Source organism: Notamacropus eugenii, chromosome 2 (assembly GCF_028372415.1).
Source record: "Notamacropus eugenii isolate mMacEug1 chromosome 2, mMacEug1.pri_v2, whole genome shotgun sequence".
Taxonomy (NCBI): Eukaryota; Metazoa; Chordata; class Mammalia; order Diprotodontia; family Macropodidae; genus Notamacropus; species Notamacropus eugenii.
Genome location: NC_092873.1, coordinates 299,551,552 through 299,623,640, shown reverse-complemented (window position 1 = coordinate 299,623,640; position 72,089 = coordinate 299,551,552). Strand labels below are relative to the sequence as shown.

At 39.2% G+C, this 72,089-nt stretch overlaps 2 protein-coding genes across 4 annotated transcripts in view; both read right to left on the bottom strand.

Moving 5' to 3' along the window:
- LOC140527527 (3 beta-hydroxysteroid dehydrogenase/Delta 5-->4-isomerase-like) overlaps positions 1-7,132 on the bottom strand; it is a 14,268-nt gene extending 7,136 nt beyond the window's left edge. Inside the window, exons 1-2 of one of the 2 annotated variants that reach the window (XM_072644524.1) lie at positions 6,892-7,132; positions 1,816-2,001 (exon numbers count right to left, since the gene is read on the bottom strand). In XM_072644524.1, coding sequence (XP_072500625.1) covers positions 1,816-1,972 — 157 coding nt within the window. In that variant the 5' untranslated portion in view covers positions 1,973-2,001; positions 6,892-7,132. Of the gene's footprint in view, positions 1-1,815; positions 2,002-2,497; positions 2,893-6,891 lie in introns of those variants that run through there. The other variant, XM_072644523.1, reaches the window with a different exon arrangement.
- Positions 7,133-11,998: 4,866 nt separating this feature from the next.
- Positions 11,999-41,398, bottom strand: HAO2 (hydroxyacid oxidase 2). 2 transcript variants are annotated; one of them, XM_072644522.1, is made up of 9 exons: positions 41,266-41,356; positions 30,894-31,041; positions 29,735-29,880; positions 28,006-28,157; positions 27,039-27,322; positions 24,717-24,926; positions 23,222-23,380; positions 17,940-18,009; positions 11,999-12,872 (listed from the first exon to the last, which is right to left on the bottom strand). In XM_072644522.1, exons 3-9 carry the CDS (start codon positions 29,863-29,865, stop codon positions 12,817-12,819), a joined length of 1,062 nt encoding a protein of 353 aa, XP_072500623.1. In that variant the 5' UTR covers positions 29,866-29,880; positions 30,894-31,041; positions 41,266-41,356; the 3' UTR covers positions 11,999-12,816. The 2 variants fall into 2 exon arrangements, with proteins under 2 accessions (XP_072500623.1, XP_072500622.1); XM_072644521.1 differs by lacking the exon at positions 30,894-31,041 and having other exon boundaries at positions 41,266-41,398.
- Positions 41,399-72,089: the final 30,691 nt, after the last annotated feature.

The following is a 72,089-nucleotide window of genomic DNA, read 5'->3' as shown; positions in this document are numbered from 1 at the left end:
AGGCTTTTGGAAAAGTGAAAAACTTAAGCAGTACCATTGAGGACTCTGTGTAGTATCTCTAGGCACAGCGCTATGGATGACACTCTTGGGCACTGCCCAGTTTCACTGCCTTGGGGATCCTGGAGTCTGAACCTGGCTGGCATGTTTCTTCATAGATGCTCACATGCTTTTAGTGAATATTGCCTTTTTATGCTTACGAGGAGAAAATAATGGGAAGCAAGCATGCTCCCCTGCATTTTGTGATCAAGGAAAACCAAGGCGTAAAGGCGAGTGTTTCTTAAGTGTTTACTATGTGTCTAGCACTGTGCTAGACACTGCCTGTAGGAAGCTAAGGGAAGAGGAAGATGGGGTCCCTGGTGCCCATTTCCTGATCACAGTTTTCATCAAACCACAACTTTGAAGATTATCTCTGCTATCTCTCCTTCTCCTAGCACCAAACCAAGCAAGTCATGGGTCTATCTGGGCAGAGAAGATACCTCTCCTCACTTGATCTGGTATAGCATTCATCCATTCAGCTTTTTGATAAGCCATTGCAGCATGTCTACTATGTTCAAAGCATTGTGCTTAGAGGCCATGGCTTAAAGATATCCTACCATCTTCCCTTACCAAAAACAAGTTACAGTGTTGTTTAACATCCCGGTCATTTGCAAGACTATAAAAAGTGAGCTAATTTAGGTCACTGAAAACTGGGCTGGAAATCAGAAAAGGAGAACTGGATTCTGTTCCTGATTGTATCAAAATGGTCTTTGCAAGTAAGTTCACCTTTTTCTGGGCCTAAATTTTCTCATCTGACAAATAGAACTAATATTTTGCTCTGATGTCTCTTATAGAGCTGTGAGGGCCTAGGATCAGGTATGAGTGAGGAGAAGGCAAAAAGTCTTTGAAAAATCTAGTGTCAGGAACTGTTCAGTTTTTGCCCTATACCACAGAGACTCATTTTAAGAAAGGCCTAATGAAATTTAGTTGCAAAATTGACTTTCCCCTTTTACCCAAATCTAAATGTTCTGGTGAGGAAGGACAGGTTCAGACAAAGTTATAGATAATCACTGAAGTTTGTTCAGCTTCTTAACTTCCCAGTCAGTGCCCTAACCATGCCCTCTGTTGCTAACACATTTTGGTGGTAATTTTATTCCATACAGTTTTGTTTTAAGAAAAGTGTAAAGAAAAAAAAGAAATGTGTAAAGAGAGGAGTGAAAAATAACAGGCTGAGTTATGAGGGGATGGGGAAAAAGGGAACCGCAGGAGGAGATAATAAATCAAATAAACCAGAAAAAGCTCCAGGATATCAAGGATTCAGATATCCTTTGCTGTAGCAGGAAGCAGGAATTCATATATGCTCATGGAATATTCAGGAAGGAAAGAATCTTCTGAGTTATTCTCTGGATTAGCTAGTCTCCTGAGCCTCCCTCATTTGACAAATGGGAAAGTGCCAGTGTTTTGCCTAAACTCACATAACTTCAAGGTGACAGAGCTTGTCTCTGGACTTTCAGTCCAACACTTTTTCCTCTCTCTCGTATGAATTTTTGTTGTTGTTGGGAATTTGGAAATCAAATTAACAGCGTGGTTCATCAACATCCATAACCACTGGGGAGGCTCTCCCACATGGAATGATAAGATCACAAACATAGATTTAGAGCTAGAAAGGAAAGTCATTGGATCTAACCCTCTTGTTTTATAGGTGAAGAAGCTGGGACACAGAGGTTCAATGCCTTGCCTAGAGTAACAGTTAATAAATGTCTAAGGTGTGATTTGAATCCATGTCTTCCTGACTCTAAATTCCACAGGCACATACCCAGGACTATTGAGCTCACTTACCTGAAAATTCCAATAGCAACTGAGGACTCAAGACTTTGTCCAGGAGCCGGATTTCCTCTAGTTGTTTTTCTTCCTCCAACAACTGGCGAACGATCCTTTGCCCCAGAAATCCTCCTGCTCCTGTCACCAGACAGCTCCATTTATCCATAAATGGCATAGTATCAAATACTTCTTGGCAGAAAATGCCTGTTAATGGAGACACAGAGAACTTGGGATTAGCCTTGGGGATCTAATCTGATCTCAAAAGGACCTCTAAAAGAAGCCCCAAACTCTATTTAGGCTGTAGGAACTCTGGGAAGTTGCATAGAAAATGGTTAGAGTTGGCTCAAATTGGAATAGACTGGTAGCATAGGTCCTACATTCCCTAGTATCATATAGCCTCAAGCAAAATCAGACACCCATGCATGGTAAAGACATTAGAGAAGAGCTTCATATGTCAGTTGAGGATGGAACAGACGACCTGAGTTCCCTTCCTATTATAAGACTTTATGGATTCTGATCTGATTTCTTCATTTGCATTTGTTCCTAGAGGATCTCTAGCCCCACCAAAACTGGAAGTGAAATAGGGGGTCAAGAAGAAAAATACACACACACACACACACACACACACACACACACACACACACACACACACACACACTCCCAACAAATCTAACCCCCTTTAGTTGTCAAAAGGCAGTACCTTCCAGCTCAAAATCTTGCAATCCTTTAAATAAGCCTGGATACTGGTGGTCCTTTATCACTAAAACCAGATGATTAGTTTCACGTTGTGCTAGACAGCTAGTCTCTTGGGTCCTCCTTCTTGCCTAGAAATGGGATGCTTTTACAAAATTGTTTCTCTTTTTGACTCCTCAGGCTTTCTCCTCCCCCTTTAAGCAAGGTCAACTTTGCAGTGACAACTTCGTCATGACTTTTCAGGCTGTATAATAAACTGTTGCTCATCCCAAGGTTATCACAGACTCACTATCCAGGGCATGGGAGGAAAGGACACATCTATCCTCAGTCATAAGAGAACCAGAGTCAGGCAAATGTGAGTCTTGGAAAAGGAGTAATTAGATAAGGATGAAAGCCTCATGTGTTCCAGAAGAGGTTCTGAGAATTTCTGTTTAGCTAGAGGTAAGTGATGTAGAACAATGAGTAGAGTACTTGGCATGGAGTCAGAAAAGGTTGACTTCAAATCCACCCTCAGATATATACTAGTTGTGTGATCCTTGGCAAGTCCCTAAACCTCTGTTTGCCTCAGTTTCCTCAAATGTAGAACAGGAGTAATAACATCACCTACCTCGAAGGGTTATTGTAAAGGTCAAATGAAATAATATTTATAAAATGTTTAGCACAGTGCTGGCACATAGTAGATGTTATATAAACAATTATTCATTTCCCTGTTTCGAAGTACCTGTTTAGGTTTTATCCTATCTTGGTATGTCCTTCTTCCTCTACTAAAATCCTACCCGTCCTTCAGCATCTAGGTCGAATTACACATTTTTCATGAATCCTTCTCTGATCTGACATATGCTGGCTGGGTGACCCTGGTTAATCGTCTAACTTCTCAGGGTCCTAGATAACTCTCCAAGACTTAGAGAGTTTTAGAGAAGGTACTGACCCAAACTGGAAGAGGGAATTTGCCTTTCTGTGTGTTCCCTACATCACTGAAATCACATGTGCAGTCCCTATTCTTAGCCTTTCCCTGACCACTCTCTACTTCTGTTCCCATGGCATATATTGCCTGATATTTTTAGTGACTCTTTTCATGTGTTTATGTATTATCTTCTTATTTAGATTGTAAGGTTTTTGAGGACAGGTACTGTATAGCTTTACAAATGACTCTCACAGTGTCTTATAGATGATTCTTTATAAATCTTGAGCTCTCTTTACTGAGGGAGAGAACAATTATTTGAGGCTCCTAGTCGCTAAGATGATGTAATGTCAGTGAGAGCTTAGGAGAGAAGAGATTCTGGACTTTTGGTTTCTGGCTTCAACAGAGGACTCCCATGATTCTTCATAAGAGACTCCACTGAATCTCCAAGATGAAAGGGACTTTAGTTATCATCTTGTCCAACTCATCCCTGAACAGGAATCAAGTGACATTCATCAGGATGACTGGAGATGACCTAGTATGCAATGTGAGACCCTGACCCTTTCAGGCTAAGATCTTATCACATTCTCACTTTGAGTGAGATACACTCATTCAATGAATAGGCTTCTTTAAGTAATTACTCAAGGATGGCCCCTTTAATAAAAAAAAATAACAGAAAATCAAACTGGGAGGGGAAGACCCTCAGGGTTCACTTAAAGAAGCCTATTCATTGAATGGGTGTATCTCACTCAAAAGTGAGAATGTGATAAGACTTTTGTCTGAAAGATCCAGGGTCTCATGTTGCATCCTGGGTCATCTCCAGTAGTCCTGATGAATGTCAGGCCACTGGACCCAGATGACTCAGGAAAAGAAAGTGAGGTTGGTGACCTTGCACAACCCTCCTTTACTCAAATAAAAGTCAACTGCAAGTCATGTCATCATCTTGAGGTCATGGTGCTCTTCAAGAAAGGAAAGACAAACACAACCTGTACGTGAGTAGCAACTCCTCTCCTTCTCCTCCTCCTCCTATCCTCTGGTGTTCTACCTAGGGGAAGGTACACTCCATGCCCAACAGCTGCCTTTTCTTCCCTCTGTGTTTACTGGCTACATTTCTTTTTTTTTTTTTAAATTTATTTATTTAACATTCATTTCCACAAAATTTTGGGTTCCAAATTTTTTACCCATTTGTCCCCTCCCCCACCCCCAAACACCAAGCATTCTAATTGCCCCTATCACCAATCTTCCCTCTCTTCTATCATCCCTCCCTTCCCTTGTCCCCATCTTCTCTTTTGTCCTGTAGGGCCAGATAACTTTCTATACCCCATTACCTGTATTTCTTGTTCCCTAGTAGCAAGAACAGTACTCGACAGTTCCTAAAACTTTGAGTTCCAACTGCTCTTCATCCCTCCCTCCCCACCCATTCCCTTTGGGAAGGCAAGCATTTCAATATAGACCATATCTGTGCAGTTTTGCAAATGACTTCCATAATACTCGTGTTGTGTAAGACTAACTATATTTCCCTCCATCCTATCCTGCCCTCCATTGCTTCTATTCTCTCTTTTGATCCTGTCCCTCCCCAAGAGTGTTGACTTCAAATTGCTCCCTCCTCCCATTGCCCTCCTTTCCATCATCCCCCCTCACCCGGCTTATCCCCTTCTCCCCCACTTTCCTGTATTTTAAGATACGTTTTCATACCAAAATGAGTGTGCATTTTATTCCTTCCTTTAGTCGAATGTGATGAGTGAACTTCATATTTTTCTCTCACCTCCCCTCTTTTTCCCTCCACTAAAAAGTCTTTTGCTTGCCTCTTTTATAAGAGATAATTTGCCCCATTTCATTTCTCCCTTTCTCCTCCCAATATATTTCTCTCTCACCACTTAACTTCATTTTTTAACTTATGATCCCATCCTTTTCAATTCACTCTGTGCTCTTTGTCTCTGTGCGTGTATGTGTGTGTGTGTGCACGTGTGTGCATGTGTGTGTGTGTGTGTGTGTGTGTAATCCCACCAACTACCCAGATACTGAAAAGTTTCAAGAGTTACAAATATTGTCTTTCCATGTAGGAATGTAAACAGTTCAACTTTAGTAAGTCCCTTATGACTTCTCTTTGCTGTTTACCTTTTCATGCTTCTCTTCCTTCTTGTGTTTGAAAGTCAAATTTTCTTTTCAACTCTGGTCTTTTCATCAAGAATGCTTGAAAGTCCTCTATTTCATTGAAAGATCATTTTTTCCCCTGAAGTATTATACTCAGTTTTGCTGGGTAGGTGATTCTTGGTTTTAGTCTTAGTTCCTTTGACTTCTGGAATATCATATTCCACACCCTTCGATCCCTTAACGTAGAAGCTGCTAGATCTTGTGTTATCCTGATTGTATTTCCACAACAATCTAGCTGCTTGCAATATTTTCTCCTTGACCCGGGAACTCTGGAATTTGGCTACAATGTTCCTAGGAGTTTCTCTTTTTGAATCTCTTTCAGGAGGTGATCTGTGGATTCCTTGAATACTTATTTTGCCCTCTGGTTCTAGAATCTCAGGGCAGTTTTCCTTGATAATTTCATGCAAGATGATTTCTAGGCTCTTTTTTTTGATTATGACTTTCAGGTAGTCCCATAATTTTTAAATTGTCTCTTCTGGATCTATTTTCCAGGTCAGTTGTTTTTCCAATGAGATATTTCACATTATCTTCCATTTTGTCATTCTTTTGGTTTTGTTTTGTGATTTTTTGGTTTCTCATAAAGTCATTAGCTTCCATCTGTTCCATTCTAATTTTGAAAGAACTATTTTCTTCAGTGAGCTTTTGAACCTCCTTTTCTATTTGGCTAATTCTGCTTTTTAAAGCCTTCTTCTCCTCATTGGCTTTTTGAACCTCTTTTGCCATTTGAGTTAGTCTATTTTTCAAGGTGTTATTTTCTTCAGCATTTTTTGGGGTCTCCTTTTGCAAGGTGTTGACCCGCTTTTCTTGCATCCCTCTGATTTCCCTTCCCAATTTTTCCTCCACCTCTCTAACTTGATTTTCAAAATCCTTTTTGAACTCTTCCATGGCCTGAGCCCACTGAATATTTAATCTGGATATTTGGGATACAGAAGCCTTGATTTCTATGTCTTTCCCTGATGGTAAGCCTTGTTCTTCCTCATCTGAAAGGATGGGAGGAGATATCTGTTCGCCAAGAAAGTAACCTTCTATGACATTATTTTTTTTCCCTTTTCTGGGCATTTTCCCAGCCAGTTACTTGACTTCTGAGGGTCCTCTCCACACCCACCTCACCTCCACATCCACCCAGCCAGTGCTTGGGGTCTGAGATTCAAATGCTGCTTCCCAGCCTCAGGGGGCTCAGTTCCCTCAGGGGGCTTATGCAGAGACCTTCAACAATGGATCTGAGGTCCTGCCTGCTTTGGGGAGCCCTTGTCTGTTGCTGCCTCCCCTGGTGCATCCTGAGGGGGCCTGAGTTATGGAGACACCCTGCCCCCCTCACGGCGAGCCAAAAAGACTCACTCACTCACCCCTGGCATCTGTGGGTGGAGGAACCTGTGTGGCTGCTGGAGATTCTGTCCCTGAAGCCTGCTTGGATCTGCTCCTCTCAGTGCTCCTTGGCCAAGGCAGGGCTGGGCTCTGCTCTGGGACTGGTGCTTGACGGACCTTTTGGGTCAGTATTTCAGGGCTCTCTGGAACAGAAACCTCCTCTACTGCGTTGTTCTGTGGCTTCTGCTGCTCCAGAATTTGTTGGGAGTTCTTCTTTACAGGTATTTTATGGGCTGTGGCTTTGGAGCCAGCACATGTGTACCTTTCTACTCTGTAATCATGGCTCCTCCCCCTACTGGCTACATTTCTCGATCAAAGATCAAGGATGGAGGTTAGGCTGGCATGAAGTGTAATTGCTTCCAGGCAATCTCCTCTGAAACAAGAAACAACAAGCCCTGGGAGCAGTAAAGTGGGGAGGTATAAGAATTCTCACCTCACCTCAGAGTGTGTGGGAGTCAGACAACTGAGCAGGGGAAGATTGAAGGACATTCTGCTGCCAAAGCACATTTGGCCCAGCTGTTGTGTTGAGACATGATCTTGGGCTGTAACTGAAGGCAAGAAGGAACCAGCACAGTCCTGGTGGTTGCATAAAGATTTGGGCAGGGATGCTGGCTGTGGGCACTTGACAGGAGAACTGAGTTTTTGGTTTCCAGTTTTGGTCCAGAGGGGAGAAGGAAGGTTACAGCCACTGGAGAGTGGGCAGGGAGCAAAAGCATTTTTTAGCATAGTGTGTCTGGAGGCCCTAGCTGTGGCTTGGAGGGGAACAGAAAGGTCAAAGTTGGTCCTTGGATAAAGATCAGAAAATAGAAGTAAGAAGGAACTGAGAGCAGAGGCACCATTCCCTACACCCTGGGACTAGAGGTAATTATAATAACAAGTTGTTAAAAATAAAAATAAATAAAAATGAGTTAGCAAAGGAGAAGGAACCCAGTCATAGAAAGTGAAGATGGAGACAGAGAGGACCTGGATTCATTTTCAGAGATTACTGAAGCAAAAAAGCTTTCCTTACCCAAAAGAGTAACATGAAATGGTCACGTGACCAAAAAAAGTTCTTGGAAGAACTTATAAAGTACTTTAAAAATTAAATAAGAGAGATTGAGGAAAAATTAGAAAAAAATAAGAACAATCTAAGAAAACCAAGAAAAGTATGAAAATAATGTCAACCAGATGGAAAAAGAGATTCAGAATGTTAAGGAAGAAAACAACTCTTTGAAAACTAGAATTGAGCAAGGGGAAGTAAATGCCATTATAAGATGCTAAGAAATAATAAGACAAAATAAAAAGAATGAAGAAATAGAAGAGAATTTAGAAGTAAATATCTCATAAGAAAAATAGATAGAGAAGAGAAAACAAGAATTATTGCACTACCTGAAATCCATGAGCAAAAAATGAATCTTGATACAATATTACAAGAAATAATTGAAGAAATTGACCTGAAGTTTTAGAACAAGAGGAGAAAGTAGAAATAGAAAAAAAAAATACATTGATCATCACCTGGAAGAGACCCCAGGATGAAAATCTTCAGAAATATCGTAGTCAAATTTCAAAACCTTCAGTTTAGGGAGAAAGTATTACAAGCAACAAAGAAAAAAAATTCAAATACTGTGGAATCAAAATTAGAATTGTGCAAGCCCTAGCACCTGCTCTACTAAAAGGCTGCAGGTCTTGGAACAATATATACTAAAGAACAAAAGAACTGGGGTTGTGGCCAAAAATAACTTACCCAGCAAAGTTAAGTATAATCTTGAACAGAAGAACAGGATATTCCATAAATTGACAGACTTTTAGGTTTTGGTTGCAAAAAAACTCTGAACTTAGTAGAAAATGTGACATATTAAGTGCTTCCTTTATAGAGCACAATGTAAAAAAAGATATTTAATAAGGGACCATAGAAACATAGAAGAAACTAATTGGAGACTAAATGACCTAAGCTTGAAGAATGTATGAGTTAGAGAAAAAAAGGACAGAAACAATTAATTATTCATTAAAGAAAATGACAATAATGAAAAATATTTCAAAATCCATGGGATTCAGCAAAAGCAGAAATCAGATGAAAATTTATATCTCTATGTGCTTATATCAATATAAAAGAGAAAAAGCAGACCATTGTATTAGGTATGCAATTAAAAAAACAAAACAAAAAAAGAACAAATTAAAAATCCCAGGGAGGAGCCAAGATGGTGGAGTAGAAAGACACACATATGCTAGCTCCAAAACCCACAGCCCATAAAATACCTGCAAAGAAGAACTCCCAACAAATTCTGGAGCAGCAGAAGCCACAGAACAACGCAGTGGAGGAGACTTCTGTTCCAGAGAGCCCTGAAAAACTGACCCAAAAGGTCCGTCGAGCACCAGACCCAGAGCAGAGCCCAGCCCTACCTTGGCCAAGCAGCACTGAGAGGAGCAGATCCAAGCAGGCTTCAGGGACAGAATCTCCAGCAGCCACACAGGTTCCTCCACCCACAGGTGCCAGGGGTGAGTGAGTGAGTCTTTTTGGCTCACCGTGAGGGGGGCAGGGTGTCTCCATAACTCAGGCCCCCTCAGGATGCACCAGGGGAGGCAGCAACAGACAAGGGCTCCCCAAAGCAGGCAGGACCTCAGATCCATTGTTGAAGATCTCTGCATAAACCCCCTGAGGGAACTGAGCCCCCTGTGGTGGCCCTGCCCCCACTTGAGCACCTGAACTTAATCTCACACTGAAGAGCAGCCCCACCCCCGCCCAAAGCCCTGAGGCTGGGAAGCAGCATTTGAATCTCAGACCCCAAGCACTGGCTGGGTGGATGTGGAGGTGAGGTGGGTGTGGAGAGGACCCTCAGAAGTCAAGTAACTGGCTGGGAAAATGCCAGAAAAGGGGAAAAAAATAATGTCATAGAAGGTTACTTTCCTAGTGAACAGATATCTCCTCCCTTCTTTTCAGATGAGGAAGAACAAGGCTTACCATCAGGGAAAGACACAGAAGTCAAGGCTTCTGTATCCCAAAAATCCAGATTAAATATTCAATGGGCTCAGGCCATGGAAGAGCTCAAAAAGGATCTTGAAAATCAAGATAGAGAGGTGGAGGAAAAACTGGGAAGAGAAATGAGAGAGATGCAAAAAAAGCATGAAAAGCAGGTCAACACCTTGCTAAAGGAGACCCAAAAAATGCTGAAGAAAATTAACACCTTGAAAAATAGGCTAACTCAATTGGCAAAAGAGGTTCAAAAAGCCAATGAGGAGAAGAATGCTTTCAAAAGCCGAATTAGCCAAATGGAAAAAGAGGTTCAAAAGCTCACTGAAGAAAATAGTTCTTTCAGAATTAGAATGGAACAGATGAAGGCTAATGACTTTATGAGAAACCAAGAAATCACAAAACAAAACCAAAAGAATGACAAAATGGAAGATAATGTGAAATATCTCATTGGAAAAACAACTGACCTGGAAAATGGATCCAGAAGAGACAATTTAAAAATTATGGGACTACCTGAAAGTCATAATCAAAAAAAAGAGCCTAGAAATCATCTTGCATGAAATTATCAAGGAAAACTGCCCTGAGATTCTAGAACCAGAAGGCAAAATAAGTATTCAAGGAATCCACAGATCACCTCCTGAAAGAGATCCAAAAAGAGAAACTCCTAGGAACATTGTAGCCAAATTCCAGAGTTCCCGGGTCAAGGGGAAAATATTGCAAACAGCTAGAAAGAAACAATTCAAGTGTTGTGGAAATACAATTAGGATAACACAAGATCTAGCAGCTTCTACGTTAAAGGATCGAAGGGTGTGGAATATGATATTCCAGAAGTCAAAGGAACTAGGACTAAAACCAAGAATCACCTACCCAGCAAAACTGAGTATAATACTTCAGGGGAAAAAATGGTCTTTCAATGAAACAGAGGACTTTCAAGCATTCTTGATGAAAAGACCAGAGTTGAAAAGAAAATTTGACTTTCAAACACAAGAAGGAAGAGAAGCATGAAAAGGTAAACAGCAAAGAGAAGTCATAAGGGACTTACTAAAGTTGAACTGTTTTCATTCCTACATGGAAAGACAATATTTGTAACTCTTGAAACTTTTCAGTATCTGGGTAGTTGGTGGGATTACATACACACACACACACACACACACACACACAGGCACAGAGACAAAGAGCACAGAGTGAATTAAATAGGATGGGATCATATGTTAAAAAAATGAAATTAAGTGGTGAGAGAGAAATATATTGTGAGGAGAAAGGGAGAAATGGAATGGGGCAAATTATCTCTTATAAAAGAGGCAAGCAAAAGACTTATTAGTGGAGGGATAGAGAAGGGAGGTGAGAGAAAAACATGAAGTTTACTCACATCACATTCCACTAAAGGAAGGAATAAAATGCACACTCATTTTGGTATGAAAACCTATCTTATAATACAGGAAAGTGGGGGATAAGGGGATAAGCAGGGTGGGGGGGATGATGGAAGGGAGAGCATGGGGAGGATGGAGCAATTTGGGTCAACACTCATGGGGGGGACAGGATCAAAAGAGAATAGAAGTAATGGGGGGCAGGATAGATGGAGGGAAATATAGTTAATCTTATACAACACGACTATTATGGAAGTCATTTGCAAAACTACACAGATTTGGCCTATATTGGATTGCTTGCCTTCCAAAGGGAAGGGGTGGGGAGGGAGGGAGGAAAAGAAGTCAGAACTCAAAATTTCAGGAACAACTGTCGAGTACTGTTCTTGCCACTAGGAAATAAGAAATACAGGTAAAAGGGTATAGAAAGTTATTTGTCCCTACAGGACAAAAGAGAAGATGGAGACAAGGGCAGAGAGGCATGATAGAAGAGAGAGCAAATTGGTGATAGGGGCAATTAGAATGCTTGGTGTTTTGGGGTGGGGGGAGGAGACAAAAGGGGAGAACATTTGGAACCCAAAATTTTGTTAAAATGAATGTTAAAAGTTTAATAAAGAAATAAATTAAAAATAAAAAAAAAAGAATGAAGGACAACAACCAACCAACCAACCAAAATCTATTTACACACACACACACACACATACACACACACAGATTTGTATTTAATGATAGCCATCTCAAAGTTTGGGGTGGAAGAAGGGAAGAAAGAAAGCCACATGATAACTATTGTATATTTGAAAGAAATAGCAAGTTATACATAATGGATATGCAATTTCAGGTGCTATCCTCTGTTTTTCTATCCCACTCTGTTACGGAAATGTTTGTTTTATTTCTTTGGTTCTGAATTAAAAAATACATAGTTGCTCCATGTTTTCCCTATGTTTAGAATAGAAATCATGATTGTGGGTATGAATTATCTCTAGATAGTGAATTGAGGCCTGGAAAGAGACAAACTATGATGCTTGTGTTTCAGTGAAGGTCTTCTAGAGAGCCACTTGGAAAGCTGCCTCCAGTTTTTTGATATAGTCAGAAAGATGAATAGCCCCCACATTTTGAAAGAAGAATTTTCTTTTTAATGGTTGAATCTTTAGGATTTGGGGGCTGTATGACCACCAATGAATGCTGCGATCTCTTTCTTCCCCTTTCAAAGTGAGCACTATATTTTTTAATGTTGCAAATATCTTCATTCTCATTGGGATGCCCAGGTTACCCAATTTGTCTCTGGGCAAAAATGTGCCAGCAGAACCAAGGAGATTAGGGAGGAAGTCAATCACTCCCTGGAAAGGAAGGAAGAAACCAATCAGTTGTGTTGATAGCAAGATGGCACCAGAATTCCAGTTCTCATTGGTCCTGGTGTTCCTGCTCCTGAAATCCAGTTTGGTGGCACAGCTGGCCCAAAGAGCAATTTCCTTTAACTAGTCATCAAGGTGTGTGTGTTTGTGTGTGTATGTATGTGGGTACATGATTTGAGAAGAGAGGGTCTATATGATCTCTTGATGCATCCAGTCCTCAGATCTCCTTGGTAAGTTCACTTCCTATAGCCTGGAGATTTGTACCAAGTCCTTGCTGATCTCTGAAACTGATCGGCAACCTAAAATGACAAAGCATAGCCACATTCATTTAGACTTCTTTAACAACCTAATCAAGGACCTATGCGAATTCATACAGAAGCAGACTTAGGTTGACTATTATATCATCCTAGCCAATTAACAGGAAATGCCTAATCTATTTGAAAGGGCAAATTGTTTAAAGAATTTTTGATGCATTAATTTTAATAGAAAATCCTGCTATGAGAATTACAAGTAATTTTTATCTCTTTGTTTAGGTAGTCTTTAGAAGATCTCTACTGGCAACTTGCATTGGCCTTGTCATAGGTATTATATACTATGGAAAGTAATATATTCCTTTCTTTAAAAATGATTACCATTTAGTCAGACTGGTCTTCTTTCATTAGGTTTATTGAGGAAGGTTCTAAGCTTGCTTAGATCACAGAATTTGCATTTTAAGCCCTTTTTCTCTTTGGGCAATGAAAAACTATTTCTAAAGTTCTGTCATAGTCTTTTTCCATACGATGCTTGAATAAGAGTAGTACTCGGGGGAAGGAGGTGATGCCTGGAAATCTCAGTTTCCTGATTCAGACTACCCAGGAGACTGACCAGTCTACCTAGTCTGATTTTCAGGTTGACCTCTTTAGTAGATATTTTGAACTCATCTTAAACCTTGTTGGTTTTTAATGGTGGCTCAATCTTTTCAGGCATTCAGGTATTGATATATTCAGGCAATTCTGTATATTCTGACTAGGGGACAATGACTATGAATTCTGAAAAGCTAACCTAAAGTTTTCTTTTTTATATCTAGTATTTTATTTTTCCCCAGTTATGTGTAAAACAATTTTAACATTCTTTTTTAAAACTTTGATTTCCAAATTCTCTTCCTTCTTCCCTTCTCACCTCCCCCATTGAGAAGGCAAGAAATTCAGTATGGTTTATACAAATGTAGTCATGCAAAATATATCCATAATAGTCACATTTTGAAATAAAACAGACAAAAAAACTCAAGAAAAACAAAGTAAAACAATTCTTCAAGCTGGGATGATTAAAAGAATAAAATGAAGGTCTGAGAAAGAGGGAAGCACTGGAAGAAGGGGAAGGGAGAGATGGAATGAGGAGAATTATCCCATATAAAAGAGGTGTGAGAGGAAAAGCTTTTACAGTGGAGGGGAAGATGGGGTTTGACAGGCAATGCTTGTACTTTTTATTGGAATTAGCTCAAAGAAGGAATAACATACACACTTATTTGGGCACAGAAATGTATCTTGTCCTACAGGGAAGTAGAATGAGAAGATAATAAGAGAAAGGAGGGATGAGAGAAGGAAGGGAATATTGAGGGAGATGGTGATCAGAAATGAAATAGATTTCTGAGGAGAGACAGGATGAAAGGGAAACAGAAGGGTAAAAAGGTGGAAAAAGAATGAAGGAAAATACACAATAATCATAATTGTGAGTGTGAATGAGATGGACTTACTCATAAAGCAGAAGTGGATGGCAGAGTGGTTTGAAAATCAGAATTGCAATATGTTTAAAGCAGAAAGACACACAGAGTAAAGATAAGAGACTGGAGTAGAATTTATTATACTTCAGCTGAAGTTAAAAAAAAGCAGGGGTAGCAATTATGATTTCAGACAAAACAAAAGCAAAAATAGACGTAATCAAAAGGAGTGATCAGGAAAATTATATTTTGCCAAAAGATACTATGGACAATGAAGTAATGTTAATACTAAACATATGTATGTATATATGTATGTATGTATACACATACATACACCAAATGGTATGGCATAAAAATTCTTAAAGGAAAAGTTAAATGAGTTACAGGAGGAAATAGTATAACTATACTAGTGGGAGACCTTAATTTTCCTTTCTCAGAAGTGAAAAAATCTAACCAAAAGATAAACAAAAAAGAAGGTAAGGAAATGAACAGAATTTTAGAGAAGTTAGATATGATAGACTTCTGGAGAAAACTGGATGGAAATAGAAAGGAATGTACCCTTTTCTCAGTGGTACATGGTACTTACACAAAAATTGACCTTGTATTAGGACATAAAAACCTTACAATAAAATGCAGAAAAGAAGAGATATTACATACAACCTTTCCAAATCATAAAGCAATAAATTCTGTTAAATAAAGGTTCATGGAAACATAGATTGAAACTTATTTGAAGACAAAATAATTAATCCTAAAGAATAAGTGGGTTAAAGAACAAATCATAGAAACAATAATTTAATTAAAGAGAATGACAGTAATAAGACAGCAAAGCAAAATCTAGGGGATGCAGCTAAAGCAGTACTGAGGCAAAAGTTTATATCTCTAAATACTTATATCAATAATATAGAGAAAGAGTAGATCAATGAATTACGCATGCAACTAAAAAAAAGTTGGAAAGAGAACAAATTAAAAACTCCCAATTAAACACCAAACTGGGAACCTTGAAAATCAAGGAGCTATTAATAAAATTGAATAAAATTGAAAGTAGGGAATTATTGAACTGACAAATAAAAGTAGGAGCTGGTTTTTTTTTAAATCTCAATAAAATAGATAAATCATTGGTTAATTGGATTTTTAAAAAAGGAAAAGGTCAAATTCACCACCAAAGAAAAGGAAATTAAAGCAATGATTAGGAGCTATTTTGCACAATTATATGCCAATAAATCTAACAATCTAAGTGAAATAAATGAATATTTGCAAAAAACAAACTTCTCAGATTAACAGAAGAGGAAATAGAATACTTAAATAATATTATTTTAGAAAAAGAAATTGAACAAGCCATAAATGAGCTCCCTAAGAGGACATTCCCAGGGCCAGATGGATTCACAAGTAAATTCTACCAGGCATTTAAAGAACAATTAATTCCAATACTACATAAACTATTTGGAAAAATAGGCAGAGAAGGAGTCTTATCAAATTCCTTTTATGACACAAATATAGTGCTCATACTTAAAACAGAGAAATAAAACTATGGACCAATTTTTCTAATAAATATTGATGAAAATTTTTTATAGCAATATATCACAAAGATCATTATGATGAAGTAGGATTTATACCAGAAATGCAAAGTTGGTTCAATATGAGGAAAACTGTAATGTTTATTGACCATGTCAATAACAAAACCAACAAAAATCGTATGATTATCTCAATAGATGCAGATAAAAGCTTTTGACAAAATACTTTTATTTTCTTTTAAAAACACTACAGAGCATAGTAATAAATAGAGCTTTCCTTAAAATGATAAATAGTATCTATCTAAAACTGTCAACAAACAAACATTATCTTTAATGGGGATAAGTGAGAAGCCATCCCAATAATATCAGGGATGAAGGTGTAATGGCAATGCATTTTTGCTTATTGTTATTGTTTTCTTGTTTCTTAATGGGAATATCTTTATATCAGTTCTTTTTATTTTATGGTGGATTGGAAATTGAGGGGATGTCTATCAAATGGGGAAGGCTAAACTAATTGTGGCATGTGATTGTTGTAGAACTCTATTGTTCTATAAGAAATAACGAGCAGGATTGCTTCAGAAAATCTATGAAGACTTGTATGAACTAATGCTAAGTAAAGTGAGAAGAACCAGGAGAACATTGTGCACAGTAACAGTAGTGTTGTAGATGATCGACTGTGAATGACTTTGCTGTTCTCAGCAAATGATCTAAGAATGTTCTGAAAGACTTATGATGAAAGGTGCTGTCCATCTCCAGAGAAAGAAGTGATAGAATCTGAATGCAGATTGAAGTATACTTTAAAAAACAAAAACTAAAAAATTTCTGTCTTTTTGTTGTCTGTGTTTTCTTTGACAAAATGATTAATATGGAAACATATTTTGTATAACTGCATGTGTATAGTCTGGAAGTCTCAAGGAAGGGTAGGGGAGAAAGGAAGGGAGAGAATTTGTAACTAAAACATTTTTAAAATGAATGTTAAAAATATTTTTATATGTAATTAAAATATAAAATAATAACTAAAAATATAAAATGCCTTCCAACACAGATTCTATGAGTCTGTGGATCACAACAAATTTTGGTGTGAGGTAGAAAGAAAGAGAAATATATTTCTTTCTTAGAACATTTTGTTTTCATTCCTTTATTTCTAAACAGATACTCCTCATTTTCATAATGGAATTTCCTCTTCAGAAGTTCCCTGCCCCCATGAATTCATAGGTCCAAACCAAAATAAAACAAGAAAAAAGATTTTAAAGCTACAAAAAGCATAACTCTAAATCTAACACCAAGTGGGACAGAAATCTCACCTTTAGCAGCCTGAATTAATGCAAAGACCATTCTACTTGATCACTTCTATCTCACTGCCTCAATTCAATCCAGCTCAATAAGTAGATATCATGTCAGGCACTGTACAAATGTCAGTCCTTTAAATTATTTGGCATTTCATTGTGCTGTTGAGCTGAAATTTCCTTTCCTTTAACTTCTATGATTTTTTTGTAGCTAAGTGGTGCAGTGGATAGAGCACTGGGCCTGGAATTGGGAGGATCTGAGTTCAAATTAAGCCTCATTCACTTACTAGCTATGTTACCCTGGGCAAGTTACTTAATTCTGTTTGCCTCAGTTTCCTCATCTGTAAAATTAGCTGGAAAAGGAAATGTGTCTTTGCCAAGAAAATTCCCAAATGGAGGTTTGTATGAAGTGTCAGAGTAAATAGAAAACCAACCATAGAATGTCTTTACTCTTCCACATGATAGAATGCTTGCTGATAGCTAGCATGTCTCTTCTTAGTTTTCTTTTCTACAGTCTAAACATATAGTATTTTAATTGTCGCTTATATTCTAAGATTCCCCTGTCCCTTCATGTATTCTTTCTGTTTTCTGGAAACACTTTATTTATTCTATCAAAAGCTTCTTAAAGAACTAGACACATTACTCCTATGGGTGTGGTCTGTTTAGTGAATTGAGCATAGCAAGCTTTGTTAACTAATGCAGCATTCACCTGAAACTGTCCACTAATGTTAAGATTCTCCCTCTTTTCTTTCTTTCTTATACCTTTTTCTGGGGAGGAATATACAATGGAGGAAAGCTGGGGAACAAAAAAAAAGGGACTATGTTTGTTCCTTGTAAGTATTACACTTAACTGAGATCCAAAATGAGTCTTACCTGTAAGGATCATGGATTTATGGAATTCCTTCTTTAATAAGTTCAAGACTTGTCGAACTCCTTCTTCACCCTATTCCCAAGTGGAAAGAATCATGAGGCAATATTTTTGACCATTTTGGATATGTGATCTGATTGATCAGAGTGTGCCTTCAAATATGATCTTATGTTCTAGGAAACTTGGGAGAAGTCAGTTAATGAATTATGGTTGTGGTTTGTCTTTCATTCTCGAAGGGGACCATGATATAAGGAAAATGATGCCATGACTTGTAAGTGATGAACACAGGCAACCACTCACCCCCATCCCTACCCTTTCCTCCTGACAAGCATTTCACCTGAGGTTCAGAAAGATTTTTTTTCCTTCTTAATGTATCAACTGAGTTGAAAGATAATTTCTTCAAATTATTAGCTCACAAACAGGCAACTGTTTCCACCCCATTCTCAATATTCTAATCACCTTCCAACCCATTTTACTACTTACCAAGTCAGTCAGTCATCCAATAAGCATTGAGTGACTACTATATGCTAAGTGTTGGGGATAAAGAAAGATAAAAGAGAGTTCCTGCTCTCATGGAGCTTGCAGTCTAATGAGGGACACAACATGAATAGGTGTTATTTTAGCTGGCATTTGAAGGAAGACAGGGAAGTCAGGAGGCAGAGATCAGGGCAAAGAGAATTCTAGGCATGTGGTACAGCCAGTGAAAATGCCCAGAATTGCCCATCAATTGGGGAATGACTGAGCAAGTTGTGGTATATGAATGTAATGGAATACTATTGTGCTATAAGAAATCATGAACAGGCAGATTTCAGAAAAATCTGAAAAGACTTAGATGAACTGACACAAAATGAAATGGACAGAATCAGGAAAACAACATACACAGTGTCAGCAACATTGTGTGATGATCAACTAGGAATGACTCAGCTGTTCTCAGAAACACAATGATTCAAGACAAGTACAAAGAACTTGTGATGTAAAATGCTATCCATATCCAGATAAAGAACTGATGGACTCTGAATGCAGATTGAAGCCTACTTTTTACACTTTTTTTGTTTTTGGTGGTCTTTTTTCCTTTTGATCTATTTCTTTTTTTCACAACTATGACTAATATGGAAATATGTTTTATATAATTGCACATATATAACTTCTATCAAATTGCCTACCATTTTAGGAAGAGGGGTGGCAGGAAGGGAGAAAATTTGGAATTCAAAATCTTGTAAAAATGAATGCTAAAATTGTCTTGGCATGTAATCAGGAAAAATAAAGTACTACTAAAAAAAGAAAATATCCAGAGTTGAGAGTTGGAGGGTCTTATTTGAGGAATGACAATGAGGACAGTGTCACTGGATCAGAGTATACAGTGGGGTGGGGTATGGTGTAAGAAGACAGGGAATAGGTTATGAAGGGCTTCAAATGACAGAAGATTTTATATTTGACCCTGGAGGTTATAGGGGAAGGGGTTGGTAGTGACATGGTCAGATCTGCACTTTAGGAAGATCATTTTGACAGTTGAGTAGACAATGGACTAGAGAGGGGAGAAGTTTGTGTCATGGAGATAAGTAATAATAAATGGCAATTATGTGACGTTTTAAGTTTTGCAAAGTACTTTACATATATTATCTCAGAGGGTAACTAGCTAAGAGATATATATTAACCCCATGATATCTGTATTGAAAAATCAATATAGCCATTTTACAGATGAACTGACTTAAGTTCAGAGAGGCTATGTGATCTGCCTTATGGTCACAAAGCTAGTAAGTATTAGAGATGGAATTGGAATCAAAGTTTTTCTGACTCAATCTAGAGGCCAAACATAACACCATTAAACACTAGAATCTGCCCATAAGGGTATGGGGTAGGTATAGCCAAATCTTGCAGAATCACCTAGTAGAAGGAACAGAAAATATTCAAAGAACTAAGCTGTAGGACTTAAGGATCTTAGGACTTGTTATAATTATGCAGAAGGAAGTGTGCAATGGAGAACAAGCTGAGTTCAGTAGATACTAAGTGAAAAAGTATTAGCAAACAATGTCGAATTATAGGGAACAGTGTGGTGGAGTGTCTTGTGTGCTAGACTTGGAGTCAGGAGACATGTGGCTTTGATTCTCAAGTCTGACATTTACCAATCCTAGAAGGATGGAGAAGCCACTTGACCCTCTGGTCTCCTTGCTGCTCTTCACACAAGACACTCCTCACCCCCCAGATCTGAGCATTTTCATTGGCAGTCCTCCATGTTTAAAATACTTTCCCTCCTCATCTCCACCTCCGAGATTCCTGGTTTCTTCCAAGTCCCTGCTAAAATCCCATCTTCTTCAGGAAGTTCTTCTTGATCTACTTTAATTCTGATTCCTTTCCTCTATTAATTATCACCCAATTTATCCTGTCTATATCTTGTTTGTATGTAATTGTTTGCGTGTTGTCTTCCCACATTAGACCGTGAAAGAAATAATTTTTAAACTATTATTGATTAACCCGATGATTTATTTTAACTTATTAGACCTAAGTCATATATCTTTTAGATATCTCTTATTAAATAATCACTGTAGTAAAATATTAAATTCAGTTTTTTAAAATCAGAAGACTAGTTTTATTGGTCTCTTTATTTTTGGAGGGGGGAGGCAAGGCAATTGGGGTTAAGTGACTTGCTAAAGGTCACACATCTAGTAAGTGTCAAGTGTCTGAGGCAGGATTTGAACTCAGTTCCTTCTGACTCCAGGGCTGGTGCTCTATTCACTATGCTACCTAGCAGCCCCAGGTTTATCATTTTTGTAGAGCTCAACCCATGCACTGCTGAACTGAGCCCCTGCAGAGCTGAGCCACTATGGCTGATTCTTTATGTCAGAGCAGTCTAAATTTCCCTTTTTGGTAGTCTAGGATGGCACTCTCAACCATGCAAGTGCCTCACCCTTCAGCTAACACAATAATTCCATGATATCAAGATCACCTTTTGTTATACTATAACCAATTAGATAGTTTGATGATTGTCATGCCCCGCAAATGCTCTGTTGTGCCCTCGACATGTCTAGCATCCGATATTGCAAATTGACCTACTTCCCTGTTCTTGTTATGCTTCCCCTATTCCTGCAAATGCTGTGAATAATCATTAACATCATGAATATGTATTAATCTCATGAATATATTACTTCATTTTACTAGTATAAAAATAAGCCCTGTAAAGTCCTAGTTTGTTTTTCACTTCTGAGGAACCATTGATCTCATTTGATGTGAATTGCTAGCTTTGCTAATAAATTGACCATCCTCAGAACTTTTTGCCTCATTTTCTCTTTATTACAGATTTCTATCACGACAATTGAGAATGAGGTGAGTTTGGGGGAAAAATACAAAAGATAATGAAAGGGGCTTTTAAAAGTACTATTGGTGAATAAGGATAAGGAAAAGATAAGCTTATTGCTTGGGCAGAGAGGGGGAATTGTGTATGGTTAAAAGATAACATGGACAAAGTGGAACTTTTCAATTTCCTATTTTGCTCTGAAGTTTTCTATCAAGGAGAATAATCTCAAAGAGAATAATTTGGAAATGGTAGAGGATATTAAAATGTTTGACTCATGAAATCTCTGAAGTCCCTTCCAGTTGTAATTTGCAATTCTTTGATTTGATGAAAAGTGAAGAGACAATTTTAGGGATCCCATAACTTCTGATTCTCTGGGTCCTGTGACCTCTGGTTTATCCTAGCACTAGGTACTCCTTGTTGTTATGGGGGAAAGTGGGCATGCCAAACAATATTTGTTACTGAATCAAAAAGAGTCATAAACATTTAGAAAGGATATTAAACAGCTAATTTCTTGGGTCTCCCTAAATCAATCAATGAGCAAATGCTTATTGGGAGCCTACTATGGGGAATTAAAAGAAGTGTATGAAGTAATAGAGAGTAACACATCAGATACTCTACATCCTAGTGAAATTGGACCATCTGCTGTTCTCCAGACTCAACATTCCATAGCCCACTTTGGTGCATTCCCCAAGCCACCTTTCCTACCTTGAATGCAATCTCTCCCTTCAAGATCAAGCTCAGGCACCAAGACTTTTATGAAACCTTTCTGTTCTCTCCAATTAAAATCTAAAGCTCTTAAAAGTAGGGATTGTTTCATTCTTTGTATTTGTATCTCCAGAGCCTAGCTCAATACCTCAGTACTCAGCAAGTTATTAATAAATTATTATGTATAATATCATATATAATATACATATATTATTTAGTATTTTATAAAATATGAAAAATATAAGTATATTTATCATTTTCATATTTTAATATATAATATACATAACAATATATAATAATATACAAATATTAATAAATACTTGTTAATCCATTAGGTGATTGATTCTTTGATCCTCAATTTGTTGATGATCTCTCTTCAAATTATCTTTTAAAAAATTTCTATACATACATATTACATCCACTAACTTGCCTTTCTAACCATTAGAATATAAAATCTTTGAGAGAATATATTATTTCATTTTTTATTTTGTACTTCCTATGTCTAGTAGCCAGTGCCTTAAATAGTGAGCAATCAATGTTTCTTGAAGTAAAATGAATGGAATGGAACACAGGAAGTAGTGAGAGATAAGACTAGAACCAATTTGTGAGGAATGTAAGTGCTAATTTAAGCAGACCCAGAACACTGATTTGAGAATTAAGAGATCTTGCTTAGGACTAGCTCTGTGAACTTGGGAAAGTCACTTAATCTCTTTGGGAACTCTGTTCCCTTATTTATAAAATGAGCAGTTGGATCATAATCCCCAAGATTCCTCCTAGCTAAACCATCTGAGAATTGTATGATTCTATTAGGTTTTCCAGAGAATATGATCCAGTTGGGAAGTTATTATAAGATTTGCTGAGAACAGTGTTGTGGGACCAAGGAAGGATTTTAGCAGAGATTTCAGACCTGGATTAACTTCCCACACTTCAGAAAGAACAATGAAGCAATGAAATATTCAAGGGAGGGAAATAAGACTTGTTCTACTTGACCTTGGAGGGTGGAACTAAGACCAAGGTATAGAATAGATTCTAATTTGATATAAATGTTGTATAATAGAATGAGCACTGAATTTGCTCTGAGACCAAGAATCTGGCTTCAAATTTAGCTCTACAATTTATTAGCTGAATGACCTTGAATAAGTCATTCAATCTCTCCAGGTCTCAATTTCCATATATTTAAATTGAGATGACCTCTGGGTCTAGATCTGGGCATCTTACTTTTTGGGTAGTGTCAAACAGATGAGTGGGCAGCTGTATTTTTACCTGATGTGTTCCTCTCTATTATCTCACCTTGTAAGTGAGACCCCATAGGATTGGCCTTCCAAGGAAGATACACCTTGCGCCAAGTGCTAGTGCCTTTAATACATCTGTTCCAGTTCGGATGCCACCATCTAAGTAGACTTCTATTCTTCCTTGCACAGCATTTACAACTTCTGTTAGGGCATCAATCTGAAAAGAAAAGCACATGTTTACCCTTACTGCTCTTGATTCTTTCTTAATAGAGATGAAGTTCTGGTGGAAAGAAGGGCATCAGTGGGTAGCATTCTAGGAAAATGATGACACAATCCACTGATGCAACATTATCTAAATTAATTTTTCCTTTCAATGCCATGCCAACCAAACTACCAAAGTCTTACTTGATATACTTGGAAAATTTTTAAACAAAATTTGTATGGAGCAACAAAAACTTAAGAATGTTAAGGGAAATAATGAATAAAAGAGCTATATTAGTAAAAGAAAAATTCTGAGGTTTTACCTCACATCTAGCAAACTGGCAAAGATGACAAAAGGTAGAAATAGTTGATGTAGGAGTTCCTGTGGGAAGACAGGTACACTAACATACTGTTGGCCGGGTTATGAACTGGTCCAACCATTCTAGAAATCAACTTAGGCTAAAAAAAAAATCATTAAAATGTTGATACCTTTGACCTGGTACTCCCACTAGTAGACATATGCCCCAAGATGGTCAAAAACAGAAAGAAAAATGTCAAATATAACAAAATATTCATAGCAGAACTTTTTTTGTGGTAATAAAGAATTGAAAACAAAGTAGTTGGCTATTGATTGGGGAATGGTTAAAAAATTCTGGTTCATGAATACAATAGAACTAGAATAAGAAATGATAAATATAAAAAATCCAGAGAAACATGGGAACACTATGAATTGATGCTCTGTGAAGCAAACAGAATCAAGAAAACTAGGTACACAATTGCAAAAAAAATGTAAAGTGGAAGAACAATAAATCAAAATAGAACACTGTGATCACATAGTGATTAAATCTGGCCCTGGAGAGCAGTTGAGAAAATGCACTACTCTCCATTCATTGTAGAGGTGAGGGATTGTGGATGTGGAATATTGTATATCCTGTCAGACACAGCGATGACTAGTTTTTTTGTCTTCATTTTATTCTAAACCATTTTTTGTCTCTATTTTAAAATATTTACCATGAGGGACAGCTCAATGGGCAGGGGAAGGGGGTGGAAATGTTCAGAAATGGATGCAATATAAAAACAAGAGACAATCATTAAAAAAAAAGATGTTCTTCTGTAGTGGGGACACATGGTTGGGGAAGAATTATGTATTCTCAGTCTTAGAATTTTGGGCTCATTTTCGGACTTCATTAGTGATTGGTTATAGCTGCTAAAAATAGGACAAAAACAGACACATGGAAGTGTGTTGAAACATATAGGAAATAGTTGAATACATAGAGATGTATATGCACAGAGGCTGTATTTACCACACAGTCACATACATGTATGCATAACCCTAAAGTTAGCAAACTTACTGTGGCTGGAACTGTATCCAGCTGTCTTCCGCCATGGTTGGAGACAAGAATGCCCTGTACATTGTATCTTACAGCCAGTTCAGCATCCTGCCTTGTTAAAATTCCTTTCAGGATGATGGGCATTTGTGTGATGCTCCTTAGCCATGCAATGTCTTTCCAGCAGGTGGATGCATCAATGTTTGAAACTGGGAGGAGAGACTCTGCATTTTCCTTAAGTGGGACAGAAGGAAACATGTTAAAAATACTAAAAATACCAGATAAAAACTTTTGCTATAGGCACTAACCTCCTGGATCAGGATCAATGATGGCCAAGTGGCAAGATTGAAGGGAGACAGGTGGACAGTCAGAGGGCTTCGGCCATGATATTGTGATGTTTGGAGAATGAAAAGAGGTGAGGAAGCCCTCTAGCACTTTGGATGAACTTTTAGAAGACTATGATTATGGGTGGTACAGTATATCCCCTGTACCCCTCAATTCTTTCCCAGGCTATCATTCCTACATAGGCTACATTCTCCTCCTTTCTTCATCTTGACCCCTCGATACAATACAATTTTGTCTGAGTCCACTAAAAATGTAAGTTACATAATCTCAACTGGGCCCTCATTGCTGTAATCCTTCCACACCTCCCTAATTGATTCAATATCTCTTTTACCCATAATGGCATTTCCAAATCTTTTTATCTCTCCTCAGATCTCCTGTGGCTCTTCCTTATCCCACCTTCTCAGCTAAGAAACTTACTTCATATTTACTGAGGCCTCCTGCCAAGAATGCCTTCTCGAAAAATACTTATTGGCTTGATATTTATAGGGAAGTAGTAGTCATGGAGGGTTATTTTGCTTAGAAAATTATGGGAAGGTTAAGAGAGTCACAGAAAAATGGATTTATACACCCTCTCCAGGGACATGGTGGAGATGATTTGATGATAGTTCTTGAACTAGAAAGAGACAGAGGGGGCAGAAGGTCCAGGTGTGGCAACAATGAACTGGTGAGAAGATATACAAGGAGTAAAGTGATGCATTGCCAGTCTTCCTAGATACAGCGGGCCACATATGAGCTTCTGTCTCAGAGAGTCAATCAGTTGGCCAACCAATTGATGTTTATTAGTCACCTACTAAATGCCAGGCACTGTACCAAGTTTCAGGGTTCCAAAAAAAGGCAAAAGACAGTCCCTGCTCTCAAGGAGCTCACAGTCTCATAGGAGAGACATGTGGATAACTATGTACAAACAAGCTATAGACAGAGTAAATGAAAGAAAATCACAGAGGGAAAGCACTGGAATTGAGGGGAATCAGGAAAAATTTCTTACAGAAGGTGAGATTTTAACTGGGGTTTGAAGGTCTGGAGGCAATGGGAAGGAGGGTAAGAATTCCATGAAGGAGAAATTGCCAGTGAAAACCCCCAGAATGTAGAGATGCAATGTCTTGTTTGAAAAACAGCTTACATTGTAATGGGGAAGGCAACACGAACATATCTAAATATGTATATGATGTGTACAAAATGAAAACATGGTAGCTTTGGGAGTTACGAATTAGTGGGCAAGGATCAGAAAAGTTTTCATATAGCAGGAAAGTGATATTTGAACAAATCTTAAAGAAAACCAGGAATTCCCTAGTAAGACATTGAGTATGTTTGTTGTAAAAGGGATTTTTCTATGGTACAGGTTAGACCAGATTGTCACTGGAAGACAGTGCCCCTAGCTCTGAAATTCTTCAGGTTCCAGGTACACCACTTTAATTATCCTAATTTCATTATTACATAATGTCTACTTCTTCTTCGACTATGTACATTACCCTTTCTCAGAGACCCTTCCTGGTCTGATGACCAAAGGACAACAATGAAACAGCACACTCCAAGTCTCCAAGTCTAGCTGATAACTCCAGAGGTCCTGAGTTGAAGATCTGAGCATTTCATACTGCTACCACAGGTTCCCAAATATTGCAAAAGTCTTGCACAATTATTTTCAGAAACACCAGTCTCACCAGAAACAACCCTACCTTTATGACTTCTCTTTTCTCCTTAGGAAACCCTGTCTCATAGAACCACAAACTATTTGGAGGTTATCTAGTCTAACATTCCATCCAGTTCAGAATCCCCTCTATGACAGATCAGAAGGGTCATTCAGTTTCTGCTTGAACACATTCTTCCCTCTAACCCCACCTAACCTGCTTCCAGAAAGTTAGTGAACTCTTTCATGAGGTAACCTATCCTACTGGTCTGGCTGTTAAATGCTTGAAATTTGTTCTCTTATTGAATCAAATCTGCTTTCTTGTAACATTCATCCACTGGTTCTCACCTCTCCTTACCATGAAGTATCCCCCATACCTCAATATGCGTGTGCAAGTTTTTCACCATCACTGATTCTGGCAAAGCGAATTTGTTGCGATTATCTTGCAATCTGTTGCCCACAGCAGGAGTATCCACAGTGAGGACTAGAGCTTTGTAACCTAAGGTTTCCGCTTTCTGTATCAACTTCTTTGTTATTTGCCTGTCCCGTTGTACATATAGTTGTAACCATAGGAGGCCATTGGGGGCACAAGCCACGATGTCCTCAAAGAAGCTGGTGGAAAAAGTACTGGTAACATAGCAGATGTTCATGGCTTGTGCTGCTACAAGAGAAAATCAACATAAGAAATGAATTAGCAAAGAGGATATAGGAGTCCTGGTTTGGAAGTGGGAAGCCCTTGATATAGGGTTAAGTCTCTGATCACAGTTTGTGGTGTGATTTGAGACAGGTCATTTGACCTTTCTGCCTCAGTTTCTTTCTATGCCAAGGAAGGCATTTGGTTGTAGATGCAGGAATGCAGGACAAAAGTCACCAGTTCCATCTAGCCTTTACAATGTGCTTAAGTGATGAATCTGAATGGTTCTGGTTGTAGCAGTAAGGGGACATAACAGGAGTTGAAGGGAATTTACTCCTACTGACCCTATCCATCAAACAGACTTGCGAGTTCCCACAGAAGAGAAAGAGAAGCAGGCAAAAAGACAACTAAGGCAGAGCTGACCAACAGATTGCCTACAAAACTTCCCCATTTATATGTTTTGGTGAGGATTCCTTTTAGTGAGTTGGATTGGGTGGACAATGAGGTCCCTTCCAACTCAAATTCTGTGACTCATGCAAAAAAGGGTAGATTCTATTCAGGAATACATGGCTCATCTTTTTTTTAGGGATGAATGTGGAGAGGATGGTGTTTTCTATAAGGGCTTGGGCTATACTCCATACAGCATGAATTCTTTCCAGAGTTCAATGCTTCTATGCAAACAGGAAGGAAACTTTGGTGTCAGTCAGTACCTTTAGCTGTACTCTGTTCTCCATCAGGCCAACAAAGACAGTGGAAGCCGGTGGGTCCAATGCAGACTGGGAAACTGATTTCAGACCCTTGTATGGTTGTCCTGGTGTCTACCACAGACATGTCTCTTAGGAAGCGAGGATAGAGACGGATTCTGGAAGGCACAAATCGCAAAGTTACCTCCTTGGTTGTTGTTGTTGTTGGGTTTGTCCTTTGTTCCCATGGTATTGAGTCCTAGGCTCTTCAGATCAGGGATTCTGAGATGGGAAGCACCTGACTTCTGAACGTTTATGGTCTTTTTTTGGGGGGGGAATACCATGTGCTAAGTGACACTGCACATAAGTGCTGGAACTGGGACTTGAAGCCAGGTCTTCTGATGGTGGGCATCCTGTTTTAGAAAGTATATGGCAGAGTAGAGCATAGTAAGAGGACAATTTGGATGGCAACAGAGCTGGTGGCTACAGCGTAAAAAGGATAGACTTAAGCCCCTGGGGATGTTTATCTAAAGGCAGCAACATGGTGCAGTGGAGAGAGTGCTGCTGCTGGAGTCAAGAAGACCTGAATTAAAATTCCACCCCCCCTGCCCCAGACACTTAGTAGCTCTGTGATCCTGGGCAAGTTATTTAACCTTCCTTTTCTCATCTGTAAAATGGGAACAACAATTGCACCTACCTGTAAGGTGACAGTATGAGATAATATTTGTAATGCACTTTGCAAACTCTCAAGTGCCTTATAAATGCTAGTTGTTATTAGTTGAAAACAGTTGTCTTGTCTTCTCTCCCTTCCTGTACCCTCCTTCCCATTCTTCTGTTTTCCAAGGTAAACCTATCCACTTCCTTCAGCTGACCCTCATTTGTAACAGACTCAACTTCACTGTCCCAATTGCCATCTCCTGGTCATCAATGTCTTTCTGAAACTATTGTGTCTTATCTCGTCTCCCAATCTTGATTATAAACACATTGAAAGTTGGGACTAGACCATAACTTGTGTTTATTTGTGTCTTTTTGTGTCCGTTTGTGCCTATCATTATTGTTATTTTCAGGAAAACTACTTGCCATACTAATTGTTGTACAATAGCATTTCTTGTCCTGGTCCTTTCCAGTGTGTCTAGGTTTCATACTCAAGTGATCTCTCCTTCATCTCTACTACTGCTCCACCCCCAAATTTTATACTCTATGATTTAGTGTAAATCTGCCTCTGTTTCTTTTCCTCTCCTCCCTCATCAAAGTTACTTAGGGATCTAATAAAAGGACAGGAAAATGGCATTGTACTGCATGGGTTATAGAGGAAAACCTGGCTCATCCACTGTATATAAATGACCATGTAACTGGTGTTGCCTTGTAACTCTGTGCTCCTCTTAATGGATTGGAAAGCTCTCATTGCTGGGGACTGGAGTGGAGCCCTTTGTGGCTTCCCTTTAACTTGTTATGACCAGGAACCAAAGAAGGAAGTTCTTAAGAATGTAAAGGGCTGAGGCATGTGCTTTCTGTATGTCTAGAAAATTGTGACTGACCAATAAACCCAACATGAACAGAAAGAAGCAGAAAGACAACAAGAGAGAGAAATAAGGGGGAGAGAGAGAACAGAGTGAGGACACAGAGAGAGGAGGGGGAGGGAGAGAAAGAGGGAGGGAGGGAGAGGAGAAGAAGAAGAAGATGATGATGATGATGAAGAAGAAGAAGAAGAAGAAGAAGAAGAAGAAGAAGAGAGGATGAATATACAATACCAAACTTTTTATATGCTGAGATATTCTCATCTCTTGTGATACATTCATCAGCTCCGCCTTCAATGAATTCCCAAACTGGCTTAGGAAGATTATCTTTTGCGTATGCTTGAAAGTCAGCTAGACATACAAAAGCCATTTTTCTGGAAGGATCCTGGAAAAGAAAGGGCAGCCAAAATGTGTCAGATACAGGGCAATGAGAGAGAGAGAGAGAGAGAGAGAGAGAGAGAGAGAGAGAGAGAGAGAGAGAGAGAGAGAGAGAAATGTTAATTAAAGAAGAAAAAAACTATCCCTGCCTGTGTTTACAACAATGAATGCTTTAGACTTTTGCTATCATAGAGCAAGGGACATAGTAACATGCAAACATTGCTAACATGGAGTGAGAAGTATGATTCTAGCTGTTTGGTCATGCTGCTTTTCTAATGGGTTCTGCCCATTGCTATGTGTGTCAGTTTACATTGCTAGTGACTTGCCCCTGGCCATGAAGTAACCAGGGTAGCACACAGTGTGTTCTCCCCTGTAGGGTTGGCAGTGTAATGGGGAGAACAGAAGCACTGATGGGTATGGAGAAAGAAGAGAGCCAAGTTAATGCCAAGGTAGATTTCCTGGCATGCATCCCAAAGTGCTGCCATAGCTAGGGGAAAAAGGTGAACTAAATGAAAAATGACCATGTTGGCAGTATTTAAGGCCACCAATTAGTGAGGAGACTGATCCCTCTTGGATCAAACTGACTTTTCTTTTTTTAGTGGAAAAAAGACCATGGTGAGATTAGTTGAATGAATACAGGAAAAAAGGCCGGTTGGGTCTGGGAGGAGTCATTCAGTGATGGTGTTCAGTGTGTTCAGTGTTAAGTCTTACTTCACTCATGTTTAAGTTGAGATATGTAGGAATTCAAGGGTGTCTTGGGTCAAAAATTAAATTAAAAACATTCATTAATAAAAATACATCAAACACCTTGTGTAAAAGAACAAAAGTGAAGTTGTCTTTTACCTCAGGGAGTGCAGAACATGTTGAAAGTTCCTAAAGTGTACTCTGAGTATAGCTAAACAAAGTTTAACTAAAACTTGACCCTTGTGAAGCTTACAACTGAGTTGGCTGATATGACCTACAGATAACCATAATGCAGTAGAAGCACAAAATGATGTCTTACACTGCTGTAGAGTTTACCTCCAAAAGTGCACCAGAATTGAGGGAGTAGGCAATGGATGATGGAAGGCACAGTCAGATCCAGTCTAGAGTTGTCTATTACTTATTACAGGAGAAAGAGTAATGCCCCCAGACTTGTAAGTAATCCTCAAACTATACTGCCATCCATCTAGAATACCAAAGATGTTATAGAAATTTGAATACAGTATGTGATGGTGAAGCATTTAGATAAGAAAAAGAATATCTTTTGAAAAATGAATTACTTTACCCCCACTCACATATGAACTGGTAAATAATATACTTCTATATAAGATTAATTCATTAATTCATCCAATAAACTTTTATTGAAGATCTATTACAAACATAGCATAGATCTGAGCTAGGAATGGATAAGAAACATCTTGAGTTAAACGTGGGAAGAAATCTCTGTGGTCATAGTGGTCAGAGGCATCTTTGAGGAGAAGTAAGGACTTGAAAAGACTGACGTGAATAAGTGTGGATGAAGTGTAGGGTGGGCAGTGGAGGTGGAGTGGAATGAGCAAAGTTGTGGTGGCAGGAATATCATGATATATTGGAGGGACAGTCATTACCTCTGACTGCCTGGAAGGGATGGTAATAAATATGAGAGTAGTGGAAAATACCATTTGAAAGTATGAATTTATAATCACATCAATATTCCTGTTGTTCCTTAGATCTGTGATATTCCCTCTACCAGGGTAAACCACAATATTTTGACTCCTTCTCCCCTGCAATTCTTGCTTGTATCTTTCCCCAAATTGGCTTTAGTTTATTGTGGGATTTAGCACTTCTGACCATTTTTGTGCCAATACTTAGTTACTTACCATTGTTTGATTTTATATACGTGTATGTATATATCATAATGTAGTAAATATAATCATAACATAACAATAGAGACAGACACAAAGGTAACCCTTGTCCCGAAGCTCATTGGTATGACGTGCTATCCTTATTTGTGGAGATGAAAGCCCTGCCATGCATGACAGGAGAGAAAGCTCCAGTCTTCTTCAGGATTTTTCATGCTTCAAGTCTTCAAGCATAGAGTTGCTTTGGGTGCTTCTGGCTTCCATCTTTTAAAAAATTGTTATTATTCTGAACTGAAGAAATAGAACAAGCATTTCCAGAATAAAGTCAAAAAGGAAAAAAGAGGGTTGCACATGAAATTGCAAATCTATTATGTGCAACTTGCTTTTCCTTTTAAATATATAATAAAATTATCATGTAACTTTTTTCCTTTCCTGATCACACTGCCCCCCATCTTAGAGATGTCTACCATTAGATACAAGTATGTATGTATATATGCATATGTAAATATAAATGTATATGTATATATGTATATGTATATACACACAAGTATATATAAATGTAAAACCACACTATATTTATATTTATAAGTTCTTTCTCTGGATGCAGATAACATCTTCATAGATCTTGTTTTGTTCTTCATAATTTCATACAAATCTTTTCATGTTTTTCTAAAATCATCAAGATTATTGTTTTTTTACAGCACAGTAGTATTCCATCATAATAATATACCACAACTTGTCTAGCCATTCCCTAAGTGATGAGCATCAATGATTTTAGAAAAACGTGGTAAGACTTGCATGAAATTATGAAGAGAAAAATGAGCAAACCAAGAGAATGTTACATCCAATGAATGATAGCAATATTGTTTTAAGAACAACTTTGAGGGACCAAGTGTAAGGTTAATAGTGGGTGGGGGGAAGAGTTAAAGATCTTCCCCACCCATTAATAGGACTCAGACACCTTTTGTTAATTTCTAATGAGGCACAGGGTCATGAAGGTTGTGCCCTCCAGCCCTGAAAAGAGTATATATACTCGGAGGAGAGGTTTTACTTTGGGGTTTAATTTTTGGAAGAAGGTTGGTGTGCCAGACAAGACTCTGGGTAGCCGTTTTAAGAACCGCCCCCTCCCCGGTTTTGAAAACTCAGATGGTGGTGCTTCTCTCTCTGGTAACGATGTATGTATTAGCTATGGTCAGACAGTTGTAAGCCCTGTCTGCTGGTCTTTCTGTTTGTAGTTTCTGCTTGTATTTTCTCTGAAGTTTGGGGTGCTGACTTTTTCTCCCGAACTAAGTGAATGATATATGTGCTTGATTAAAGTAGATGATTGATCCCTCAAAAGTTGCTTTCTTTTAGAAAAACAGATCTAAGAACCTGTACAGCAGACCCTCCTGGTACGCCAAGGTCCTTGCTGACACATCAAATCATTTTGACTACTATAAACACCCGAATTAACTACAAAGGACCTATGAAGAAAAATGCTACCTGCATCCAGAGAAAGATTTAGTTTAGGTTTAGTTTAGAAAGGTTTAGTATGGTTTTATTTCAATATAATATAATAAATAAATATAGCATGGTCATTATTTCATGCAAGTTTTTTTCTCAAATCATGGGGCTCATCATTTTTATAGCACAGCAGTATTCCATTACAATCATATATCACAATTTATTCAGCCATTCCCAACATACAGGTTTTTATCCTCTTCCCCTAATCTTGGGAAATAGACTTAATTGTGGTATTGTTGGGTCAAAGGCCATGATCATACAATAGAATTTAAATCTGGAGTAGACCTTAGAAGCCATCAAGTCTAGCCTCCTAATTTTATAGATGAGGAAACAACCCCAGAGAATGAAATTACTGAGTCCTTCCTAACTTCCTTATTTCTTTCCAGGCTATTACCATTCTTTGTCAACCTAATTTAGAGACACCTTGGAATTTTCATTTTCCTTTATCCTCCATGTACAAAGAGACCCTGATTCTACCACTACACCTCTCCTACCTGTTTTCTTCTCTCCACTCATACAACCACCACCCTCACTGAAGCCCTTATCCTTTCTTGCCTGGATTATTGCCTCCTAAGTAAACTCCTTGCCAATCCATCTTCCACATCAATGATGTATTGGTATTCTTAAAGCACAGATCTGACTATGTCACTCTCCTGCTCAGGAAAATTGAATATTTCCTTTTTACCTCTAGGATAAAATACAGATGCCTCTGTTGGGCTTCTACAGACTTTCATAATCTAGCTCTAGCCTATCTTTCCAAAATGATTTTAGAAATCCCCACCCTGTACTCTACATTCCAGTCAAAAAGACCTCCTTGCCTTCCCCACTAAACACAATAGGGCTATCTCCCAAGCCTGGAATATTCTTCCTCTCATTTCCACCTCTTAGGGGACTAGGTCCCTCCAATATTCAGCTCAAATTCTGTTTCTCTTTTCTGCTTCTCCTGCCGTTAGTGCACCACTCTTTGAAATGTCTTTTTAATTATTTTGTATAGATTTTCCATTTCCTTATTTGCATACATGTTGCTCTCTGTCCAAACCACAGATCACAATGTAACTTGAGGATCAAGGACAACTTGTTTTTTAGCCTTGTGTTCCCAGCCAGAATAAACATAATAGTCACTTTATAGATTCTTCCTGTGATATTCTAGTGGGGAATTTCTCACACTAGTTTTATTGGATTAAAGCTTAAAAAAACTTGTGAGATAAAAGATGTCTCAATAGGGTTAATGCATCCAACCTTTCAGTCCCTTCCTGACAACATCATGAGTATTCACAGAACTATGAATGAAGGGCCTTGTCAGTGGCAGAGATATATGGCTTTTGTAAAACTCATCAAAGTCAGAGAGAAAAGAATGTGTCCAAGGTCAGGGAGAATAGAGAAACTGGGGTAAACAGTAACAAAGAATGTTTGACATATAGATCATAGAATTTAGGCTTTAGAGCTGAGGGGACTTTGTAGTTTGCTATAGTATTTTTATGCCAACAGGCAAATTATTTAGCCTCTTTGGGCCTCAGCTTCCTCCTCTGTAAAATGGGGATATGGGATGGAAAGGATAAGCATTTATATGGCTCATACTGTGTATTAAGCACTGTACTAATAATTTTTATAAATATCACTTCATTTGATCTCCATAGGAACTCTGCTAGCTAGGTGATATTATTACCTCTGTTTTCCAGCTGAGGAAACCGGAGGTCAAATGATTTATCAAAGGTCACACATAGTAAGTTTCTGAGCCTGGATTTGAATTCAGGTCTTCCTGATTCCATACCCAGTGCTTTATCCGCTGCTCTGCAAACTGCTGCTGAACTAAATAACCTCTTGGGTCCTCCAACTCCAAATGCTATAATTCAATGACGTTGTTTTCCTTTTTTGTCTCCCTAGCACTTAGCATAGTGCTTGGCACATAGCAGTAAGTGTTTAATAAATACTACTTAACTGAGTGATTCCCTTAATTTTATAGAGGAGGAAGCTTCTGGGCAGAGCTCAGATTTGAACACCTGTCATTTGATTCAAGATCCAGATCTTTTCTTTCTTTTTTTTCTGTTTGATGTCTTTTTTATGTATTTATTATTAATTTATTTGTTTTCAGTTTTCTATAATCATTTCCATAAGTCTTAGTTTTTCTCCCCCTCCTTCTCTGAGATGACATGCAATCTTATATAGGTTCTATACATACATTCTTATTAAACACAGTTTCATATTAGTCATGTTTCATAGAAGAATTAAAATGAATGGGAGAAACCATGAGAAAAACCAAAACAAAACAAAACATAGCACAAGAGAAAATAGTCTGATTCATTCTGCATTCCAATTCCATAGTTCTTTCTATGGATGTGGATGGCATTTTGCCTCTAGTCCATCAGGAATGTTTTATGTCTTTGCGTTGCTATGAAGGGCTAAGTCTACCAGAAAAATTTGTCACACACTGTGATTGTTACTGTGTATAATATTCGCCTGGTTCTGCTCATTTCATTCAGCATCAATTTATATAAGCCCTTTCAGGTCTCTTAGAAGTCTTCCCGTTCATCATTTCTCATAGCACAATAGTATTGCATTACATTCATATACCACAACTTGTTCAGCCATTTCCCAGTTGATGAGTATCCCCTCAATTTCCAGTTCTTGGCCACTACAAAGAGGGCTGCTATAAATATTTTTGTACATGTGGGACTTTTTCTTATTTTATGATCTCTTTGGGATATAGTTCTAGAAGCAATACTGTTGGGTCAAAGAGTATGCACATTTTTGGAGCCCTTTGGGTGTAGTTCCAAATTGCTCTGCAGAGTGACTCACAGTTCCACTAACAATGAATTAGTGTTCCAACTCCCCCACATCTTCTCTAACATTTATCATCTTCCTGTTTTGTCATGTTAGTCAATCTGATAGGTATGATATAGTACCTCAGGGTAGTTTTGATTTGCATCTCTCTAATCAATAACGATTTAGAGCATTTTTTCACATAACTATAGACGGCTTTAATGTCTTCCTTTGAAAACTGCCTGTTCATATCCTTTGACCATCTATCAATTGGGGAATGACTTGTATTCTTGTAAATTTGACTCAGTTCTCTCTATATTTCAGAAATGAGGCCTTTATTACAGACACTGGTTGCAAAAATTCCCAGTTTTCTGCTTCCCTTCTAATTTTAATTGCATTGGGTTTTTTGTGCAAAAACTTCTCAATTCAATGTAATCAATTTTGTACTTCATAATGTGCTCTATCTCTTGTTTGGTCATAAATTTCTCCATTCTCCATAAATCTGACAAAATACACTATTCATGCTCCCCTAATTTGTTTATAATATCAGTCTTTATACCTAGATCAGGTATCCATTTGGACTTTATTCTGATATACAGTGTCAGTCATTGGTCTATGCCCAATTACTGCCACACTGTTATCCAGTTTTCCCAGCAGTTTTTGTCAAACAGTGAGTTCTTATTCCAGAAGCTGGGGTCTTTGGGTTTATCAAACAGTAGATTGCTATATTCATTGACTCCTGTGTCTGGAGTATCTAACCTATTTAACTGGTCTACCCCTCTATTTCTTAGCTGGTACCAAGTGGTTTTGATGATTGCTGCTTTATAATACCATTTGAGATCTGGTAGGGCTAGGCCCCCTTCCATAACATTCTTTTCATTAATTTCCTTGATATTCTGAACTTTTTGTTCTTCCAGAAGAATTTTGATATTATTTTTTCTAGCTCTAGAAAATAATTTTCTGGGGTGGAACCAAGATGGTGGAGTGAGAGCAAGTACTCACCTAAGCTCTAAGACAAACTCCTTTAGATACCTCTAAGAAGAGAGTCTGAATAAATTTAGAATGGCAGACTCCAATAGGAAATAGTGTGATAGATTTCCAGCCCAGGACACCCTGGAAGGTTGACAGGAAGGATCTGTTGCATGGGGTTGGAGGAACACAGAATACACAGTGTACAGGTTATACCAGGGTGGAACCTTTGGCATAACAAAGCCGATCAGGAACCACCTGGCAGTCTGAATCAGTGCAGATTTTCAAACATACCAGCCCAGGTTAGGAGTGCAATGAAACTGAGTGAAAGAGAAGTGCAGAACCCCAGGTAACAGAAGCAGCCACTCCTGAGACTATCAGCCTGCAGATTAAATGTCTGTAAGTCACCACCTTGAACTTCCAGTAGCCTAGATGGTGGAGTGACCTGTAAATGCTCTCCCTTTCTCCTTGTTGACCTTGAAAAACTCAGAAAATATTTTCCTAGGAAAAATCTTGAAATAGTGAGATCAGCCCAAGGGGTAAACAGTCTCTTAGCTCGAGAGGCTAGGAAAATCACTAAGTGGGGGGTCCCTCTTGCTGTGGCTGAAGGGGACCAGTGCAGAACTGGAGCTGTTCCAGACAGCCTCACCTTCGCGAATTAGGAGGAGATCCTGAACTCCAGGGGGGGTGGAGTCCATATGCGCCAATCCTAGGACCCCACACATGCCTCAGCACAGCCAGGGGAGTTGGGAAGACACTAGCACAGACAGGGTTGACCAACTGCTAAGCTTGCCTATGCTCTACTTCAGCAGAGGAGACCTCCTGTGGCTAAACTGCCCCTTCCCTGCACCTCATGCAGTGAGCTCAAGGGTAACTCTGGGGAATCTCTGAACGACTTCATCTGACCTCTGCTTTAGCACACCAGCCAGCTCAGCACCAGGTAAACTGCAGCATTCTAGCTTCTAGCTGAAAGTACCAGAAGCCACAATACACAAAGACTCAAGTTCCAGGTATAAGAACAGTGGAACAGGGCCACTTGTGTCCCAGAAGCAGAGATCCACTTTAAAAGCCAAGAAAAATGGAACCATCATGAGCAGCAAGCAAATCAGAAAAGACCCTAGAATCTTACTATGGGAACAAGGACCAAAACACGAGTACTGGTAGATCAATAATTCTTAGATTTCTTAGATTCTTAGATTTCCTCTCCTGGATCTATTTTCCAGGTCAGTTATTTTTCCAGTTAGATATTTTACAATTTCTTCTATTTTTTCATTATTTGGATTTTGTTTGACTGATTCTTGATGTCTCATAGGGTCATTAGCTTCTACTTTCCCAATTCTAATTTTTGATACATTTTTTTCTTCAGTTAACTTTTGCATCTCCTTTTCTACTTGCCCAAGGAATTATTGTCTCCAGTTAGGTTTTGTACTTCCTTTTCCATTTGTCCAGCTTTCCTTTTTAAGGAGCTGTTCTCTTCAGTGAATTCTTTTTTCATATTTTTAAAATCATTGGCCAGTTTTACTTCTATCTCTCCAATTTGGCTTTTAAAATCCTTCTTGAGCTCTTCCAAGAATGCTCTTTAGGCTTAAGACCAGTTCATATTCCTTCCTGAGGTTTCAGATAGGAGTATAGTCTCAATGCTGACTTCTTCGATATTTGTGTTTTGGTCCTTGTCCCCATAGTCAAATTCTATGGTCTTTGTTTTTCTGGTTTGCTTCCTGCTCATGATTGTCTTTTTCCTGGTTTTTAAAGTGAATCTCTGCTTCTAGGACACAGGTGGCTCTGTCCCACGGTTCTTGTGCTTAGAACTTGAGGCTTTGTGTATTGTGGCCTCTGGTTCTTTCAGCTAGAAACTAGAATGCTACAGCTTACCTGGTGCTGAGCTGACAGGTTTGCCAAAGCAGAGGCCAGGTGAAGTCTTTCTGAATTTCCTCAGAGTTACCCTGGAACTCACTGTATGAGGTGCGGGGGACCCGTGGTCTGGCTGCAGGTGTTCTCCTCTCCTAAGCTAGATCACAGGAAAGCTCAGCAGTTGGTGAACCCCTTCTGTCTTCCTGAATCCCCTGGCTGTGCTGAGGCACACCTGGGGTCCTGCTGTTGGGGCTTATAGACTCCAACCCCACTTGGGCTCAGGATCTCCTCCTGGTTCACTGAGATGGGGCTGTCTAGGATAGCTCTAGTTCTGAACTGGTCACCTTTAGCCATAGCAAGTGGACCCCCCTTTGTGATTTTCCTAGTCTCATGGGCTAAGAGACTGTTTACCTCTTTGACTGATCCCATTATTCCAGGATTTTTCCTGGGGAAATATTCTCTGGGATTTTGGTTGACAAGGGGAGGGGGAGAGCACTTGAAGATCACTCTGCCATCTTGGCTCCTGGAAGTTCAAGTAGGTGACTTGCAAACATTTAATCTACAGGCTGCTAGTCTCAGCAGTGGCTGTTGCTGTTACCAGGGGGTCTTGTGCTTCTCTCTCTCTCTCTCTCTCTCTCTCTCTCTCTCTCTCTCTCTCAGTTCTCCTGGACTCTCATACTGTGTTGATATGTTTGAAAATCCATACTGCTGCTTCTGATTCAGTCTGCCTGGTGGTTCCTGCTCAGCTATGCTGTGGCAAGGCCTGTACTGGTACAGCCTGGGTGCTCTGTGCTCCTCCAGTCCTGTGGAATAGATCCTTCCAGTCAACCTCCCAGCCTGTCCTAGGCTGAAAATCTGCCACACTCTGTCTCCTATTGGATTCTACCACTCTAAAATTTGTTCAGATTCTCTTTTTAGAGGTATCTGAAGGAGTTTGCTATAGAACTTCATTGAGTATGGGCTCTCACTCCGCCAGCTTGGCTCTACCTCCCAGCTCTTTTATCAATGGACCATATTATTGAGATTTGAACCCAATTCATCCTACCTCCATATACAATGATTTTTCCATTATACTATGATTCCTATCCTTTACAAGTAGAATCACCAGCATATAAAATTATGACTATGGATATTAAAGCTCGTATGAGATTGGCTCATCCATATGCCCTTACTTAACTCATGGAGATAAGAATTCACTGAGAGAGGAAAGTAGCATGCTCTTGTGTGTCAGAATATAATTTGTTTTTTCTTCTACTACCCTCTTATATCCTCAAGAGAATAAGGTATTGTATAAAAAAAACTGAAGGATGTTTTTCAGGACCTAGCTGGAAAAATAAAGCAAGTGAAACTGGGAATATTGAAAGGAATAGATCTATAAAGGGAGTTTACCAAATGGTCACTCTTTGATCATGTGGAAGCTATGTATCAAACAGAACCTTCTCAGAACTCTTCATCCTACGCTGTTGAAAGAGTGAGTTTTCAGTATCTTATATCCCATGACTACTCTCACTCTGGAGATGATGAGAAGGGGTTGGGTACTTTGCGCTTAAGCAAAGCCATGATGGGAAATTCTAACATTGGGAACAAATTCAGTTGTGTGTGTGTGTGTGTGTGTGTGTGTGTGTTTATTTGTGTGTCTAGAGAGACCCCGATCTGCTGATACAAAGAATCAAACCATTCCCTAGCTTTCATCTGGGACCAAAACGGGCACACAACCAGGGAAATGGGTACACGTATTTTTGTATGTACACGCATACCTTCTTTAGACCTTTTCCTCTCTTTTCTTTTCTCTTTTTCAATATCATGCCTTAGTTAAAAAAATAGAGCTATCAAATTTCACACCAAAAGTCTCATTTACTGTTTCCACATTAATGTGAAGAAATATGAGAGGACACCCTCAGTTTGTCCTTGGTAAAGGTGGAAGTCCATAGGCGTTACACCTTGCATATATTTTGGGAATTTTTCAATGCAACCATCTTCAAAAATACTATTTGTCATATGGAGTGGCTCTCTGGGAAGGGAAAGGAGAGGGATATTTAGTGATGTAAGAAACAGAAAACATCAGTAAGAACCATGTAAAAGAGAACAACAAGCAAATATAGCACTAACTTCTAAAACAGAACAAAATAAAGAGAATTACTGCTTTGCAGCCCCACATGACCTTATTCTAGAGGTCAAAATGGGCTCCTTGACTATATTCTTCCCAGTGACCTTTGTATAATCCCAGGCTTCCTCTACGTATCTTCCCCACTACCTGTTCTATGTAGCCTTACACTTGAAGGAAAGTGAAAATCAGTCTTCTTTGGGAGTGCCTTTCCTGCCCCTTCTCCCAATTTGATTTTTTAAGGTTGGGTTCTCTATAGCACCAGAACAATACCTCACAGAATCCAGAAGACCTGAGGGAGGGAAGTTTGCAGACTTTGCCCCTGTGCCACCTACTGTCATTTGGCTATCCAAGTCATTGAGAGCATAGACAAACAACGAACCTGATTCCTGGAGAGAGAAAGGGATAGTGGTGCCCAGAAACAGCTTGGACACCTCTTGCAGCAGTCCAGTGGCCAGCTCACTGCAGGATTGTGTGGGAAACTGTGGATTTCCTGGATCAGATCACAGAAAACAACAAAAAAGTTAACCATGCATTTTTTTAAAGTGTGCCCTATTTGCTCTGGGAGTTAATAAATTATGAAACCAGACTAAAGTTTAATTTTCAAATGAACTTTGTCTTGCTGTGTAGAGTTATTCCAACTGTTAAAAAAACAAAGAGAATGGAGTTCACAGATTGGCCAGTGAACTTGACTTTGGTTCTTGGGAAAAGTTCTAGAAGAGATTAGTAAAGAGAGGGCTTCTCTAAACATCTGGAGAAGAATATTGTGATCACAGAGGGCTGGCCCAGCTTCCATGGGGCAGACCATGGCAGATTAACTATATTTCCTTTTCTTTTAAGGATGACCAAAGTGAGGGAACAGGGGAATGCTCTAGATATAACTGACCAAGATTTTAGTAATGAATTTGCTAAAATAAATCACAAAGCTGTGTGACTCTGGGCAAGTCACTTAACCCTGAATGCGTCCAAAAAAGTTTACATTACTCTTTTGGAAACAGTGGAGAAAAGTAGGCTGGATGTCAGTATAATTAAATAGAAACAGAGCTAGTTGAATAAGTGTTACTCATTTTGATGTTAACTTGGAAGGTGTCCAGTGGAGTGCCCTTTTGATCTCTGCTTGGGTCTGTGTTCTTTAATATTTAGTTTCTTAGTAACGAGAGCTTGCATTTATATAGGATTTTTAAGATTTGCAAAGCACCTTATAAATATTATATTATCCTCAAAACAACCCTGGGAGGTAGGTGCTATCATTATCCTCATTTTACAGATGAGGAAACTGAGACAGACAGAAGTTAAGTATCTTGCCCATTGTCACACGGTTAGCAAGCAGGTAGGATTTGAATTCAAATTTTCTGGGCTCTAGCACTCTATCCACTGCGCCACTTTGCTGTTTCTAGTGTTATTCAATATTAAGAACTTGGACAAAGACCAAAATCTGGGATGTCATAGCTAAGATATTACATGACAGGATTTCAAAAATCTTGACAAATTGAGCTGACTCTACAGAAATGAAGTTTAATGTAGATAAATCTAAAGTCTTATTCTTTCAAAAACCAGCTTCACAAGCACAGGATAGTGGAGGCACAGTAAGAGCAATTTGTCGGAAAAAAAGTCAGAGTTTTAATGCATTACAAGCTCAGCAGAAATTAGCAGTGTGATCTAGCAGCCTAACAAAGCTTAGTACAGTCTGGGACTGGATTAAAAGAGACTAGATTCTTTGTAGGAGTGTACTGGAGCCAACCTGAATCATCTTTTAAAAATTAAAACAAAATTTTTCTTCCTTTTTTATTTTTTAAACTAATTTATTTGTTTTCAGTTTTTTACAATCACTTCCATAAGTGTTAAATTTTCTTTCCCTCCCTCTCCTATCTCCCTGAGATGGTATGCAATCTTATATGGGTTCTACACATACATTCTTATTAATAGCATTTTCACACTAGTAATGTTGCATAGAAGAATTCAAATGAATGGGAAAAACCATGAGAAAAAACAAAACAAAACAAACATAATATAAGGGAAAACAACCAGCTTCATTCTGCATTCTGATTTCATAGTTCTGTATCTGGAGGTCGATGTCATTTTGCCTCTAGAGTCCTTTGGGAATGTTTTAGGTCTTTGCATTGCTGTGAAGGGCTAAGTGTATCAGAAACAGTTCTCACACACTGTGGCTGTTACTGTGCACAATGCTATCCTGGTCCTGATCATTTCACTCAGCATCAGTTCATGTAAATCTTTCCAGGCCTCTCTGAAGTTCAACTGTCATTTCTTATAGCACAATAGTATTCCAGAGTATTTATATGCCTCGTTTTGTTCAGTCATTCCTCAATTGATGGGCATCCTCTCAAATTCCGGTTCTCGGACACCACAAAGACAGTTGCTATAAATTTTATTGTACATGTGGGACCTTTTCCAATTTTTATGATCTCTTTGGGATACAGTCCTAGACAACCTGAATCATCTTGAGAAAAGGCAGTTGTTAAATTTTCAATGAGAGCATTTATATACTAGAAGTTAATAAATGCTACAAATCTGGGCTTGATTTACTGTTTTCCTGACATTCTAGACTTATATGATGAAGAAAATGTTAATGATACAGATTATATTTAAGTGTATGTGTATAACACCTTTTTTCCTCCTTCATAATTGTTAAACATTTACTAACATACCATTGCTTCTAATTCTGCTGTACTCTCCTCTGGTCAGACCACATCTGAAGTATTTTATTCATTTCTAGGAAGGATATTAATAGATTAGAGAATGTCCAGAGGAGGACAACCAGGATGGAGAAGGTGAAGGATTAATTCCTAGAACAGGGAATATTTTATCTTGAAGAAGAAAAGACCCGGTAGAAGGGAAGATATAATAGCTATCCTTAAATATTTAAGCAGTTGGAATTCGAGAAGGACAGATTATGTGTTGTTTGCTGTTCTTTCTTCATCCCAATCCTGGTCATGCTGCTGAATCTGTGGAATTTTCTGCCATATTTCTTCTCTTTTCTTCCCCTCATCTCCCATTCCTTTTCATAACAGATAAATAAAAAAGACTAGAGATATTCTGCTCATGAAACATATTGGAAACAGCTTGGCATAGTAGAAAACAAACTCAAAACACTAGACTAGGAATCAGAAAACCTGAATTCTAATCTTGGTTTCACTGTTAACTGACTAAATCACTATGATAAATCACCTTGATCTCAGTTGCTCCTCTGTGGAGCAAGGGGGTTGGCCTGGATGATCTTTAGCTCTAAAGATGTGATTCTTTGGGTCTATGAGATTACACATCCATTCTGAAGAGCTGATCCCTATGTTCATGGAACTCATTTCCTCAGTTGTAAAATGAGATCATTGGATTCTGATGTTCTCTTTCAATTTTAGATTTATGACTTATTTCAGACGGTTGTTGTGCACATAAAACGAGAAAACACAGAAATATTTTATATACGTAAAGATTTTTTGAAACACATCTTAAATCATTATCATCATTGAAGGCCACCTGTTTCAAAGAAAAAGCCAATGGTTTTGTTGGATTAGGAGGTTGCATTTCCTAGGCACTAGTTCCAAATCACTTTTCTCATAACTATTCAGGAATAAAATGAGGGAGACCAAGTATTATTATTTTCATTTTTTTTGTGAACAGATGAGGCTTGCAGAGCTGTGTGTTACCCATGATGGCAACCCTGGCTTAAAGGAATCACTGACCTCTAAATTTCATTTCCTTTCAAGTTTGACTTGGGTTTATTTGAACACAAGATGGCAATATTGCTTCAGAAACTTGACCCAAGGCATTCTCGTGGGCAGGCTCCAAGAAGCTTCCTTATATTAATTTTTTTAATATATATATATTTTTTTGCTCTGCCCCACACAAGCACCCCCAGGAAACAAAAGAATGAGAAAAGCCATGTTTTATTCACTGTGCAAGTGCAAGAACAAGGTTAGGGACCAAGGAAAACCTTACTGTCTCTGTGCTCCTTTCCATCACCCTCAATATGTTTATAAAGGTCACCCAGTGGTTCAACCTGGAGTCAAACAGAGCTTAGTTCATATCTGGCTTCAGACACTAGGGACCCTGAGGAGGCCACATGAACGTTTTGCCTCAGTTGACTTATCTGTAAAAAGTTTATAATAATAGCATCTACTTTCCAGCCCTGGTGAGTCAGGTAACCTTTTTACTTCAGTTAACTCATTGGTAAAATGTGGGTAATAATACCATCTGCTTTCTAGCTTGGGCAGGTCACATAACCATTTTGCCTCAGTTTATCCATCTGTAAAATGTGAATAATAATAACAGCATCTGCTTTCCAGGATTGCTATGAGGATAAAGTAAAACAAAATTTGAAAATATTTGCAAACTCTAAAGTTCTCTATAAATGCTAGTTGTTAGCTATTAATAAATGAGCAGAGAAGGGTGCTCAATAGTAGATTTAGAACTGAAAGGGACCTTAGAAGTCATCAAGGTGAACCCCTTCTTTTTATGCAGAGTATACTAGGGGTTAGAGAGGCCTTACTGCCAAGGCTCAATCAGTGTCTAAGGTAAGATTTGAACCCAGTTCTTTCTGATGCCAAGGCTAATAATGCCCTCTCTTTTTCACTACACTGGCTTTCCAAAGGTGTCTTCAATTCACATATAGGTCTGTGTAGTCAAAGGGCCAAATCTTTCCTTCTCCTTTGTTTGTCTCTCTTTATGAACTTTTCATGTCCATGTTTTCTTCCTTCTGGGTCTTCTAGGCTCATAGATTTAGAGCTGGAGAGGAACTCAGAGGTTATTTAGTGGAGTTCTCTCATTTTACAGAAGAGAAAACTGAGTCCCAAAGAAGTGATGTGACTTGTTTGAGGTCTCTCAGAGAGTAAGTAGCTAAGCCATAATTCAAATTCAGGTCCTGTGACTTCAGTTGGCTGGACTGAGCTGTGTTACCTCTTGCAGATCCCATTTCCATTTTAACACTGTCCTTCAATGTCTCAAAGGTGAGACTGTTTAACTTTTGTTTTTGTATCCTCAGTGCTTGACTCATTGACTTGTTTTTTTGGGGATAGATTCTTTCACATTCCTCCCTTTTACATAATTGGCACATTACGGCTCAAACAAGTGACTGGTTGTTCTTTGATTCAATCTTGACCCTTCCATGTTCTAGCAAGCCTACAGCTGGCCTGGAACACACTCCTTCTATCTCTTCCTATTGAAATTCTTTCCCTTCAAAGCCAAGGTCAGGCTTTGAAACCTGTTCTTTGAACCCCCACCATACTACCTTATATCATCCATATCTACATACATGGTGTTCCTCATTAGATTGTGAACTCATTAAGTGTAGAAGTTATTTTTCATCTTTGAATCATAGAACCTAGCACTTTAATACTAAAGTGGACAGGGGAGTTTCCAGTGCTTAGCGCATAGTAGGTACTAGCATTTCTATAAGACCTACTATTTACCAGGCTTTGCTAAGTACTTCACAAATGTTATCTCATTTCATTGTCATAATATCCCTAGATGTAGGTACTATTATTACCCTCATTTTACAAATGAGGAAACTGAAGCAGACAGATGTTAAATGACTTGCCCAAAGTCACATTGCTCATAAATGTCCAAGGCTACATTTGAACTCAGGTCTTTCTGACTCTAGGTCCAGTGCTCTATGCTGTTGCACCACTTGCTGCTTATTATTCTGTGCATGGCTTTCTGAAACCCAGATGGGGACAGTTCCAGTAAGACACTAGCCAGGAATGCTTGGAATGTAGAAGACAAAGTTGTGGAAACAGAGAAGAGGAGGATACGGAAAGACCAGGAATTAGAATTTCTGGCTTCTCTTCCTTCTTCTACAAGACTTCCTTCAGAATTCATTTATTCAAAGGTATCAATCAAGAAATGTTTACTATATTCTTACTCTACCAACACAGGAAATACAAAGAAAAACACCCAAAGTGGCCCTTGTCCCCAAGAAACTTATATTCTAATGGGAGAGATGAAATGTACACAAATAGATATAAAAAAAACTGTTGCTGTTGTGTTCATTCTTCATTTTCTAAGAAGACCATGCCATCAGAGAAATGATGACATGACTTGCACTGGACTTTGTTTTGAGTGAGGGAGGGCTGTGAAGGTCACCAGCCTCACTTCTCTTGAGCCATCTGAATCCAGTGACCAGATATTCATCAGGATGCCTGGAGATGGCCCAGGACTTAGAGGGAGGTAATGCCCATTGAGTGAATAGGTCTCTTTAAGAAGTATTCAGGGAATGGCCCTTTTAATGAGCAAAGAAAAAAAATAAGTAAATCAAGCTGGGAGGGAAGGAGAAGCTGTTACTATTGGCAATCACTCTAAGCTAGTCATTAAGTAGAGCTTGAGCATTGAAAATGAAAAGCATTTTCTCTAGAGGCCTCTTCATGGACTGTCTGAAACTGAGGCCTAGAGTGTGTAATGAATATTGTATGTGCACTCATAGGTGTCCAAGGACAAAAAGTGACAAGTCCTTCAGAGGCCTTAGAGTTCAAATCCTTTATGTGATTTGAAAGGAAACTGAGTCCTAGAAAGCTGGATAGCTCAGTATAAAATCACTAGTAAGATCTAAGATGCATTCAGATTAGATGCCTAGTAACCTAAAGAGGAAAGCTGTAGAATCTGGGCATGTTCCTTACTGAATTAAGATTGCCCCTGGGAAAAAAAGAATGCCATTGTAGTATTTATGGTCATGATTATCACTAAATAGCTGTCCTGCTAAAGCAAAATTGTACAATTATTTTGTGTGGTTCAGTTTAATAGGTATGCTATAACCAAAGTAAAAAATCACAGTCTTGTTACTCCCAGTGGATTTAAGGGAACATCAGGTTAAAAAACCCATGAAAGTTGGAGAGGGGTGTTTCCCTCTAAGCAGATGTCTTAAAGTGGTTTTGTTCTATATGGAATGTCAAATTCTTTTGAGTTTGTAACTATTCTTAAAATCTGACAGAAGGCTGGTACTTAAACTTCATTGGAACATAAAGCAGTTTTCAGGACTGCCAATTAGACCTTTTTACATTTCACTTCCCCTCTGTACTGTCCAAACAACTCCCTGTATGTGACTACTATTAAAATGGCCATGTTTGGGCCAGTCCTCTTCTCAGTGGCCAATCTCTCTGAGTGTTGGAATAGATGATAAGGACCATTTCCCTGAGATGAATCATTGCTGCCCTGAGAGAGGTAAAGGATCCATAATATCACAGGGTTGGCCTCAATCAGCTCATCGTCTGCAAAAAGGAACAATTGGAAATTTCTCATCTGAAGGAAAAAATCTCTTCTATTTGAACCCTCTTCTGGATCTACTCTATGACAGTGGTAAACACTTTGGCAAACATACAACCTACTGTTTCATACCTTGCTTGATATTAATAAGAGGAGAACCCTCCAACAAAATTCTCTCTATTGTATCTCCCAAAGAATTTTCTGAAATCTTAATATATGCTTGGGAGACACCTGTTTTAAAGACCTCATTTATGCCTGCTTTTAGCTCTACCAGATCAAATGTTAGTATACTGCCCAAACAATAATAATGGTATAAGCTGCCAGGTGGTGCAGACCACTGAATGCTAGCCTTGGAGTCAGGAAGATCTGCTTCAAATCCCATCTCAGATACTTACTAGCTGTGTGACTCTTGGTGAGTCACTGACCCTTTCTTGGCTTCCATTTCTTCATCTATAAAATAGGAATAATAATAGCAAGGCTTTTGTGAGAAATGAATGAGATAATATATACAAAGTGCTTTGCAAATCTTCAAAAGCACGAGAAGTGGTAAATATTGCTATGATGAAGGGGTTGTATTCTTTGCACTTTTCAGTCAATTGTGGGACTGTAAAGCTCTGGTTTCTCTAGAACAACATTTGTGAACACTTTCTGTTACCATCTTATATTTTCATCAGCAACACCCTTAATATGTGTGTAGTTTTTTTCCATTAAAATTTTGTAAGGGTGAGGGAAAATGCCTAAAAAGAGTCTAGAGTTACTGATATAGTTTTTGATCATCCTTTTTAGATAGATAATTCATACGGTATTTTTTCCCAGTGGTTTGGTAGCTTTTCATTTTTATAGTTCTTTAGAACGAATTCTTCAATGCCCTAAATGCTGTGTCAACTCAAGCATGGACCTCTTCAAGTATACTTAATCTAATCCATTGCTTGTCCTGTCCATTTTATTTTTCTTCTTTTCCTTCTTTTTTCATTTTCTTCTCTTTCTTTTTCTTCTCCTCCTCCTTTTCCTCCTCCTTCTCCTCCTCCTCCTTCTTCTCTTCCTCCTCTTTTTTCTCCTCCTCCTCCTCCTCCTCTTCCTCCTCCTCCTCCTTCTTCTTCTTCTTCTTCTCCTCCTTCTCCTTCTCCTTCTCCTTCTTCTTCTTCTTCTTCTTCTTCTTCTTCTTCTTCTTCTTCTCCTCCTTCTTCTTCTTCTTCTTCTCCTCCTTCTCCTTCTCCTTCTCCTTCTTCTTCTTCTTCTTCTTCTTCTTCTCCTCCTCCTCCTTCTCCTTCTTCTTCTTCTTCTTCTTCTTCTTCTTCTTCTCCTCCTCCTCCTCCTCCTCCTTCTCCTTCTTCTTCTTCTTCTTCTTCTTCTTCTTCTTCTTCTTCTTCTTCTTCTTCTTCTTCTTCTTCTTCTTCTTCTTCTTCTTCTTCTTCTGCGGTGGTGATGCAATTGAGAAACTTACCTAAAGTCACACAGGTCCTCCTGACTCCAGGATCACTGCTCTCTATTCACTGTACCACTTACCTGTCCCTGTGCTTTCTTTAGCACCATTTTTATTTCACATGTAGCATATTGGTGACTGATGTTAAAGTCAAATGTACTGACTCCAAGGTTATCGATGAAGAAAACAGCTAGCATTTATATAATGTTTTAAGATTTGCAAACCATTTTACATATTTTAACTCATTTGATTCTAACAACAATCTTATGAAGTAGGTGATATTATTGTCACCTTTTTACAAATGAGAAAACAGAAGCTTAGTGGCTAAATGACTTGCTAAGAGTCATGAAACTAGGAAGTGTTTGAGTTAGAATTTGAACTCTAGTCTTTGTGACTTCAAGTCCAGTTCACTTAACACTGTACCACATAGTTGGCTAATAGTTTGTTACACAAAATATGGCAGATGTTTTCCATTTTGGGGGTTTATTTTTGTCTTTCTAGTTTCTTCTATAAATTCTCTTGGGGTTTTGTTGCTTATTTTCATGCCAGATTTTCAACAAACTCATTTTTCCTTCCATTTTTTCTCACTATTTTATGGGCCCATACTGCTCATAATCTTAGTATATCCTCCTCCACTTGGTTTCGCAAACAATTTTGTTTTATGCTTTAAACCTGTTTTCCTTGGCTACCTTGTCTTTTCACTTGGCAAGAAGATCAAGTGTTTGCTGAATGAGGCCATTTCTATGTTGTGAAAATTGCTTTACATCAATTACAGTTTCACAGGAAATGGCAGTAGTCTGGATTGATGTTTCCCAAATAAGTCAGACCTTAATGATTTGAATTGGTTGTAGAGTTTGTCATAGGTTTTAGCAGAAGGAAAGAGTTGAGTCTCAGAAAATAGTACCATGGAGAATCTTGGGTTGGGATGGCAGAAGGGTCAGGAAATCTTAACTTTAGTCTTAGCTCTGGTATCAACTAATTGTGAGACCTTGGACAAGTCCCAGCTTCTCTGGCCCTGAGTTTTTTTATCTTTAACATGAGGAGGTTAAAGAGGGATATCCATAAAATTCCTTCCATCTCCAAATTCTCATGATTTTTTAAAGCCTAGAGCACTTGGGCTATAGAGACAGACCATCTAGGGGGTGCTGTGGAGAGAATGCTGGACTGGGATTCAGGAGGACTTGAGTTTGAATCCTACCTCAGATACTTGCTAGCTCTGTGACTCTGGGCGTGATGTTCAATCAATCAAAACCCATTTATTAAAAGCCTGATATGTGTCTGGAACTATGCTGAACTCTGGGACTACAAAGAAAAAGCAAAAATAGTTTCTGCTCTCAAAGAATTCACTCCAGTGGGGAAGATGTACATAAATTCAATTTAATTCAATAAATGTTTATTGAACAACTACTACTTATCAGGTGCCATGCTAAGTGCTGGGGATACACATAAGAAAAAGAAAGTCCCTGCCCTCAATTAGTTTATAATCTAATGGGAGAAAGCAACACACAAAAGGAAACTGAATGATGGAGAAGGGGATACTAGGATGGACCCAGTATAGGGGCAAGATGTTCTGGGGAGTGAAGACTAAGCAGAGCTACTGATGGAAAATGGAGTTACCTGAAAAGTACCTCTAATAAGAAAGCCTTTGGGAAGTGTTTGTTGCTTCACCCTCTAGTCCTCCAATCAGAGGGGAGAGTAACTGAGAGTGTAGAGAAAAGTGTTGGGTATCAAAAACCAACTCAATCATAGTGGTGATGGAATTTCAGGTGATTGACTTATCATGGGTAAACCATGATGCTCCTTAGCTTCCAAGCTAAACAGCTGATGGAAAATGGAGAGTCACTATCACAACACATGTGGAAGATGATTAGAAGAGATGATCCTAGCCACTGGGAGCAACACGAAAGGCATCCTGGAGGAGGTGGCACTTAAGTTTATAAGTCAGGCATTCCAAGAAGCTGATGTAAGAAGAGAGAGCATTCCAGGCATGGTAGACAGGCAGTGCAAAAGTACAGAGATGGAAAATGGAGTGCTATGTGAGAGAATATCAACTGGTCCAGAATGGTTAAATTCTTTCATTTGTGGAGGTGGGGTAAAATGGCAGAAGACTGGAAGGGTTGGAATAAGCCAGGATGTAAAGAGTCTTGAAATGTCAAAATACATTAAATTGTATCCTGGACATATTAAAGAGATCTTGGAGTTTATCCAATGAAGAGTGAAGTGGGACATTTTAAGATCTGTCCTTTAGGAAAATTGCTTTGGTAGCTGAGAGAAGGATATATTGAAATGGGAGAAACTTGTGGCAAAGATACTAATTAAAAGGTCCTTGGTGAAATTAAATTGATTAACTAATTAATTAAACATCCAGGTGATAAAGGTCTGAACTGGAGTGGTATTGTTGGAATGTAAAGGACAGGTTTCTGCAAGATGTTGCAGAGAAAGAAATGTAAGATTTGGCAACTTATTTGATATGTGGAATGAATGAGAGAGCAGAGTTGAGGATGACATGTAAGTGGTAAACCTGGGAAGAATAGTGATGCCCTTGACAGTAATGAGGAAGTTCAGAAAAGGGAGGGGCTTGATGTGGGGCTAGGGAAGATAATGATTTTTATTTTTGGCATATCAAGGCAGAAATGCCTAAGAGATACCCAGAGTGAAATGTCCAACAGGCAGTTAATGATGTAGGATCAGTGCTCAGAGGAAAGACTAGTCCTAGATATATAGCTCTGGGAATCATCTGCCAAGAGATGATCATTGAATCTATAGTACCTGATAATGAGAGAAAAGAGAAGTGGACCTAGGACAGAGATTTGGGAGCAACCTAGTGAGTGGATGTGACATGGCTGAAGATCCAACAAAAATGCTGAGAAACAGTAGTCAAATAGGTAGGAAAAACAAGAGAGATCAGTTACAAAAAATGTCAAAAGATGTTAAATTGGATCCTGGACATACAAGGGAGCCCTTGGAGTTTATTGTATGGGCAGTGGAGTGAGACATCATAAGATCTGCCCTTTGGGAAAATTGCTTTGTAGCTGAAAGGATGTATTGAAACAGGAGAAACTTGTGGCAGAGAAACCACTTTAAATGCCCTTGGTGAAATTAACCCCATAGAGAGAGTATTCAGGAGGAGAAGGCAGTCAAAATGTCAGATGTTTCAGAAGGATCAAGAAAGATGAGGATCAAGAAGAAACCATTAGATTTGGCATTTAAAAGATCATTGGCAACTTTGGAGACATCAGTTTCGGTTGAAAGGTGGGATTGGAAGTCATATTGCATTGTGTTTAAGAGAGAGAGTGTAGAGAAAGTGATGCTGCCTAATGGGAATGTGTTTTTTTTCTCAGAGTTTAGCTGAGAAAGGGCAGCTAGGTGATTCAGTGGATAGAGTACTAGGCCTGGAGTCAGGAAGACTCATCTTCCTGAGTTCAAATCTGGCCTCAGACATGAGTTGTGTGGCCACAGGCAACTCATTTCACTCTGCTTGCCTCAGTTTCCTTATCTGTGAAATGAACTGGAGAAGGAAATGGCAACCCCCTGCAGTATCTCTGCAAAGAAAACCCCAAATGAGGTCACAGTGAGTTGGACATTAGTGAAATGACTAAACAACAGTAAACAAAAGCTGAGAAAGTGGAAACATGAAGGACAAAACCTGGGAGGTATGCTCAAATCTAATGGGGACTTCTTCTCTAAAGCATGGAGTGGTCATGGGTGTTTCTGTAGGCAGCTGGTAAGAAGCCAATAGATGGGAAAAGATCAAAGATTAGAGAAAGTGGTGATGATGGTGGGAGAAATCTCCTGGAGAAGATAGTAGAGGATGTGATCAAGGGTCTATGTAGAAGGATTTGCCTTGGCAAAGAGAACGGTCATCTCTTCATAAGAGACTAGAGTGAAGGAAGGAATAGTGAGGGACAATGTCAGAGAGGTGTGAGTCAGAGCAAAGAGAAAGATTTCAAAGAATGGCTTTATTTTTTTTTTCTGTGAAGTTTGAAGAGAAGTCCTCAGCAGGGAGGGTTGGGAGAGGAAGTGGAAGAGGAAGCCTGATGAAAGAAAAAAGATTTGGAACCACTGTTGTGGTGAGTGGAGGTAGAGAATCAGGGAGGAAGAGGAGAATTATTTTGTTACAGTGAAGGCCCACTTGAAGTTAGCTGGCATAAACTGTAGTGGGTTTTATAATTTCTTTTCTCTTCCATTTTGCAGCATGGTAAGAGCAAAGGAGAAAGAAGGTAGTAATATTCTAGGTTTGGGATTAAGCAAAATATGATCAATGAGAGGACAAGGGATCCAAGAGTAGAGGATGATGTGTAATTGAATGGCTTCAATAGAAGGTTGAGATTCAGAAGATAGGAGAGTTAGGGCAGTAATGACAGCCTGGGATAGTATTGAGGAAAGTACAGATTGGAAGCCATGGTGAACATGAAAGTAAGTTGTAGGAGGAGTGTTGAATTTTCCTGTTAGAGTATAATAAAGTTCCATGAGGACAGGGACTGAATCTTGTCTAATCTTTGTATTCCTCCCAGGGTCTACCTGGCACTGTTCTAGGTGCACAGTACATCAAAAATTCAAATTTGATGTATGTTGTTGAGTTGAATAGTCAAATACCCTGGAGTCAGTGAAAAAATTCTGAAAGGCTGCCTTAGTTAAGTTAGGCCACAATCATGTCCCAACATCAAGTAACATGATACAGTAACAAGTGGCTAATCCGGGGTGGGGAACCTGTGGCCTCAAGGTCATATGTGTCCTTCTAGATCTTTGGGTGTGGTCTTTTGACTGAGCCCAAGTTTTACAGGACAAATTCTTTAGTTCTTTTATTAAGGGGATTTGTTCTGCGAAGTTTGGATTTAGTCAAAGGGCTGCCCTTGAGGACCTAGAGGGCCACATGTGGCCTTGAGGCTGCAGTTCCCAATCAGTTCCCTTGAGCTCCTTGAAGCCTTTTTCCCCTCCACTACCCTGGTTTCCATAAATTATTTGAGCTGTAGGGACATCCAACAGAAAGGACTGGGAAGATGATGGAGAGAAACACTGATCACTTTCAGTCACTGATTGAAAGAAACTTTGGAGGAATGGTTCTTTGAAGGCAAACTTTAACCAGTTGTCTGATGAACAGACGTAGTAATAATTGGGTTCCTTGTAAGTGTGTCACCTCAAACCATTGGGGCAAGAAGGTGGCACTGAAGTCATGAAAGCTAATGCCATCTGAAGTGGTGTAAATAGTGTAGCAGCATTGACTCTTAAAGATGGAGGGGACCAAGGAAGTCATCTACTTTGACATATGAGCATGAAACACTTGTCCTACTTGATAGGTGATTATTCAGCATTCACTTGAAGACTCATTGAGCTTGCAGTCAATTAACACCACCTCTCCCACTCTCAATCTTTATGCTGGTTATCCATCTCTTGTGTGTTATACTGTATTTATACCAATGAAATTTCATCTTATTGGATACAGCCCCATGCTCTATGGCAGCTAGATAACACAATGGAGTACCAGGCTTTTAGTCAGGAAGACCTGAATTCAAATCCAGTCTCAGACACTTAATAGCTGTGTGATCCTAGGCAAGTCACTTAGCCCTAGTTGCCTCAGTTTCCTCATCTGTAAAATGAACTGGAGAAGGAAATGGCAAACTTCTCCAGTACGTTTGCCAGGAGAACCCCAAAAGGGGTCATTAAGAATTGGACACAACTGAAAATGACTGAACAATGTTTCAGGAGGAAACTGTAGCCTGTGAGATTAAGTGACTTGTCAAAAGTCACATAGGTAATCAGTAGCAGAGCCAGGCTTAGAAGTCAGATCTTATAATTCCAAATCCAACACTTTCCATTGTACTAAATACTTTGAAATTTTTAGATGAAACTATCAGGTAAGCATTAGAATCATTAGATCATCAGAGATCCTGAGGAATATCAGGTCACTGGATTCAGATGACTCTGGAGAAGGAGTGAGGCTGGTGAACTGCACAGACCTCCCTCACTCAAAACAAAGTCAAGTGCAAGTCATGTCATCATTTCTCTGGTGGCATGGTCTTCTTTGGCAATGAAGGATGAACACAAGTTCATTAGAATAACTGACATTTACAGAGTGTTCCAAAGTTTGGAAAATATCATACATCCTATGTTACATCCATTACCTCACAACAATCACTTTTTGACCTTGGTCAAGGCATTATTTTACAGATGAGGAAACTGCTTCAGAAAGACTAAGTGATTAGCGCATGGTCAGACAAACCACTCAGTATGAGAACATTTGAATCTAGATCTCACTAATTCTAAGTCTTGCATTCTAGTCATAACTCTCTGCTACTTAGGAAATTAAAGCAATATTCTCCATTATTTTAATTGCTTTGAGTTAATATAATTTCATGATTAGATGGCCATGATTAAATTTTTTGGGTTGATTTTAGAAGAATTTTTGAACCATATGACACTTTGAGATTTGAAATATTTCCTTCATGTGGTCTTTTCCTTCATTATGGAATTACATAAACGAGTTGCTAATGCCATGGTGAATTAGGACTTGATCCTGTTTTGAGGTTATGTTTATATTTTGGATGAGCCTTAGAATGATTTTAAGACAGGGGTGGGGGAGATTTATTTCACTGCAATTTTAACAAAAAGCCACACTCTCAGATACTTTATACCTTGAACCTAAAAAAGGAGCTGAAATGCAAGAATTCCAGAGCTGGCAAAATTGAGAATCAAACCTTAAACTGGTGTGGGAATTCCATCCTCATCCTGCCCAAAGTTATGATAACAACACAAATTCATCCATACTGTCAGTGATAGGTTTTGTTTTTAAGAGAAGAGGAAAAGAAAATTTAAAAAATCATCCTGGAACTTTGAGATTTATTCTGATTATTTTCAAATCTAGCTCTGAATCTAGGGGAGAGTTAAGGAAGTCAGCTTGCCAACCAAGCAGAGAGACACTTTTCCCAGCTCATGGTCTCAAAATATTAAAGGTTGTCCATGAACAATTGTGATTGACTTTCTCTGCCTTTTTGCTCTTACTAAAAATATTCCTTCAACAGGTAGTAAGAGGAATATGTATCTGTGTATCTGTTGGTGGAGGGAGTAATAGTTCCCTCCCCATTCCTAACTTCCTTTTCTACTTTCCTAGGAAAGGATATTCCTGGTAGATTAAACCACTCTGGGGTTGTTGCAGCACCAAAGAGAATAATATCAGGAAAGAAAAAAATGGATAAAAGTGGTGTCATTATAGTGGAAAGAAAACTAATGTAGGGGTCAGAAGCCTAGGATGTCCTAGGACTTAGAACACAGTAAGTCACTAGAGGTTATCTGCTCTGAGCTCTTTCATTTTGAACATGAAAATATTAAAAAGCCCAGAGAAGTGATGTGAGATATTGGATCTACTTCTGACTTTATTATTAACCAGTCATGCTATCTAGGTCCTTCAACTACCTAGGTCTTAGGTGATGAGCTCTTCAACTTCAACTTTTCTCATTTCTCCAGCTAGGTAAAGTCATTACACACAGAATATTGGGCCTGAAATTTAGAAGACCCGAATCCTACTTCTGACACTCAAGGAACACATATAATTGCACGTAAGGTGTACATTCAATAGGTAAGCATAAGTGTCATTTTTTCACTACATGTGTAACTTTCTGTCATTTTCTCTGGACATCTTAAGTTAATCTGGTCACCAGTCTGATAGCACTGATCTCCTGTGATCCACGGACCTCTCTGCTCCATGCCACTGCCAGTTGATGGCATTTGACTGATCATAAATCTCATTAGAACTAATATTAATTTCTCAAACCTGAGCTCATAGAGGGCTTGGGACATCCAGCAGTGTTAGTAATCCTTGAGGCACAATATACAGAATCTTCTTCATTTGAAATGTTTATTTCTGAGTCAGTCTGTATTAGGCCAACTTTGTATGACTGGTATCAGGTCTTTTATCTTTTTGGCTTAGAATCCATAGAGATGAATGCCTATCACTCTTTTATTTATTTATTTATTTTTAGTTTTCAACATTCATTTCCACAGGATTTTGAGTTTCAAATTTTCTCCCCATCTCTCTTCTTCCCCCACCTCAAAATGTCTTGTATTCTGATTATCTCTCCCCCCAATCTACCATCCCTTCTATCATACCCCTCCCTTCTCTTATCCCCATCTTCTCTCTTTTCTTATAGGGCATAGATTTCTGTACCTCATTACCTATATTTCTTATTTCCCAGTTACATGCAAAAACAATTCTCAACATTCGTTCCTAAAACTTTGAGATGTAACTTCTCTTCCTTCCTCTTTCTTCACCCATCCCCAACGAGAAGGCAAGCAATTCAACACAGGCTATATATGTGTAGTTTTGCTAAAAACTTCCATAATAGTCATGTTCTGAATGACTAACTATATTTACCTCCATCCTATCCTGCCCCCTCATTTATTCTATTCTATGTTTTGACCTTATCCCTGCCCAAGAGTAGTTACTTCTAATTGCCCCACTCCTCTCATTTGCCCTCCCTTCTATCATACCCCCACCCCACTTATCCCCTTCTCCTCTACTTTTCTGTAGTGTAAGATAGATTTTCATACCAAATTGAGTGTGCATGTTATTCTCTCCTTAGGCCAAATGAAATGAGAGTAAGCTTCACTTTTTCCCTCTCATCTCCCCCTTTTCCTCTTCATTAAAAAAGATTTTTCTTGCCTTTTTTTATAAGATAATTTGCCCCATTCCATTTCTCCCTTTCTTTTCCCAATATATTCCTCTCTCACTCCTCATTTTTACACATCATTCTTTCCTATTCAACTCACTCTGTGAGCGCAACAGCCTTTGAAATCTTCAGCCTAAAGACGGGACTTCAGTGGGTCACTACTTGAACATCCAGGAGCTGGGATGCCGGAGTGATCAGTAAGTGCTCTCCCCTCCCCCCCGATGACCGTGAGGGAACCATAAAATTCTTCCCCAGATTGATCCTGGATCAGTGGGAGCAGCAGAAGAGGGCGGGTGGTCTCATAACACCAGAGGCTGGAGAGGTGGCAAAGGGGGATTCTTCCCACCGTGGTGGAGGCTATCTGGAGGGACAGACGACCCAGGGCAGAGAAAAATTCGCACTGAGACCCAAGCAAGCCGCAGCCCGGGAGACGAGCCCCAGGAGGGGCGGGAACACGCATTAGCCTCTAGGCGTGCCCCAGCCCTCCAGGGGAAAAGGGAAGACAATAGGGAAGCTGGGATCACCATCCCCGGACCTTGCCTTTGCCTCAGGCCAGCTGAGGAGATATCCTGAGACCAGACCACACCTCCCACACACCTATCAAGCTAACCCCAGGGTTGATCTGGGAAACAACAACAACAACAACTCACTCTGTGCCCTCTGTCTATATATGCATATGTATATGTGTATGTGTGTGTGTGTGTGTGTGTGTATGTGTGTGTAATTCCTCCAACTACCCTAATACTGAGAAAAGTTTCAAGAGTTACAAATATTATCTTTTCATGTAGGAATGTAAATATTTCAGCTTTAGTAAGTCCCTTATGATTTCTCTTTCTTGTTCACCTTTTCGTGATTCTCTTGATTCTTGTGTTTGAAAGTCAGATTTTCTATTCAGCTCTGGTCTTTTCAGCAAGAATGCTGGAAAGTCCTCTATTTCACTGAATGACCATTTTTTTCCTTGAAGTATTACACTCAACTTTGCTGGGTAGGTGATTCTTGGTTTTAATCCTAGTTCCTTTGAGTTCTGGAATATCATATTCCAAGCCCTTCGATCCCTTACTGTAGAAGCTACTAGATCCTGTGTTATCCTGATTGTATTTCCACAGTTCTCAAATTATTTCTTTCTGGCCACTTGCAATATTTTCTCCTTGACCTGGGAACTCTGGAATTTGGCTACAATATTCCTAGGAGTTTTTCGTTTCAGATCCCTTTCAGGAGTTGATCAGTGAATTCTTTCAATATTTATTTTACCCTCTAGTTCCAGAATATCAAGGCAGTTTTCCTTGATAATTTCATGAAAGATGATGTCTAGGCTCTTTTTTTTTGATCATGGCTTTCAGGTAGTCCCATAATTTTTAAATCATCTCTCCTGGGTCTATTTTCCAGATTAGTTGTTTTTCTTTATTATTATCATTTTATTTGTTTTCAGTGTTCTACAATCACTTCCATATAACCTAGATTTACTTTATATAGGTTCTACACATACATTCCTCTTAAATACATTTTCATCTTAGTCATGTTGCATAGAGGAATTAAAATGAATGAGAGAAACCATAAAATAAACCAAAACGTAATATAAAAGAAAATGATCTGCTACATTCTGCAGTCGAATTCCATAATTCCTTCTTTGGATATGGAAGGCATTTTGTCTTAAGGGACCATTGGGAATTTTTTTAAGTCCTTGCATTGCAATGTAGTTCTAAGTCTACCAGAAAATATCCTCACACATTGTGGTTGTTGCTGTGTATAAAGTTCTCCTGGTTTTGCTCCTTTCGCTCGGCATCATCATATAAGTCTTTCCAGGCTACTTAATCTCTCTTTTGGGTACCCTCCTGGCTTCAGAATGATGACTTTTTAATGAGGAAAGACAACAGATCCAGGAGAGCTATAGTTGGAAAGCAGAAGTATGGGGTTGGCTGAGGGGGCATACTCAGTTGCATGGGATAGGCTGTTCCAGAAGTGGAATGGTGTTCCAGTTCTGAGCAAGATAAGGTGAGAATTCACTTAGATCTCAAGATGACAGAGGCAGGAATGTTAATTCCAGTGTAAGGTGAAGGAGGACCCTATTGATACAGCTAGATGGTGTAGTTGATAGAGTTTGGATCTGGATTTAGGAAGACATGAATTCAAATCTAGCCTGATATTCTCACTAGTCATGTGACCCTGGGCAAGTCACTTAACTTCTGTGTGCCTCCGTTTCCTCATCTGTAAAATGAGGGTGATAATAATAACATCAGCCTCCCAGGGTGGTTGTGAAGATCAAATGAGAGAATAATTGTAAAGAGCTTAGCACTGTTCCTGGTATATACAAATTTTAGCTATTACTATTATTCGTGACTAGGGCGTGATTTGAAGCTAGTATGAAAATATAACAAAAACCACAAAGGAGAAAATTAAGCTAAAGTTAGTTGACTGAGGGGAGAATTTAGTAATCTTAAGTGGCTTTTCTGTAGCTAAAAGGAAGAGCGAGAGACAGAGAGAGAGAGAGGAGAGACAGAGAGAAAGGAGAGAGAGACAAAAATACAGAAAGGAGAGAGAGATACAAAGACAGAGAGAATAGAGAGAGAGATATATAGAGAGAGGAGAGAGGAGACAGAGAGAAAGACACACACACACACACACACGCACACACACACACAGAAAGAAGCCTGAGACACAGAGAGAGATAGAAGAGAGGAGAGACATGGAGAGAGGAGGAGAGAGAGAGAGAGAGAGAGAGAGAGAGAGAGAGAGAGAGAGAGAGAGAGAAACTCTGTGTGTGTGAAATGTTCCTCTCTGCCCCCTCAATTTCAGTGCCCAGGGACAAAGCTCCAGGCACCCTGCTCTAGGTAAAGTTCTGCTGTTTAGAACCTTAAGGGGACTCTAATACTCAGCCTCCACGAGGAGGTGGGACAATTCAAATTCCTCATTTACAGAAAAAGAAGCAAGCACAGGATGAGGGTGTTTAGAAACTCTCAATTTTGCTAAAGCTCCCTCATCTTTTCCATCTTCCCTCCACCCTTAAAGAAAGTCCTATGGGGATGCAGTGGCTGAATCTAGACAGTGGCTTTGGGCAATCATGGTCAAAAGCTGGTGCTTGAAGCCAGTGCCCACATTCTGATGCCTCTGTGCTCCCATGGTTCTCTGTACCTCGAAATAATGAAGGTCTGGCCTCCATGTGAATGTACTGGGACATGTGGGTATAATGAGTTTAATGGCTTGCAGCATTGATGAGGTATGTATTCCTGACCAGGCCCCCTCCCCTAACCCCCTGGCCAATGCACCATTTGCCTCCAGATGGGTTGCATATGTTAAGTTGCTGAAATGAGCTTCCCCAGGTATAAATGAACTGACTGCACCTGCTGTGCTGGATAATATACCAAGTACATTAGGGTAAAGGGAACCTTCTGTGCTGCTGAATTGATGAGAGATGCCTGAAGAGGGTCATGTGCTCCTCCCCCATCCCATTCCACCCCAATGGGCTGAAAGTATAAGTTATTTTTCTAGAGTAAGCTTGGAGGGTGGGCTTTGCTCCTGGCATGTTTCAACACAATGAACCTGCTAAGCAGTTTAGCTTAGATTTTTCTTGGGAGAAGGGGTGTGTGGCTCATGGTTATACTGATTTAGACACACAGTTTGCTATGGAAGGGGAAAGCCTAGAGTTAGATCCAAATCATTAACCTTGGATCATGAGTGGGCCTAGTTTTCTGACAGTCCTATAAACTAGACATGATTCAGAAATTGAACTTCCATGATCATGCCTGTGCAGGAGCAGAATATGGTGGAAAGTTCAGTGGCCTGAGCATCAAGATACCTAGGGTGGTATAGTAGAGAGTGGACTCTGAGTCAGGTGGGCCATAGGTTCAAATGTTGATTCTCATGCTTACTAGCTATGAGATAACAGACAACTCACTTCACCACTGGATTTTCTCATCTGTAAAATGGGGAGAATAATAATCCAGGATCATAGACTCAGGGTTAGAAGCATATTAGGGGTCATCTGGTCCAGGAAAGAAACAAGCATTTATATATCACCTACTAAGTGCCCGGCATTTTACAAATATTATTTAATTTAATCCTTATAGCAACCTTGGGACTTATGTGTTTTTATTATCCCTGTTTTACAGTTGAGGAATTGGAGGCAAACAGAGATTAAGTGACTTGTCCAGGATCACCCAACTAATAAATGTTGCAGGCTGGATTTGAACTTACATCTTCCTGACTCCATGTCCAGTGTTCTTTCTAGGGCATCAACTCGTCCCAATGGGTGAAGATGAGGTCTCTGGAAGGAATCTTAGCTCAAGGTGAATTGTCCCGTTCGTATCCTACTCCCTTACCTGGGATAACATCCATTTTCCCAATATCTGCTTTGCTTGTCTGCTTTACAATTCACTCTAGGATTGGGATTAGGAATCCAACCTTGTTTTCTTGCCTGGTTCCCAAAATGGTTGTTCCTTCTGTACCTGACCTGTTTTTAATTCCAAATCATTGTTCCTATCCCTCTCTTGATTATTTATTTCTCTGGATCATGGTTTGTTTTGACCTCAGACTGAAACACCTCAACCCAGCCCAGATCCTAGTAGTTGACCCTGGCCCATTTCATTCCCTGTGACTTCCTCCTCTCCATCCTGAGTAGTACACAACATTATGTCCTTTCATCTTTGCCAGCTGCTTTGACCTTGTCTACATTTATTTTGTTTTTCCTCAGCCCCTTCCTAGATTTTCCAGGCATAATCATATCTCTTTTCATAGGACCATAGAACTTAGAGCTGCAAGGGACTAACCAGTCACTCCTTGTCTGCCCAACCTAGACGTAACAAGAAAAAAAGTTAGGTAACTGACCAAGAAAACAGGAATGAATGAATGAACATTTATCAAGCCCTTATCATATGCCAAGCACTGTGTCAATTATTGGGAATGCAAATAGAAAAAGGTAAATGACCCCTCCTCTCAAGGACCTCAAAATCCCACTGCAGGACATTTGGCAAGGCCCAGGAGTCCTTAAGTTATTTGAGTAGTTAAGGTACCAATGTCAAGAGACTGTAGAGCACAAAAGCAGAGTAGACAATAAGTTTGGAGGGTCAGAGAATGGTTTTTGTCTTTTTGTATCCCCAAAATTTAGTACAGTTACCTGACACGAAGCCGTTACTTAATAAACATTTATTGACTAACTATATTGCATTTTTATATTTATTTATTGAAAGGGATACATATACACACACACATATATTTAAACATGCACTTCTTATATAAATATTGAGTTCCAAATTTTCTCCTTCCTTCCCTTCTCCCCTCCCTAAGACACTAAGGAATTTGATGGAAGTTGTATATGTGCTTTGATTCAATAAATACTCATTAAGCTCTACTATATTTCATACACTGTACTGCCTGCTAGAAATTGTTGTTTAGTCATTTGAGTCATGTCTGACTGTTCGTGACCACATTTATGGTTTTCTGGCAAAGATGCTGAAGCAGTTTGCTATTTCCTTTTCCAGTTCATTTTACAGATAAGGGAACTGAGGCAAACAGGGTTAAGTGACTTACCCAGGGTCACACAAGCTAGTAAGTATCTGAGACTAGATTTAAACTTAAGGAGATGAGTCTTCTTGACTCCAGGCCTGGTGTATCTACCATGTCACCTAGCTGCCCGAGGTTCACATGCTGTCTACAACATGGTGTAACGGAGCACCTGAAGTTGGATTCAAGAGAGGCAGATTTGAATTCTGGCTGTGGAACCTTCAGCTGGTTGTTTGGAGAGCTTTACATAGTGTTATGATAATAACACTTGCACTACTTACTTTGAAGGGCTGTTGTACAGAAAGCACTTTGAAAATCTTGTACAATGCTCTCTGGTAATGTGAATTGTTATTGGGATACAACCTGAGTCCAAATCTGGCCTCAGACAATTACTAGGTGAGTTCTTTAACTCCTATTTGCCAAGGAGGCTATTAGGTGGTACAGTGAATAGAGCACTGGATCTGAAGTCAGGAAGATCTTGAGTTTAAATCTGGCTTCAGACACTTAGTAGCTCTGTGACCCTGGGAAAGCTACATAACATGTGTTTGCCTCAATTTCCTCATCTGCAAAATCAGATAAAAATAGCACCTACTTCCCAAGGTTGTTGTGAAGATCAAATGAGATAATGCTTGGAAAGTGCTTTGTAAACATTAAAACAGTAGAATGAATGAGGGTTAGTATTATTGCTTCTGAAGGTGATGATGTTTTTGGCCTTCGCATCCATCTTTTGGATATTCCATCACACAGGTAGCACCTTTAGCTGTCCTCACAGGCCTACTGGAGCACATATTAACAGTCTTGCTTATTTTTCAGTTGGCAGAATCTGCTCTCATTGCTTTTGGCCTGTGGCTTCGGTTTGGAGGCATAGTACAGGATTTATCTTCAGAGGGTAACATTCCTGAGTATTTTTATATGGATAAGTGAATGCAAACTTAGCTCAGTGTAGACTATGGTGGGGGTTGGGTTTGGAAAATGGGAAAGGTGGGAGAATTAATAATAACAAAAACTAATTCATGGGGCTCTTTCCTCACACCAACCCTACAAGGTAGGCAGTGGCAAAGTATCAGTATTGCCATTTTAAAGATTAAGAAATGGAGGATCATAGAAATTGTAGGACATGCTTATCCATGGTCAGTGTTATAGTCAGGGTGTGTGAACCTGTGTCTACTGCCTGCCAATCTGGCACTGTTTCCATTTCACCATTTACTATTCTTGTGCTTTTACAGGAGGGAAAAGGGAGAATGAATAAATGAGCATTTATTAAGCACTTACTGTGTACAAAGCTTTGGGGATACAAATGTCTGCTCATGAGGAGCTCCCATTCTAATGGAGGAGATAATACACATAGGAGGTATCAGCTCCCAAGTCAGATGGAAAGCCACTCCCCCCAGCCCCTACCCTCACCAAGTCCCCTTTTCCTTAGGGTGCAGTGGCAAAGCCAATGGGATTGATACTTCTTCTCTGAAGTCATTTCAGTATTAATTTCTGAGGAAGAAGGCAGGAAGAGAGGTAGTGAGCCCACAGTGACCTGAGCCCTCAGCAATTGCCCAACAGCTTGACATCCTGGGGATATATTAGCCCAGGCTGCTTTTCAAAAATCAGAGTCATATGACCCTAGAACTAACAGAAACCTTAGAGAGTATCTCTTTGAATTTCTTTCTTTTTTAGGCCAGGAATCTGAGATCTAGAGAGTCTGAACAACTTGTTTAAGGTCCCAACAGCATCATCAAATTCCTTCAGCTTAGTCAATATAAATTATGATGACAAGATCAAAGGTAAAGTCTGGTCTTTGTAATTCTAGTAACTCATTGATATGATGCCTACAATGTACCAGGCACTTTACAAATATTATCTCATTTGAGTCTCACAACAACCCTGAGAGTGAGGTGCTACTCTTGTCCTCATTTTACAGTTGAGGAAGCTCAAGCAAACCAGTTAAGAGACTTGGCGAGGGTTGCACAGCTAGTAAGTGTCTGATGCAGGATTTGACTTCAGATCTTCCTGACTCCAGATCCAGAGTTCTGTGCACTATTGTGCCATTTAGCCACCTCTTTTGTCACATTCAACCAATCTAAGGGGAGGAGAAGAGAGTTCTTTTTCCTAAGGAAGTGAACTCAAGAATCCTATTGATATGAGAAAACCCCCTTCCGCTCCCAGGCTTGAGAGGAAAAGCTAACTTGTTAGTTTGCCAAGTCACTAGTCAGTCCATCTGAGGGTAGTATAGTCAAGACTTTGTATGGTGGTGCAGAGTGAATAAAACTCTGGATTTGAAGTCAGGAGATGATGGGTTCAAATTCTGCCTCACACGGCTAGCTAGGTCGTAATAGGCAAGTAAAGGTGTTCAAAAACCTCACTTTCTCCATCTGTAAAATGGAGAGAAATGATACCTCAAGTAGAGAGCATTGTATAGATATAAGAATGCTACATAAATTTCCGTTAGCATGCTCTTTTTAAATATTTTGACTAGAAATCAACAGTACTGTGATCTCAGGCAAGTCTTTCGCTTATCTGGACCTTCACCTCCTACTCTGTAAAATGGGAGTTTTACAGCAGATTATTTTTTAGAGGATGCCTTGCCCCATGGGTAAAATGTTGCAGTGGATAATGAAAAGATCACTGGCTTCTGAATCAGAGGGCCTGGATTCAAGTCCTACCTGTGAATTTGGGCAATGTTGGGCCTCAGTTCCCTTATCTGAAAAATGAGGGGATTGGACTAGAGGACCTCTTAGTTCTTCTACCTCTATAGGCAGTTTGAGGGTGCCATAGCACACAGAGGAGCCTTTGTACTCAGACACTTATTAGTTGCATGACTATGGGCAAGTCACTTAACCTCTATTTGCTTCAGTTTTCTCATCCTAGGGCTGTTGCAAGGATCAAATGAGATAATAATTGTAAAGCATACTTAGCACATAGCAAATATTATATAAATATATAAGCGCATCACTAACACATAGTGAGCATTACTGTATGTAAATGCTATTGAAATTATTATAACCTGTGATTTTCTGGCCTCTGATGTCTCTTCTAGTTTCTGATCTATGATCTTACGATTTTGTAAGTAATTTAACCTCTATGACCTCAGTTTCTCCATCTATAAGAAAGGAAAAGTTAAACCAGAGGGACTTTGAAGCCCCCTCCAACTTCAAATCTTTGATCCTATGACTTAGGGCAAGACCTGATGGCTAACTAGGAAATAAGAGGGATTAGATTTGGTCTCCTTAGCTCCAATCAGAGAACAAGCCTTTAACGAGCACTGGACCAGGAGCTGAGGATACAAGTCCAAAGAATGAAACTATCCTAACTGGTAAAGAGTTTACATTCTAAGGGGGAGATAGAATTAGGAGCAATGGAAGAAAGCAATTGCTATCCCAAAGTGGATTGAGTTGCCTGGGGAGGTAGCAAGATCTTTCTCCCTGGTGGTCTTCAAGCAAAAGCTGGCTGACCACTTTCCAGGTAGAGTGGATTTTCTTGTTCAGCTATATGTTGTTCAAGGTAGTCTTGACAGTTCCCCCTAGACCTTCCCAGCTCTAAATCTCCAACTCCTTACCTGCTGCAGTGGTTTTAGAGCTCAGAGACAAGTGCCAAATTCACATTCAAGGCTTTGCTGTCTCTGGCCAGGAACTGAGCAACACCAAGCTGACCCAGAGCTGGGAGGAACCTCAGCGTTGACTACTCCAAACCTCTTATTTTACAGAAAAAGGGGACTTAGAAATAGAAAGGCTATATAATTTGACTAAGGTGTTGCTGGTAATAAATGGCAGAGCACATGTTTGAACTCAGGCTATAGGGTCCCAGATCTAGGGCTGGAAGGCAACGTGGAGGTCATTATCTAGCTGAACCCCCTCATTTTACAGATGGAGAAACTAAGGTGCAAAGGAGTTAAGTGTGATCAGGGCCACATAAATAGTGTCACAGATAGGATCAGAAGCCAGATTTCTGGACTCCAGGGTCAGTGCTCTTTCCCCTCTACCATCTTGAAGAAACCTTAGCTTCTCTCAAAAAACAGCTGAGATGCCACCTCCTGAAGAAGGACCTTTTTAACTACTCAAGTTTTTAGTAGTCACCACCCTGCCCCCTCATTTTGTATTTGCTCATCTCTGCATGTGTTACTTTGTTCCAGTAGAAGTAAGCTCATTGAAAGCATTTTTGCTCTTTTTTGTCTTTGTGTCTCCAGTGTGTAGCCTAACCTGGAATATAGTATTCGCTCAACTGAATTTCATCTCTATGGCCATTCACTTGGTTCTTCAGGGATTAGGAGAGATAGGGCCGATTAGTGTTGCAAAAGACTGAAGTCTCATTCCATGTGAAGAAAATTCAATTAATACTATATTGTTTCCTAAATTTCCCTTTCTGTGTCCTTAAGTTGAGCTCAGGAATCAGATTTCCATCTGAGTTAAAATTATAATTAAAAGAAGAGTTGTTATCTTTCATAAATCCAGGATATCTGTTTGCTATTGTGAAATCCCACAAGTTAATTTGGTACTATCTCCAAAAGATATGTCATCTGTCCTTGCTTGTCCTTGTACAATTAGGGGAGTTTTTCTACATCTCTTTCAAGAAGACAGCAAATCTGGTAGTTTTGATTCCCTAGCAAAGATTACAAGATGTGGATCCCATGAAACATTTAACAGTCCTTAACTGTCAGAGAGGGGAAGTGATTAGCCTCACTTGAATGCTAGCCTACCTTTCTTAGAATAGCCAATCATAATTTTCTTGCTTCAACCCTACAAACCATCACTTTTCTCCATGCCTCCCAAGAGCCCTTCTTTGTTGTGTATTAATAAATAGGGTCTCTTCCTTCTCTTTGGGGCTATACTGAGGTTGCCAGTCTGACCTGCTTTGTTAATAGTTGTACAATCACTGTTAATAAACTGATTATGCTCAGAACCTTGTACCTAAAATTTCAAATGCAACACATGACTTTTCTGGGAATGATTTTAATTCTCTTAAAAAGTTAGAAAGTTAACGAAGGTAAACATTGACAGTCGGGAGCCCTTTCCCTGTGTAGTGGGAGACTGAGTCAGTGAAGTATTCAATTGCAGAAACTGTTTATCTTCCCTTGAAGTTGTTTGATGTACTGCATGTACATCAGTACATACTGCAGTACTGATTTACTGCAGAGTGTTGAATTCGTATTCAAAGTCTGAATCTATATTCCAACTCTATGTGAGAATAGTGACTGTGCTAGTGGAGAGGGGCCATATGAGGAATATAATGAAAGTAGAATCAAGAATACTTGGCAACGAATTGAATATGTGGCATGAGCAACTGTAAAAAGTTGAGGATGTCTTTGAGTTTGAGAACCTTGGTGACTGAAGGGACAATGTCTTGAGAAGGAATAGAAAAATCTGGGAAGGGGGACTTTTGGTGTTAAGGAAATAAGTTTTATTTTGCACATTTGAGATGCCTAAAATTCTACCTTTTACAAGACAGCTTTCCTAATTCTTCTCCTTTTAAAAGAAGATTTTATTGATATTTTCTGTTTCTTAAATCTCCATTATATCCCATGTATCCCTCCTCCTAACCCACCTATTGGGTCATCCCATATAACAATAATATTTTTCAGAGAGAGAAAAAAGTCAGCATAACCAATTAGTATATTGAAAAAGTCCCAAAACACATGCAATATGTAACACCTGTAGATTTTTTTTACCTCCACACAGTAGTGAGTTGGGGATGTCTTCTTGTATTTCTTAATTCTTAATCCCGATCTTTGTAATTTTGCTAAATTTATCTTTGATTTTTTGGGTATTGTTTTGATTTTTGATTTGGGTGTTTTGATTTTTTTGGGTATTTTGGGGGAGTTGTTCTTTCCATTTACGGTATTGTAGTTACTGTGCCTATTGCTTTAGATAAACTTGGTACATAGTAAATTTTTTTAAACTCTTTAGCTTTATTTTGTGTGTGTCTTTTTTTTTTTTTTTTACAATATGTTTATCATAAGCAGCAATTTGTAGAACTTAAATTTCTTATCCAATTTGTCACTTTTTCTTTTTGTTGGATTGTTTAATCCATTTACATTTAAAATTATGAGTTAGGTTTATACTTTCCCTCATCAGTCTCTAAAATTATTTTTTTAGTTAAGATTTTTTTCTTTCTTCTGCTACAAATGGCTTTAGATTTCTTCAGTTACTTTAATCTTATTTTTCAGGTGATTCTGTTTCCACTGGTTCTCTTCCCCTCACCTGACTCCTCCTCCTAAGTTACTAGCCCTTCCCTTTAAGACTTTTTTATTAGTTCCTTTTTATTTCATGTTTTTATCTGGTTGTATATGTATTCCCCCTCTTTTTTATCATATTTCCCCTTCCTGCCCTCCATTTCAACTACTCCTATTCATTAGGCATTTTTAGGCAAATTTCAGTTTTGTGCTCCTTTCCAAAAAGGATTTCTCTCATTCTCTTATTATCTATTTTCTCCTTCTGTTTACTCCAGACTCTCATTCTGTGATTCATGGCCCCTGTGATTGTCTATTCTCACTCTTTTCTCTATATACCTCATATGATCAAAGATTCTAAGATATCCTCCCTCTAGGCAGTTTCTGCCCCTGTCTTGGATGGCTTGCCTCTTTTCCATTCTGCCTCATCCCCAGAACAATGCCAATTATTGCAAGTATAAGAGAGAACAATGAGAGGGCCCCTTCCTGATGAATGATTTATGCCCTTTCTTGTTCACCTTTTTTCTACATTAGCTTGAAAATCTCCTCCCTGATTCCATGCTCTCCCACTCTTTCAGGTGCCAGTTGACCTCCCTCCCTCTCAGGACTAGGAGATTTTTCAAGCACCAAATCCCAAATACTCATTTACTGTAAGGTCCCCATCTCCTTTACCAACCATCCTTCTTCACCCAGAAGCAGATTCATCAGTGCATCCTCTTTTCACTTCCAAAGTAAGGCTGCTTTAATTTCCCTCTCTTTCTGATATTCCCCCCTCCCCCTCACCCATTCCCCTGCAGTCTTTTCTCTTTCTAAGACCAGAGAGGCAACCTTCCCTTCATTGTTAGCCCTTGATTAGACCCAGTGCATCACACATTTTTCTCTGTCCCCTACTTCTACTCCACCTCCCCCCCCGTCCCACTCTTTTATGTTTCCTTCCATATTTTAATGTAGTCACACAAAAGAAGCATTTATATATAATCAGGATGTTGCCAGGTCCTGTTCATAATGGCTTCTATTACCTTTTTGATGTTATTACCACTGGATTTCTGCCTTCATCCCTTATGTCTTTATGTACACTTAGAAAGAAATCTCTTACTGGTCTTTCTGCTGTCACTATGTGGCTGTTGCTGTCCTTGACTGCTTCATTTGTTCACTCTTTCTACATTCCTATTGTTTGGAGGTGTTCAAGTAGCAAATAACCTCTTCAGTTCTGTTTTTTTCTAAAAATATTTCAGATTTTTCTTTATTATTAAATTTTGGAAAGGGGCAGGCAGGTGGAGCAAAGATGGTGGAGTGAAAATGCAGACTCACCTAAGCTCCTTCACAAACTCCTTTGGACACCTCTAAAAAGTGAATCTGAACAAATTTTAGAGTGGAAGAACGAACCAGAATACAGAGTGTGGCATATTTCAAGCCCGGGACAGCCTGGAAGATGAACTGAAAGAATCAGATGCACGGGGCTGGAGGAATACAGATCATGAAGCACAGACTTGTCCATAACAGACTTGTCCATAGCGATAGCAGTGGGAATGACCAGAGGCAGACTGAATCAGAAGTGATAGTACAGATTCCCAAGGCTCTCACTAGGGGAAGACAGTCTAGTAAAACTGAGTGAGAGAGAAGTGCAGGGCCCTTGGAAATAGCTGCAGTCACTCCTGGGGCAATCAGCCCACAGACTAAATGCTTGAAAGTCACCTACTTGAACTTCTGGGAGCCAAGATGATAGAGAAAACCATAAGTGCTCTCACCCTCCCCTTGTTGATCTCAAAAAACCCCAGGGAATATTGCCCCAGGAAAAATCTTGGAATAGTGGAGTCAGAAGAAGGGGAACAGCAGTCTTTCAGTGCTGAAGGCTAGGGGAATCAATGGGAAGTGTTCCTCTTGTTTTAGCCAAAGGCGACCAGTACAGTACAGAAAGTATCACAGCCAGCACCACTTCAGTGGACAAGCAGAAGAGACTGAATGCCAGTGGGTGGAGATGAAAAGTGTCAACACCAGGACTCCAGGTGTGCCTTAACACAGCCAAGGGAATTGGGCAGACACCAGCATAGACAGGGTTCACCAGCCACTGAGCCAGCCTGTGCTCTATCACAGATCTAGGGGAGGAAGAGACCTCCCACAGCCAGACCACCCCTCTCCCACATCTCATGCCAGGAGCTTCAGTGTGACCCTGGGAAAACTCAAAAGACTTCACCTGGCTTTGGCCTTGGCACACACCAGCCAGCTCAGCACCAGGTAAACTGGAGCATTATATAGCTTCT

What these genes read in the sequence shown, in the direction of transcription:
- HAO2 (XM_072644521.1), bottom strand. Translation starts at nt 29,865, where the DNA reads ATGGCTTTTGTATGTCTAGCTGACTTTCAAGCATACGCAAAAGATAAT. An exon ending in AGAACAGAGTACAGCTAAAG is followed by an intron (nt 27,323 to 28,005) that starts GTACTGACTGAC and finishes TTTCTCTTGTAG; the next exon opens with CAGCACAAGCCATGAACATC. An exon ending in TATGGGGTCTCACTTACAAG is followed by an intron (nt 18,010 to 23,221) that starts GTGAGATAATAG and finishes ACTTGGGAATAG; the next exon opens with GGTGAAGAAGGAGTTCGACA.